The following is a 71845-nucleotide window of genomic DNA, read 5'->3' as shown; positions in this document are numbered from 1 at the left end:
TCATATGGCTCTATGGAAACCTCAAAAATGTTAGTTTAGGCAAAGGGCCATGAAGAGGGATTGATCTGAGATTTATTACATATCATTGATACAGACCTTCTGACCTTGCAGAATTATCTGATCATGTCATTTAGAAAGAAACACATCTCAGTGTCTAGTTCTCTAGCTTTATGCATCCTGGCCATATTTTGGACCCTTACATGTTTGATGGATCTGTTTTTTTGCTAACACTAAATCCTCCCTTTTCTCTTCTGCATTCGATTTAAATTAGAATTTACAGACATGGGATACAAAGTACTTTGCAGTATGAGAAGCTAGCCTTTCCCTTGACAAATCCAATCTCAAGATACAACTTGTTTAAAGGAACCTAACCCATCCCCCCTTAAGAGAAAACAGGGAGTGGTTTAACGCTACCACCGAGGAATCACTGTTTCATACCCTTCAAGATTAGTTCAGTTCAACTGCGTGCGCGCGCACACACACACACACAGTAACGGAGATACAAACACTGCTAAGGAGAAACATGCCTTGCATGCATAATCAATATAAGGCTTAAAAGATGTCCTCAAAAACATCCCTTCCTTCTTCTATCTGAGTAAACCATGATCATAGGATGCCATTTGGGACAGGCATGCAAACATCTCAGCATTGTGCATGCAGTTCTCAGCACAGCTTCCTTTGCTGTTATGACTGTCATTAGCCTAATTATCAACTAAGCTTTATTTCCTTTGAAGCCAAGTTCCCAAATCAATAAGGCCACTCTGAAACACTGGATTTGAGATGGTCATTTGCTCTCTTCATCACCTTTGCTCTCAAAGATTTTCATTTGCAGCATCTCCAAAATAGGAATTAAATGACTATCTTTGTTATGACTCCTCCATCACAGGTTTGACAGCCTTGGGCCCAGCGGCATTTTTACTGTTTAATTATTATTTGTTTTAAAATACTGCATCTTAAGCCTTGCATCCCTTATTGATTGATAGCTGCAAACCAACAGTGCCATCCACTGTTTTCCCACAACAGTGGCATCTTTCTCCACAATTCTTTCCTGAGAGAGTCTTAAATTGATTACACTAGAATTAGTCCCTTAAACATTTGGATGCCTTGCATGAACAAGATTTTTTTTTTAAAAGGATAGAGGCCAAGTTAAATTCAGATGGCTTTCCAAGTGAGTTCCAAACAGATGTCAACCAAGCTCTCAACTGTAGCTAAAGCCACAATTCACAGAGCTCTGCATAGGGGCCAGACAGAGACAGCCCATATGGATCTGTTTACAAGTTTAGGGCCTTAAAGATGTCTGCCTCTCCAGGTCCTCCAACATTTTGATCCCTATAGTCTTTACCTTCCCAGGCAAGCCCTTGTTCAGTTTGATGGCCAGTTGTTTCAGTTAAATGAAATCTCCAGGAAGTTGCATAGCAGAATGGCAGAGAGAGAGAGAGAGAGAGAGAGAGAGAGAGAGTGTGTGTGAGAGAGAGAGATGAGGAGGGGAAGGTGAATGCTAGAGTAATACCGGAACATACAAATTTTAGCCTAGGGCAGGAAATATATTGGATGAGAAGTTTTGTTCTTTGTTGTTGTTTTTTTAAAGTAATGGCTCTGTCTTTAACAGGTCTTTCTGAGATTAAGAGGAGTGATTTATTTGTTTACTTCTGCCTAGAAAAAAACAAAAGGATGATTATAAAAATTAATGGTATATTCTGCAATTCAGAAAGGGTGGTTGTAAAGTTAATAATTTAAATATATGTACGTTGTATATTTTGTCGCACAGCTATATGGCTTGCCAGATGGGAGCAAAGGATTCTAAAATCCCATTAATGAAGGGAAGGTCAGAAGTTGGGGCTTCTTATACCCAATAGGGTAATATGAACTTTGACCGTATGACTGTGGTGTGACGTTGTGCAGTCTATATGGTTTTATAAAAACATGATAATAAGTGAATGTAACGTAACTGGGGTATGCTTCATGCAAAAGGTCTCTTGTAAGGTATCATTACAAAGCTTATAATCTACTGAGTTTGATCATCTGATTTGTATAAATGTACCACTCTTGTATCTAAAACTAGAAATATAAAATGTAACTCTGAGGGCCTATTGTAATTATGTAAAGTGTGGGCCATTAATGATGGTTTGGAATCTTGATGACTCCCATTGTCTGCAGATGGCTGTTTACCTGTGAGTCTCCCTGTATATGTGTGTGCTGGCAAGTGAGTAATGAAGTCTTGCAGTGACATGTGATCAGGTCACCTGAACTGGAATCCATCTTTAACCTGGTGCTTTTCCAGTGGGGGGGGGAGGTGGAAACCCAGAGGGACAAAGGGTTCCCGCCTTATGCAAAAGATATATAAAGGGGTGGAAGAGAACAGAGAGGGAGAGGAGCCATCATGAAGAATCCCCTAGTTAACACCTGAGCTGCAACAAGAGCTGTACCAGGGGAAAGAATTGTGCCCAGGCCTGGAAGGTGTCCAGTCTGAGAAAAACTTACTGAAACATCTCTGAGGGTGAGATTATCTGTATTCAGTTTGATTAGACATAGATTTGCGCATTTTATTTTATTTTACTGGGTGACTTACTTTGTTCTGTCTGTTACTACTTTGAACTACTTAAATCCTACTGTCTGTATTTAATAAAATCACTTTTTATTTAGTAATTTACTCAGAGTATGTATTAATACCGGGGGGAGCAAACAACTGTGCATATCTCTCTATCAGTGTTATAGAGGGCGAACAATTTGAGTTTGCCCTGCATAAGCTTTATGCAGGGTAAAACGGATTTATCTGGGTTTAGACCCCATTGGGAGTTGGGCATCTGAGTGCTAAAGACAAGCACACTTCTATGAGCTGTTTTCAGATAAACTTGCAGCTTTGGGACAAGTTATTCAGACCCTGGGTCTGTGTTGAAGTGGACTGGAGTGTCTAGTTCAGCAAGACAGGGTGCTGGAGTCCTGAGCTGGCAGGGAAAACAGAAGCAGGAGTAGTCTTGGTACATTGGGTGGCAGCTCCCAAGGGGGTTTCTGTGATCCAACCCATCACATGTGGCTTTTTGGGAAACGTAGTTTAGTAATTGGCTGGCCATTTTGCTAGTGATTCATTAAAGTTAAAAAATGTGTATTAAAGAGGAATGATGAGAGTGACCTGCTCTGCTTGCAGCACAAGTTAATTGGGTTTTTTCCCCCTCAATGAAGGAGAAGATTTTAGTTCTTCTGGGTGGAAAATTATGGATATTTTTCTTCCATAAATAAGACTGAGCTTAAAAAACAAAACAAAAAAACAAAAAAACGGGAAGCCATTTTTAGTAGGGTTTACTATCTCCTTGAACACAGACACATAGAAAAGCTCTAGTGTGGGGAACTGTGTTAGGCAGAAATGAATTTAAACTTGGTTCTCCGGTTAGCAAGTTGCTAACTTGATTAGAACGGTAGTATAGTCAGAGCCATAAGCAGTACGTTACCATTTTAATTTATTAGACTAACGTACATACTGTGCATGGGAGAGAAAAAGAATTTCAAACACAAGACCACCACCATGATCATTGATGGAAAGATCAGAGTCCTTTCTGTTTTCACAAGCAGGCCTGGGTCTATTAGCTCACACATGTATCTCTCTCCCCCCCTCCCAAATTTGGATCAGCAGTGTTACCACTGCTAGTGATCTTATCACAAGTCTCACGATATTTGGTGTTGTTCTTAAAGCCCTTATTCCTGGGGGCATGTGAATAGATGAGAATTTCTGCTTCCATTTAAGAAGTTAGTTTCTGGCCTTCATCGTTGTGGGGGGAAAAGCTTGAAAATGTGATCTAAGCACTCCCTGAAGGATCAGAAACCAGAAGGCAAAGAGAAAGCACCTCATTTTTTAAAATAAGTGTGATGATTATTAAGCCAGTTTCATGATTTTGGGAGCTTAACGCATTAGTTTTGCACAGTTGGGGTTGGCAATGCTGGATCAGGAGAGAAAAGCACAGAATTGTATGCTAAGGAAGCCTCCTGCTATGCAGATGACACTCCATAGTCTTGATATAGCAAGATAGGCCTGTGGCCAGCTAGGGTACACAAACTCTGGAAGGTTGTGGATACCAGCTTCACGGCAGGCCAGCCCACTCAGCAGAACAGGCAGCTTTGCTGCAGGAGGCAGAAACCAAAGAAAGCACAGCTCTGCCCAAGAATGGGAGAGCCGACGGAGTGAAAAGGGCATGTAAATGACTCTCCCCACCTCCTACACCATGTAGTTCCAGATAGGTGCACTGAGTGCTTAATGACCCAAGGGAAATTCTGCAGTCCACCCTGCACTGCTTTGGGGCCCCAGCCTATAGACCAGTATTCTTTCAAATTAAAACAAATAGCTGAGGGAGGAGATGGTGCAGGGGGAAGAGACCTTCCCTTCCTCATTATGAAGGTGGGTCTCTTGTAGTGATCACATCAATAGTGTGTCATCCTCCACTATTGGGAGCTCTATCCTCACACCAGTTGGTTTTCTTTGTCAGAGGATGAATGCATTTTTGGGGAGAGGGGGTTTAGGCCATTTGTTCTTCTCCTTGGCTAACAGAACTCTAGCTCTCACCCAGGGAGAGATATACACAGCAGGAAGCACTTTCTGCTTTCCCTCATCCCAGCTGCACAAAGAGACATGTTTTTCCATCTTTTGACTGGCAAAAAGTCAGACAGGGCCCTGTCTACATCCCTCATATTGATCTGCAGGAAAGATCAACTATGGTGTAGAAAAACAAACCAGGGATACTTAAGGCTAAAGTCAGTATTAGAGCAGGAAATCTTACTTTGAATAGTTTTGTGCTGAGAGATCTGCTTCTCGCTGCCCAACAGTTATCCACAGAGTGGCATGGGCTATTTACTGCTATAAGGAACCACCTATGCTCCCACCTTAGTAGAACTGGCCCTGTTCACATGCAGCAGGGTTTTGAACAGGTGCATTCTGAGCTCAGGAGAAGGTGGAATGACATTGTTCCTATTTCAGTGCAAAAATAACATGTAAAAAAACCACGTTCAAAAAACCTATTCTGAGCAATTCTTAAGAAACTTGGTCTGACTGGTAATTAAGACCAAGATTTTTTTAAAAAAGACTAAAGTTAGGTGCCTAAATCCTGCAGAATGTTGAGCTCTCTGGTCCCAATCCTGAAGAGCACCTAGGCCCCAATTCAACAAGGAATTTAAATACATACATAACCTTAAGCACAAGTAGGTCTGTTGAAGTCAGTGGCATTACGTACATGCTTAAGTGCTAGCGCTCTCAGCATCTTTTTGTACAGAGCTGGTAAGTTCCTAAATAAACACTGGCTTATTCTAAAGCACAGTGAATTCAATGAGAGTCTTCGGTGGAAGTCATTTCCATTGACTAAAATCAGTGGTTCTCAACCTGGGGTACGAGTACCTTTGGGGGTACGTAGCGGTCTTCCAGGAGGTACATCAACTCGTCTAGATATTTGCCTAGTTTTACAACAGGCTACATAAAAAACACTAGCGAAGTCAGTACAAACTAAAATTTCATACAGACAATGACATGTTTATACTGCTCTATATACTATACACTGAAATGTACATACATATTTATATTCCAGTTGATTTTATAAGGTAAAAAATTAGAAAGTAAGCAATTATTCAGTAATACTGTGCTGTGACTCTTTTGTATTTTTATGTCTGATTTTGTAAACAAGTAGTTTTTAAGTGAGGTGACACAGGGCCTGCTTTAGGAAGCACGGGGCCCGATTCGAATACCCGGCGGCAGTCCGGGTCTTCGGCGGCACTTCGGTGGCAGGTCCTTCAGTCGCTGCGGGTCTTCCGCGGCACTGAAAGACCTGCCGCCGAAATGCCACCGAAGACCCGGAGCGAGTGAAGGACCCGCTGCCGAAGTGCCGCCGAAGATCCGGACCGGCGCCAGGTGAGTAAAAAAATTAAAAAGGCGCCTAAGTTAGGCGCTTTTCTTTAGGGCGCGTGGCCCTCTTAGGCACGGGCGCGGGGCCCTCTTAGGCGCGGGGCCTGATTCGGGGGAATCGTCCTAAAGCCGGCCCTGAGGTGACACTTGGGGTACGCAAGACAAATCAGATTCCTGAAAGGGGCACAGTAGTCTGGAAAAGTTGAGAGTCACTGACTTAAATGGACTTTTGAATTAGGACTTTAGTGAGTGGACTTCAAAATTGCTGAGCACCCAACAATGAAGGTCAGGTTTTCTAAACTTTTTATCATTTTTGTTGCTCTCCTCTGTACTCTCTTCAATTTGTTCACCCAAAACTGGACACAATTTTCCAGCCGAGGCCTCACCCATGCAGAGTAGAGTAGGACAATTACTTAGTCTTGTATACGACCTTCCAGAATGTTAGCCTTTTTAGCAACCATGTCACATTGTTGGCTCATACTCAATTTGTAATTCACTCTAACCCCAACATCCTTTTCAGCAGTACTACTGCCTAGCTAGTTATTCCTATGAAGAAAGGTTGGGCATGTTTAGTCTTGAGAAAAGATTTAACAGGCTCCCCCTTAGCCTTCAAAATGTTAAGGACTGTTATAAAGAGGTTAGTTATCAATTGTTCTCCTTGTCCTACTATCAGTCAACATGAAGTAATCTGCAGAAGGGGTGATTTAGGTTAGATATTATGAAAAAGTTTCTAACTCTAAAGGTTAGTTAAGCTCTGGAACAGGCTTCTAGGGGAGGATGTTGAATCCTCATCATAGGATGTTGTAAGAACAAGTTAGACAAACACCTGTCAGGGATGGTGCAGTTACACTTGGTCCTGCTTCAATGCAGGGGGCTGGACTAGATGACCTCTTGAGATCCCTTCATTTTCATGATTCTATGAAAATGCTGGTTGCTCAGCTCTTTTCAAAAAGAGTCAGAAAACTTAAGAGCCCCAGGGTAAAATTTTCAAAAGCATCTATGTGGCTAAGAAGCTATGTCCCATGGAATGTCAATGGGATAGGCTCCAAAGGCCCAGCTTAGAGTTGGTCAACTTTTCCCCCTAACTATGCTGATTTGCTGGAAGTTTAACTGTTCATGATACGGGGTCAGTTCTGACAATCTCCTGATGCAAAAATTCTCTAAGAAGTTTTGAAATTGTTGAAACAAAACGTTTTGACATTTTCTAAACAAAAAGTTTCAATTTTCCATTTCAAAATGTAAGCTAATTAGACTAAACAAGGTTTTTAAAAGGTCAAAAACTAAATGTTCTGAAGCTATTAAAACAGAATGTGTCAACTGACCTGAACCAACTTATTTGATTTTTTTCAATTTGCAAAAGTTTGATATTTCAACTTTTCATCCCACTTTGGATGGTAAAAACTCAAGAACATTTGCAAGCTAGGAAAAACAATTTCCCACCCAGTTCTAGCCCCCAGATCCTCAACGGGTATTTAGATGCCTACCTCCAACTGATTTCAGTGAGAGTTAGGTACCTAAATGCCTTTGAGGAACTGGACCTAAGTGCCTAAATCAATTTTTAAAGTGTGACTTAGGCAATTGAGAATTTTACCCTCAATCAGGATCATGGAGCTTCTCTACACTCCTTTCCCCCACTCCCCTATGACAGGAAAGAAGTGAAGCAAATAAGAAAAGATTTAATAGCTTAGATTTGGACTACCTAAGGGAAACTCTTCAGAGCCAAAACCATCTTATTTTGTTCTCATCCTATGAGAATAATACCTAAGATTATATTCAGTGGTTTCCTGCTCCAGCTATAGGGAGCTACTCAGCAGATTTATTCAAGGAGAAAACCAAACTTGCACTCTGCAGGGACATAGTCAAGTGCTATTTTTAAAATATTATTCACTGTTACATGGTTCTCTTCATTGCTTCCAAGAGCTTGATAGAAGGTTGAAAATAATATCGGTTTGAGAGCTGGGCTCAACCTGCACATTTCCGATCCAGATTTCAAAATGCTTGGATCTAAACTAATCTCTCTAGTGATGAACATGCAATAAAGTCTTAGAGGATGTTAGTGTTCTGTAATGTTACTGAAATCCCAGTAGAAAAGCCCATTTGAATTAGTTTCCTGTCTCCTTCCCCTGAGGCAGCTGAGAGATTCAGGGTTAGTGTTTGGTGAGACAGGGACAGTTGGTGAAATGTATATTTCAAACCCCTGCCATCTGTGGGTTGGGATGTCTGACTCTGGGTGTTTTGTTTCGGGTTCATTTAATTATTTTCCCTAACTGGGGTTTGATCTTGAGATATGCTGAGGCTTCTAGCCCTGATACAGCAAAGCATTTAAGCCTGTGCTTAACTTTAAGCCTGAGTAGTTCCCGTGGCAATCTACTTAATTGTAAGTATGTGCTTAAGTACTTTCCTAAATCAGAGCCTATGACTGTATAAATACTGAAGGTACATTGCAATAAGCCACTGCAGAGCTGAATCAGCAGAAAAGAATTAAATACCAAACCCTATTTCGCCAGTCTTCTTAGGTGCCACCATTGGAGACAGTTGCACACAAAAAAATGAAAACATTTTAAGAGATCAATTTTTAAAAACGATTTGAAAACACTAGCGTAAAATAAAGTCACTGCCAGATGGAAAAGAACACAAAATGAGGGCTCCATCTGGCCCAGGTTTGAGCTCTCTGGCCCCAGTCCAGCAAACACTTAAACCGGTGATTCATTCCCAGATCAAAGCACCTACTGAAGAGGAGGCAATATGGCTTAGGGGCTAGCACACTGGACTGACTCACGAGACCTGGCTTCTATGTCCAGCTCAAATCCTGGTTTGCTGGATGAACTTTTGCCCCTCAGTCATTCACCTTTGTGTCTCAGTTTCCCCATCTCTGAAACTAATCACCTTAAAGCACTCGGAGATCTATCTATGTAGCACTTTTCAACAGTAGATCTCAAAGTGCTTTGCTGGATCAGGGACTTAAAATTTCTCATAATTATTTAGCAAGAGTGCTAGGTTAAAATGTTGTGGATGTATATAAACAAACGTTTCTGTCCAGATAGAGTATCTTTTGAGGTCCAAACTCAGCCCTGGCTTTTCACCATTATAGAAAGTGCTAAGGTAGGTCAAGGTTATGATTGCTGAATAATTTGGGAGGGATTCTGTTAAATGCAGCCTCACTTCCAGGAAAGTCTGAAGTCGTTTAACAAGCTTAATTAAGTATAGCTGTTCTTCAGAAACAATCCTGCAACTGGGATATTATTAATTTATTACAGGAAATATGACAGTGAAGCTGAAGTGAAAGCAATGCTTTTAAATGCCATTGTTATTTAGTAAAAGCAAGTTACAGGCTTCTGGCTTCACGGAGGGATTCATGTCCCATTCCATTCAAACTGCCAGGTGTTCTCCTCATCTCCTCCCATTCCCTATTCACACCACACCCAATGATTACATTAAAAACTGCCACTCAGATGGAATTGTGCAGCTCCACAAGAGACTTGCAATATATTTATACAGATGCATTATCCCTAGAAAATATAAACACATGGGAAGTTGCATACTTTGCCTATGCTTATAAACAGAGGTCCAGGTTCTCTTCTGCACTGAGATCCATTTAGTGCAGGAGAGTGGAGGGTAAGGCAGGGGGAAAGCATCACTAATTCATGAGCCACATACCTCTTAAGTGTTCTCCAAAGGACATCATCCACTTTAGTCCCAAAGTTACCTACATTCCACACAAATCTGGTGTCTTCTCACTCAGATTGTTGAAATATTTACATCAGGGATAAGGAACCATGGGATTGTGGTTACAGAAATAGATATTTCCACAACATGGAACGGATACCACAACATTATTTTCAGTTCCTGCATGAACTGTTTCTTCATCCCCCTCTTTTAGGAATTGTCCCACATTCAGGCCTCGGCAGGTTTGAGGTATGATGGGTTGATCTGCCCTAGTCCAAGTTACAGCAGCTGAAGTTCAGCTGCTGCTACAGAAACAATGCTTCACTCAAAATCATGATAAGTGCCTTTAGAAATGTTTAAGTTAGACTACATGTGGCTTATTTTTGAAAATTAAAACCATTCAAGATATAGGTTTCTGGGAGATTTTTGGAAAGAAGGGGGAGGGGAATAGAAGAGGGGAAGCATGGAAAATGTGGAAGTTAAAGTTTAGTTCTTGCAAAAGCTAAAAAGCATAAGAAATGAATCTAGGCTGAGCTGCCGCAATAGACAAAAAGGCTAAAGGCTGAATGTTTGAGACATGTGAAAGCACCCCAAAAGACATGTGAATAAAATTATTCAAAATAATTTATGTTAAAGTGACAAGATTTTAATTGTGTGATTCCAACCTTGTGAAAAATGAAACAGGAAATACCTAAGGCATATGAGTACCCTCATGACAGAAATTATGGATTTAGTCAGTGATTGCTCTTTGAAACAGTATTGGATGAAGTGCTTGGAACAGGATTTATCTAGGTATGGTCTTAATAGCTAGGTCAAGGTAAGCAGTTTAGGAACAGCTGAGGAGATGATATCAAGCCACCTCATTTGCATTACAGTATGTTCCAAATTATCTTGGAATTGATCAAGGCATGTCACACTAACACTGTCAGACTTTAAGCCTTGAAGGGATGTGACATGAATGTGGTTAAATAGAATGAAATAAATTATAGAAGGTGTATAAAATGAGGTGAGGTAGTTTTAAACAGGGCCTGTAACTGGTGAAGACAAAGTGCAAATATGATCAAGAGATGCAGAACCTCTTCTTGGACTATGCAAATCATTCAGAAAGGGACCAAGAATGGAAAAACAATAACATGCAGCGCTGCTTACAAAGGAAACAGGAAATATAGTGCTCTAGGGAGAAATATAGAAAACCTCTAAAGCAGACAGGCTATTGTGAATCCAAACAAGAACTTTAAAGGCGATAGGGAAAGATTTTAAACTCCTCCACAAAAACTCACAAACCGCAACAGACCAGCATTGAAGGAAACAAGAAGCACTGCAGATTTCACTGAAACCCTTTTGGAAATAGCACAGGCTACCATACAAATGAAGGGAGGCTACTGTGGCTTCTTTAAGGAGGAGTTCAGAGAAAATCCAACAATCAAAAGTGCTGCAATAAAGTTTGATTTTAGCACTGGGGGAAAGATTGTGGGAAGGAAACATTGCTAACACAGACCCTAACCCACCAAAGCACCATTCAAAGAAATGGCACTACTCATGTGATTTGATAAATTTGTGCTTCAGCAATTCTCTGGATCAGGGCTGGAAAGAATAAAGAAAGTGTAAATGTAAATGCTCCAGCCCAGGCTTGCAAGGGCAGAGAAAAACTTTCCCTGGGCATCATCCATCCTATGCACTGAATGAGACAGGGATCCTGTGGTGAAAAGAGTATATGATCATGTAATTGAAGACTATCATAATGCATATGTACAAGGGGGCTAGATTAAGGTTGAACAGGCAACCTTAATTCTGGTATTTCCTAGCTATTGAGTGCTTGATTTTGCATCCTTAACAGTCTTTTAATGTAGCTTTTGGATGTAATGTATCAAATATAGTGTTTATTTCTGAGTTCAGGATGAAGAAGAAAATTGTGTCCACTTCAGAAATGAATGCCCTGGGAGAAGTGATGGGACTCATTCAGACGAATATCATGACACAATGTGCTGGAGAAACTAGGAACTAGATATTAAACATAATGCAGACGCATGCATGGTAATGAGACTTATGGACAAAAAATAAGAAAAGGAAGGAAATCCTTACTGGCTGCACACATACTAGGAGAAAGGTGAGGAATAATGCTGGGAGAATTCCAAAGCCTTTGGCACAGTGCTTAGCAGCAAGAAGAAATAGGAGCCACCAAATCAGATTCAGGGATGTATAGAAAGAGGTATCAAATGTAAGTTAGAGGAAATTATTCTAGCAGCTGAAAATACCATTCAGACTGATTTGAAACACTGCGGAGCTCTGGTTAGGCTATTAGAAACATGGAGAAGCTTGAGCAAAGAGAACCAAATGATCCTGGGACTTCAGAGAGATTGGTGATATCTATCCATATATAAATATCTTGCTTACTAGAGCAGAGAGCTGAGGTCTTCAAAGCGAGGGATGACATATGAACATCAGTGATATATAAAAGCCATCGGAAGGAAATTGTGGGATAAATGCAACAATGGCTGTTTGCTCGGGTGTCAAACACAAGAATAACAGTAAAAACTGGAGGTGAGGATGGTGACAGCTACTATAGGAGAGGAAGGATGGTCTTGTGATTAAGGCACTTGGCCAAAATACAGGTGTGTTCATATTCCCGAATGTACTATAGACTTCTCATGTGAACCACTTTCCTCTCTGGATTTTGGTTCCCCATCTGTAAAATAGGGATAATACTTCCTCTCCTTTGTCTGTCTATTTCGATTGTAAACCTTAATAGGGCAGGTAGACATTTATTAGGTACATGTCTGGTGCCTAAGATAAGTGCAGGCCTGATCTTGGTTGGGGGCTGTAGTAATTAAAAAAAAAAATCCTTTATTTTTTAGCAGGGAGCAGTAGTTATACAGAACAACATCCAACAACAGCAGCTATTCAAAAATCCTCTTCAAAATCCATGTATTTCACCTTGTTTTACACTGCTGGCTTCTATTCCTGTGCTATCTGGTCTTCCCCTTCCAGCGTACTCCAGGTTATTATTTTAAAATAGCAGGAATATGATTTGCTCACTCTCTGAATCTCACATTATTAATTATTATTGACCCTCATTCTCACTATCCCTTCCATTGTCTGTTATCGTCATGTTCTATGCTAGTCTAATTTAGGGCCCAATCTGGCACCCTGAGGAGTCACACTGAGTTTATAGTAGGAGTAGGAACTCCTCCTCCAATGTAGAGGATTCGGGTCTACACTAGGCTATGGCTACACTAGAGAGTTTACTTTGTCAACCAGTCTCCATCTAAGAGTTTTAGGTTCTTTTAGATACCCTGGCCCCAACCATTGAGCACCTTGAAGATAAGGACTGAGACCTTGAATTGAACTCTATAGTGTATGGGAAGCCAGTGCAGAGAGTGAAGGTCAGGTTAGATGGGCTTGTGGTAGCCAGTGTTGCTGAGGAGATGCACGGCAGTAGCCTGTACTAGATGGAGTTTCCTAAGCTCTGAAGGCTTCATGCCCAGATATATTGCATTGCTGTGGTCCAGCTGAGAGGTGACAAAGGTGTGAATAACTGAGGCCAGGTGTCCACCAGGATGGGTGGAAGTCTCCTAGCCAGCCAAAAATTAGAGCAACTTCTGTGAGTAATATTATCAATGTAAGAGCTTAGCGTCAGCAAGGAATACCAGAATACTCCTGAACTATGGACTGAATTGGCCAATTGTGGGTGTGTAACTCCAACCAAAGGAGATTTTGCAGCAATAGTGCAGTTACTCTTCAAAATGCCTCCTTTCCCCACCAGCATACCCCTCTGTCTTGTTTGGATTCAGGTTCAGCTAGCTATTCTTCATCCAGGAGCTGATCTCGTCCAAGCATTTGGCTATCTTGGTGTTAGTGGCATGGTCTTATGTGGTGAAGGAGAGAGAGAGCTGTGTCTCATCTGCATATTGCTGGCACTTGAGTCTGTCCTCTGACCAGCTCACCTAGTAGCTGCATGTAGATGTTGAAAAGGACCAGAGAGAAAATTGATCCTTGTGGGACTCCCCAAGTGAAGGGTATTGTGGTGGAGAATCATACATCATAGAATATCAGGGTTGAAGGGACCTCAGGCGGTCATCTAGTCCAGCCCCCTGCTCAAAGCAGGACCAATCCCCAGACAGATTCTTACCCCCGTTTCCTAAATGGCCCCCTCAAGGATTGAACTCACAACCCTGGGTTTAGCGGGCCAGTGCACAAACCGTGCAGTTTCCCGTCACTACTCATTGGGGACTGGGTGCATCCCTCTAGGATGGACTAAAACCAGGTCAGTGTGTTCCCTTGGTCCCCTGCCACTTCTCTCAGGCAGGACAGCAGTATCCCATGGTCAATAGTGCCAAATGCTGCAAAGATTAGCAGAAGGATGAGAATGGATGTCTGCCGGCTGTCCACTGACAGCAGATCATCTGTCAGTGCCACTAAAGTTGCTTTCATCCTGTGTCCTGACCTAAATCAGGATTGTGACAGGACTAGAATGTTAGCTTCAATTACATGAGCTTGTAGTTGGTCTTAAGCTTGTCAGGATCAGGAGGTTTGACTCTGGATAATAGCTGGCGAGAACCAGTGTATCCAGAATGGGTTTCTTCAGTATTGCTCAGACACAGCACAGAATAGCCAGACCACAGAGCTCTCTGGCTCCTCCCCCTCCAGCCCTGGCAACCCACGGCCTCACCCCTGCCATGCCTCCATACCACCAACTGCAAAGGGAACAGTTTTGGAGCACATAGCCAACTGTATGCTGCCCGTGCACCGGGGGATTCCCCTGCAGCCCATTTACACTGCTGGAGCAAGGTAAAGGGGCTGCAGCAAAGGCCAGAATAGAGCCCCTAATCTTTTCTTGGCTCCTTTTCCGGTTAGAAAGGAGTTGGTAACCATTAGGAAAGCTTTATTCTCAATGTTCTATTACAAAGTGTATATATATATAGTACATAGGCCCTCTGGCCACCAGAACCTGGCAAAACACAACCTCTCTCTGTCTGACAAGTGAGCCTGTGAAGTTAATGTCATACCTGTTTGATGCAATAACTACTCCTGCCTTTAAGAAGATATAGCAGGGACCAAAACCAAAACCTCTGAGAGCTTTGGGAAAGTTTGGCTCTGAATCTGATTTTTGCAGCTCAAGCCCCTCTATGATGTATAAGTCAGAATCTTTAATTTAAAAAAAAAAGGTACAATTTGTCATTTAAAGGGATGCGGACAAGGCTGACAGGTCAAAATGAAATCTAGCTGAAAAACTCCATTAAAAAACACCACCTGTCTCCCCAGTGTGTTAAATCTCTCAGCTCCTCAAGGCAGAGAGCTGCATCGCTGCTGATTTTGCAGCTTGGGCTCTCAAGTCCACCTGACCTCTAGGCTTGAGAGCCCAGATTGCAATGTCCAAACTGCTGTTTTTAGCATGCTATCTCGCTAGTGCAAGTCTGTCTACCTGGGCAGCTCACTCCCAGCTTCAGCGTAGACATACCCTGAGTGCTGATCACTGGAGAGCAACACATAGGAGACTGGAAAATTGTAACCTATATATAACCTGAAGTGAAGACAGGATGAACCTGGAACCAGCCTTGAAGACAGAGTGGGGAAACTTGGACAGAGCCCCCAAATGATCAAGGCCATGTAAAAAAACCCACAGTATTTCAAATGGCAACATAAACCAGGGCCTGCCACTATTACTGTTAGAAATTAAGACTTTTGGCTGAATCTACTTGTACAATTGATCTTAAATATTAGGAATTTTTGTCACCTTCATACCCATGTGAAAAGGTTATAGGGCATCAGAGGAGCCCAGGACCAAAGCTGGTGAGTATGTAAAGGTTCACTAAAGAGCCAAATCTAGAGAGTTCAGAGACTGTTTAAATAGGGTTGATTTGAAGCTTACAGTCATAACAATTAACTGGCTCCTCACTAGTCCTATCCAACACTTGCACTATCATGGTACAGTAGCTTTGTGACTGAGGACATCTACTGGTGAATGGGATATGTGCAAATAAACAACTTCTGTGTAGCTAACTTTAATGAGAATTTTTAACCATTTATTGACTCACACAGTGAAACTGTGCCAAACAGCTGTTTACTGACAAGGGCTTGTGGGTAAGTAGTATGACTGCAGATTCAGATGAAGAAAAAAAAATAAAACCTCCAAAAATCCCAAGAGGAACAACTACAAATGTCATGGCTATAGATAACCTATGTACCAAGAAATATATTACTCAGCAGAGTGGTAATAGTCTCTTTCACCTTTCTACCTCTGGTGTGTTACCATCTGTCTGCTCTTTGGTACTGTACCCAAAATGAATTTGTGACCGCAGGTTTGCTATTCGTGGACAAAAGGCCACTTTGTGAAAAGTGGCTACCAAAATCTGTAGCCTTGTTTTCAGGAATGCGTGGGAATAGAGATCGAACTGCACATGGTTCAGAGGCTGGAACATCAATTCTTTCTGTAGAGCCACAGATGTGCATGATGCTTTACAGGTGAATATAAAAACTAGGTCCATGCCCTAACAGAGTTACCATCTCAAATACAGACAAAAAGACACCAGCCATGGAAGTCAGACGAAGGTGAGGAAAAGGTTTCTCCAGCTCAAAATTAAGGAAGTTGGCAGAAGGCATAGGGAATTTACACTGACGCTGACCATTCTGCATTTGTTCTGTAACTACACAGAGAGCTCCTTTGTTTTAGTGTTGCCGGGGCGGCATCTGTTAGGAGCTGTAAATCCAATTGCCACAGGGTTCACTACTCACCATTGTGGCGCTTCCTTGTGGCCCATCTGGGATTAGCTCACCACCAGTCTGATGCCCCCTCCTTCATTTTCTCTCCCCGTTGTCTCAAGTTACTCCCTCTTCATGACTTGGTGACCCCAGCCAGGTCACTATAGTCCTCCCCTTCCAGAGTATCAAAGTCCCATTGGCTGAGCATCCCAGGCAATCTTTTGTTCCACTTTCTTCTCTGTGCCACTTCCCCAGTAGCTGGTAGGGGAATCCAGGCCTGCCTACTCCTCTGGGTTCCAGCCTGTGGACCCTATGCCCAGCAACAACAGTCTGCACTGTCCCAAATCTTGTTGCTGTTTCCCTGGGCTGCTTCTTATTTCACCTCTATCAGGCTCCTTTGCCACCCTCCTCTGAGTGCACCCTTCCCTCAGAGTCAGGATCCCAGGACTTCTGTTCTCCCCCCGGTTTCCTCCTTTCCCTCTCTAAGCCCACAGTGTGACCACAGGCCCCTTCTTACTCACTACTTCCTGGTTTTATAGCAGTTTAGCCTGCCTTTTGCCCAGCTAGGTTTCATCCTCAGTTAAAAACTTACCAGAGCTGATTCTTTCCCCGGTGCAGCCTGTCACAGGGTTAATCGGCCCTTTCTCTTTACTCAGGCCCTGTGTAGGCACCCTCATCACACCATTCTTCAGTAAGTTTAGGCTACACACTGATTAGATTTTTAAAATCCCCCCTCCCAATGCAGGATCACAATTTTTATGGCCTTTTCATTTTGGTGGGAAGCACAGAATAAAGCTGTAAATAGTCGTGTGTGTCTTTCTGTCTGTCTGTCTGCCAGGACAAGTATTGGATGCTCTAAGCCATGAGAGGTTACAGTCAAACTCTGTACTTAGATGTTTTATTCATCAATAATAGGCGTGATAAACCATTATTTGATTCTGAGAGTAAATTCAGTGCTTGTATAACGTGTTGGATACTCAGCACCAGAAAAATGACTTCAATTTATTCATACAACAGCACACTATTCCCTCCATCACCTCTGTCAACGAGTCTTAAGGTGGTCCTGTCAGAGAAAAGTTAACAGATGAGAAGATAATTTAGCATCAAAGGCTCATTTAGTCCTTGTCCTCTCCACTGAAACTACCTAGTGAAGCCAGGGGTTATGGGAGGTTTCATAATATGGACAATCGTCCAGTAGGAGCTGACTGAGACCACCAGCTCATTTCATATAGTCCATGGGCCGAATGGGTGTGGCTGTCTTATGGTGATAACTTTTGATCACTACTGACCCAGACTACCTGTCTGAATCCGTGACCTGGAAAGAAAATGCTTCTATTGTATGTGTTACCCATTCACCACAACATATTGATTAAAAGCATATAAATCTTTTACAAAACATTAAATTCTATGGCTTACTAAGGAACATTCTTGTTCAACATATTTCCAAAATATGGAGGGGAGGGGGGAGAACAAGTGTAATAATAAAAAGGATACATTTCAGTGGCAACTACCTATATACACTAATGTCTAGGGATGTTGTGATTTAAAAAAAAGTTATAATTGTGTTTTTCACAGACATGGGAGCCTCTAAAAATCCCCAAAGCCATCTAAAATAAATAGCAGACCTCCAAAACAACAAACCTAAAGAGCCCTGCTTTGTTTGCCTCTGGTAGCACAAATAGTATCACTATTTCAATACCAAGACACTATTTGTGTTACCAATAAGAAAAGCAAACATATACACGCACAAAACACCATACCAAACAAACCCACAGATGTTAGAAAAACAAAACAGCCTGTCAAGGCTGTATCCCCACTTTGAACTTTAGGGTACAAGTGTGGGGGCCTGCATGAGGACTTCTAAGCTTAACTACCAGCTTAGTTCTGGTCTGCTGCCACCATTCCCTTCCCTGGGAAGCTTTGAGAAACCTTTCACCAATTCCCTGGTGAATACAGATCCAAACCCCTTGGATCTTAAAACAAGGAGAAATTGACCCTTCCCCCCTCCTTCCTTTCACCAACTCCTGGTGAATACAGATCCAACTCCCTTGGATCTAAAAACAAGGAAAAATCAATCAGGTTCTTAAAAAGAAGGCTTTTAATTAAAGAAAAAGGTAAAAATCATCTCTGTAAAATTAGTATGGAAAATAACTTTACAGGGTAATCAAACTTAAAGAGCTCAGAGGACCCCCCTCTAGTCTCAGGTTCAAAGTACAGCAAACAAAGATAAACACTCTAGTAAAAGGTACATTTACAAGTTGAGAAAACAAAGTAAAACTAAGACACCTTGCCTGGCTTTTTACTTACAAGTTTGAAATATGAGAGACTTGTTTAGAAAGATGGGGAGAACCTGGATTGATGTCTGGTCCCTCTCAGTCCCAAGAGCGAACAACCCCCTAAACAAAGAGCACAAACAAAAGCCTTTCCCCCCCCCCAAGATTTGAAAGTATCTTGTCCCCTTATTGGTCCTTTGGGTCAGGTGTCAGCCAGGTTACCCGAGCTTCTTAACCCTTTACAGGTAAAAGGATTTTGGAGTCTCTGGCCAGGAAGGATTTTATAGTACTGTACACAGGAGAGCTGTTACCCTTCCCTTTATAGTTATGACACAGCCATTCAAATATAAGGACTTGCTTTAGTCCTACATTCCTAGCTGCCTGTTGTAATCAAAGCTGAAAACATTGGAGATCTTGCCTGTTTACAACTATCTGTTCAGCAGAGATCAGCTTGCCATGAAAGACAAGACACCTTTTTCCACCCCTCCACTTAAAACATAAAACGGCTCTGCTAAAGTGGGAGCTGGAAATATGCCTCTCAACTGCCCTCCTTTAATTTCTAACCTTACCTTTTTTCAAAACAAATTTAGCATCTCATTTGTGTTGTGGAGTCACTTACCTCAGGAATAAGGAAAAGAATAATAATGTTACAGAGAGAATGATTGAATCCCACAGCATTTTAAATTCCCTGCATGAATAATTTTTGTCCCTCTCCTTTTGGGTCTTCATCACACATTTGGCCCTTATCAATTGAGAAATATGGGTGGAAAGATGATCCCAAGGCCACATTCCTTAAAAGCAACTTCTTCAACATTACTCTATGCCCACACTTTTCTGCCATATATAGTAGATTTTAACAGCAAGGTAGATAACTCTATCCTGGCCAAGATTCAAAACTTGGAGAAAATGCCTTTAATTAAAAAACAAACACTATCACTGTTCTATTGTAATGTTCCAAAACACTGCACTACTGGAGTGGATTTGGATTTGAGGGAAGCGTAAGATTTGCAGGCAATGTAACCATGATGCAACCTAGCTTCTTGTACTTTTTTTTAAAGTACAGTGTCCTGAGATTCTTCATATGGTTTAGAAATAGGTTCCTACATGTAAGCAATTCGCTATTTGCATGGATAATTTCCTATGGATTGGCTGCACATATGCAAGACCAGTAATCCATTAGGTCAGCAAGTCTGCCTCTCTAATTTCTTCAGGAGTCCTTGACTTGAGACACTGATGGCTTAGGAAGAATTATTACAGGCTTCCAAAGCAAAGATCACTTAAGAATTCTTTAGGCAGCTCTTGAGAAAATAAATGAAATCATACATAATAATGGCTCTGAAGAAGGCATTAAGGTCACCCGACACCATTCACCCAGTTACATGACGCAAATGTGAACTTTCTTTTGTTAACAGGTCACTCAAGTAAATGGAGCAGATAGACACAATGCAGTTTGTGGTTAACTGTTTCTAATTGCTTGTTCAATTGGGGCCTGATCCTATGAGTTGCCATATGCCCTACACTCCCATTTATTTCCCCTGGACTTGAGAGTGGTCAACAAGCCCTTGCTTATGCAAAGCAAGTCACACAAATAAAGGGCAGCAGAATACAAATAAAGTCTTACTAATCCAAGATTAACCTTCACTAGGACAGGGGGCAATTATTTCCTGGTAGGAAGTGGGATAAAGTTGAATCAACAAAATTTACTCTCAGGATAACGTCTCCTTTATGGAATGCATGTGACCCTTCCTCCATAAACCACAGAGCATGTATTGTAATTAACAAAGGACACATGCGATTTGTAACCTTTTTGTGGCTTCCCTGCCCTCAGTCCATAAGTCTGCCTAGATGAGTTCCGGACCCTTTAGAACAGGCCAATCGGAGAGAAAGGGGGCTATAGTTTTGAGCAGCCTCCTCTCATCAGTACATGTTTTGTGAGCCCAGGTTAGAACAGAAACCCAGCTTTCCAAGCTAGTCGCACAGGCTCTACTCGGTGTTTAAACATAGTTTTGTTAATTCTAATTCATACATCGTAGCAATTTGAATGCGCGTCCCAATTTATTTGCTACAATAAGGGAAAGGAGAGATACCAACCCAGATGAGAATTAGCCCTGTTTTACAGAGTTGATTAGGTGACCACAATAGACTCCGTCTCAACTCTGAAAGCATGAGACCGTAGATATGTAAAACTCCAAGTAGCACCCTTCACTAGGAATTCTTATGCTTTATTAGAAGTACAGTGTTGTTACCAAAGTATACCCACTCACTCCAAACCAGCAGTTCCATGAACAAAACAGGGTTTGTTTTACCTTTAATTCTGCCAAAAGGTCTGCCTCTTTCCTTTTGGAGGGTCTTTGAACATTTTTCACTGATATGTAAAGACATTTAGAGAACCAAGTCCACTCCGCTGCCAGGCTAGAACAGTATGTTTTGTCCACATATAATATTTAAAGAAATGGGGCTTTGATCCATATTGAAGGAACTGGCGTGAGAAATTGCAAGCCCCTTAGCGATAATTTTTAATGAATCTGTAAACTCGGGGGTGGTACCGTTGGACTGGAAAATAGCTAATGTGGTTCCTATTTTCAAGAAGGGGAAAAAAAGTCACCCGGGTAACTACAGGCCTGTTAGTTTAACTTCTGTAGTATGCAAGGTCTTGGAAAAATTTTTGAAGGAGAAAGTGGTTAAGGACCTTGAGGTGAATGGCAATTGGGACAACTTACAACATGGGTTTACGAAAGGCAGATCGTGCCAAACCAACCTGATCTCCTTCTTTGAGAAAGTAACAGACCTTCTAGATAAAGGAAATGCGGTGGATCTAATATACCTTGATTTTAGTAAAGCGTTTGATACTGTGCCGCATGAGGAATTATTGGTTAAATTAGAAAAGATGGGGATCGATATGAAAATCCAGAGGTGGATAAAGAACTGGTTAAAGGGGAGACTGCAGCGGGTAGTACTGAAAGGTGAACTGTCAGGTTGGAGGGAGGTCACCAGTGGGGTTCCTCAAGGTTCGGTTTTGGGTCCGATTTTATTTAATCTATTCATTACTGACCTCGGAACCGAATGTAGGAGTGGGCTGATAAAGTTTGCGGATGACACAAAGTTGGGAGGTATTGCCAATTCGGAGAAGGATCGGGATATTCTGCAGGGAGACTTGGATGACCTTGTAAATTGGAGTAATAATAATAGGATGAGATTTAATAGTGAGAAGTGTAAGGTGATGCATTTAGGGATGACTAACAAGAATTTTAGTTATAAGCTGGGGACGCATCGGTTGGAAGTGACGGAGGAGGAGAAGGACCTCGGAGTCCTGGTTGATCGCAGGATGACTATGAGTCGGCAATGTGACGTGGCTGTGAAAAAAGCTAATGCGATCTTGGGATGCGTTAGGCGACGTATTTCTAGTAGGGACAAGGAGGTGCTGCTTCCGTTATACAAGGCGCTGGTGAGACCTCATTTGGAGTACTGTGTGCAGTTCTGGTCTCCTATGTTTAAAAAGGATGAACTCAAACTGGAACGGGTACAGAGAAGGGCCACTAGGATGATCCGAGGAATGGATAACCTTTCCTATGAAAGGAGACTTGAGGAGCTCGGTTTGTTTAGCCTAACCAAAAGAAGGCTGAGGGGGGATATGATTGCTCTCTTTAAATATATCAAAGGGATAAATACCAAGGAGGGAGAGGAATTATTTCAGCTCAGTACTAATGTGGACACGAGAACAAATGGATATAAACTGGCCGTGGGGAAGTTTAGGCTTGAAATTAGACGAAGATTTCTAACCGTCAGAGGGGTGAAATTTTGGAACAGCCTTCCGAGGGAAACGGTGGGGGCGAAAGACCTCTCTGGCTTCAAGAGTAGGCTAGATAAGTTTATGGAGGGAATGGTTTGATGGGATAACGTGATTTTAGTCAATTAGGCATTAACGAGCCATCGCTGGTAAAATAAGGGTCCGGCTGTAGAATCTTGCCTGTATGCTCGGGGTTCTACTGATCGCCATATTTGGGGTCGGGAAGGAATTTTCCTCCAGGGTAGATTGGCAGAGGCCCTGGAGGTTTTTCGCCTTCCTCCGCAGCATAGGGCAGGGGTCGCAGGCTGGAGGATTCTCTGCAACTTAATTTAAAGACTTCAAGGGAAAGTGGGTGGGTCAGCTTTTGTGGCCTGCATCATGCGGGAGGTCAGACTAGATGACCATATTGGTCCCTTCTGACCTTAAAGTCTATGAGTCTATAAGCTAATGGTACCCTCCCAGAACAATTTTTCTGGATATCCAGATGTATGCTCCTTTTGATTTCCTCCAACATAAATGGCCTTTTACCTCCTATCAAATCCTATTCCTTTAGTGGTTACAGCCATTAGCTGCTTGTAGAATGGTAACATTCCAAACTGTTATCTAAGTCGCTGTCTGCTATCACTTCAGCTATCTTTCAGCATTGCCTGCTTTCCAGGTTTTGGTAACCCATTGATGATTTTGCTGTGTTATGTATTCTGCCTAGGATTCTGACCTCTCTGGTTGGCCCCTGTATTACAAACACCACATAGAACAGTGACCCCGTCCAAGGGCACATCTGCATACCTCATTAGTGTGCTGTTTATTCCTTCTGTTAACCTTTCACATGAGGATGAGACTGAACAGACAGGTGCACCAGTCTGCTAGACATCCAAATTTGATACACTCTATTTACCACATCATTACCCTTTGGCTAAAGGACCATGAAAAGTTTTTAATCTGCATCAAAGTTTCTCAAACCCAAGTTATAAAAGAAAAAAATATATATATATTTTGTCAAAATACAGAATCTCAGATCTCCTCCCGTTAAGATAGGAAGTGCTGTTATCGGTCAATTTTATTCAATAGTTGAGACAACAGGAATTCTCCAGTACAAAATCTGGTGGCTGACAACCAAGATATTTTGCTGTTGTTTAGTCTCCCAGAACGTTAAAACAGCTTGTTGATAAATCCTAACTATGTGGTATTGCCATGAAACCATTTTATAACCCCAGATTGACTGAGGAAGATGTATGTTACAATTTTTGTGATTCTCTAACCCCAACCCCTATGACTCTCACAGTAAGAATACTTGAGACACAAGGTGGGTGAGGTAATATCATTTATTGGACCAACTTCTGTTGGTGAGAGAGACAAGCTTTCAAGCTTACAGAGCTATAGAGGTGAAGAGCTCTGTCTAAGCTTGATAGCTTGTCTCTCTCGCCAACAGAAGTTGGGTCTAATAAAAGATATTACCTCAGCCACCTTGTTTTTCTACTATCCTGGGACAGACATTGCTACAACAACACTGCATACAGTAATAATACTTGGCACTTAACACCTTCAAAATACTGTATCCTTAGTTAATCCTCACACCACCTCTTGTGAGGTAGGTTAATAGTGCCCCTCCTTTTACAGAGGAAGTCAGATGCTCCTGCCAGGAATTCCTACTGAATGCCATGAAAGTTACAGCTACTTAGAGAAGGGTTGAATTTGGCTCAGAGATATTAAAGGCAGATTATAGCCAAGCTACAATGCAAATCTGTGGCAGAGTTGGGAGCAAAACTCAAGAGTTTCTGGTTCACAGTGCCCCAATGCTCTTAATTATTTTTTTTTACTTTGATGGCAAGCCTTCCAGTTTGCCAGGGCTTGATTTGACACAGCACCCCAGCTTCTCCTTTAGTTTCATGTTTTGGATTAAGTTTTCTTCCAAATACCCAAAGGAAGGAATTTTGTCACTTCTGTTACTTAATCAGAATACCAAAATAATTTGTCTGTATCACTTTCATAGTAGAATGTTATATGTCTATGACAGCTTAGACTGGAGTCAAGAGTGTATACTTTTTAGAATCTAGTTTTAATTTTCTAAACTTCCAATTCATTAATTCAAGATTGGAATTACTCAAATATATTGCTGTTGTCAAACTAGCTAGGAAGTGTATATACCTGTACCCACCTCCTTCAAACATTCTGTTTTAACTACTGTACATTATATCTTTGGGAAAATACTCATAATAAATTAAGTGGTATTATTCAGAAGGATTGCCAGTCATGAGAGCATCTTTTGTTTTATACATGTCGTATCCTATTAGTACCAAGATTTCTTCTGAGAATGTAACAGATCAATACATCTGTAACTCTGGCCTGTAACCCAATTACTATACAAACATCTCTGATAACTATTACAAATTAAATTTGTATTACGTAGCTTCAGAGACTCATGGAAAAGGCTTTATTGTTATTCTTTCAGAGCAATATACTGTATATGATAAAATCAAAAGTATTTTGGGAATTAAAAAATATAAAATTAATCCTGAAAAGAGATTGTTGTGGGGAGACCAAAAAAGCTTGACACCTTTGGTATGCCAGAGGATTTATAAGGGTCCATAAAAGTCATTGTACAAGAAATTTATTCTAATAGCTTTGGATGCTCAATCCGTGTAATAGTCCAGTCTGCCTTCACTCCTTGTGTAAATTCCCTTCGGAACCTAGGAAAAGCAGCACAAATAAGTTGTTAAAGCTCATGTAATCCTTTAAAAGGCTCCTAATGCTATTGAGAAAACTTGGCAAAATATTTTCCTTAGTTATTCCGTTATCGTTTTCTCTAACTTTTCCCTCATCCTTCGGTCTTATGAAAGCCAGGTGTTTTATAAGAGATCATTAGATACGACCGCTCAGTCCCCATATGGAGGATTGTGACATTAAAGCTATTTCTGCAACAAGAGACTGATCCAAAGCCTACTGAAGTCAAAGGCAGGCTTTCCTGACTTCAGTGGGCTTTGGCTCAGGCCACAAGTGATGGATAAAACAACAAGAGCAGAGGAAGTCTTAAGTATCCCGTTTTCATGCTAATACCCTCAAAATCCCAGAAAATGATCTAAAGGAAAATTAGTTTCTAAATTAAGGGTTTCATTTTTCCATGAGGCATCAGCAAATCAACATGGTGAACTAGGTACTTTTTTACCCAAAGATATTTGGTTTAGGCATAAAAAAAAAAAATCACGGAATAACATGAAGTTAGTAGATCTTTTTAGAGATTAGACCAGATATACCAAAAAAACCTAAGTGTACGATTGAATCTTTCTACACATTTGAGTTCTACAGTTTTTGAAAGAATGTTAGTCACCCCACATTTTAAAAGCTTTCTCCTTTAGTGCTGGAACCTTTTAGTACCTGCATTTCCAAGTTCGTAAGATTTTTTGCAAGATATTTTAAGTAAAGCCTTTAGTTTTTAGTGTGTTAACACAGCATTTATATGCCTAAATCATAGAACAACAAGGGCAGCAGCAGTGTAATCCATATTGTCCTGCAAGTGTGTTCCAATCCTGGCCTGGGCAGAACCATCCCTAGACACCTAGCTACTCTGGTGATGGGTGCTTTACAAAAGGGTTTGAAGTCTCTCTGCCCATTTGGTTATTGACCTCTGCTGAGAAGCCAGAAAAAGTGCCAATTCAGATGATTTATTAGGACACCTGGCCACTACGAACTGAGACAACTCACAAGCTTTCCCCCAAGGAGTCAGGACCCTCAAAGAAAGCAGACAAGACTCTAAGGCCAGGTCTACACTACCGCGGTAGTTCGACGGCTGGCAATCGAACTTCCGGGTTCGATTTATCGCGTCTGGTCTGGACGCGATAAATCGATCCCGGAAGTGCTCGCCGTCGACTGCGGTACTCCAGCTCGGCGAGAGGAGTACCGCGGAGTCGACGGGGAGCCTGCCTGCCGCGTGTGGACCGCGTCTGAACCGCGGTAAGTTCGAACTAAGGTATGTCTACTTCAGCTACGTTATTCACGTAGCTGAAGTTGCGTACCTTAGTTCGAATTTGGGGGTTAGTGTAGACCAGGCCTAAGATACGTGATAAATATGGCCAAGAGATGAACATAGGAGGAAAGGGAACAGGGGTGCTCTCCAAGTGGTTTTTATTTGTATTTTCTCTGGACCTGGACCCTGTGTAGTTTCTCCTCTCTGAGGAAGAATTTAGAAGAGAGCCACCCTATCATAACTTAGGCAAAAATATGCCATTTCCCCTCCACTTTTACAATTTTGAAGAATATTTTCTATTGTTTTGCCAAGAGTGCAAATATTTTTCATCTCTCAGACATTAGCACATTTTATAACCAGTGTTATATATGCACATTCCTATGAAAATACATCCACTTGACCAGTGAGCGCCCAGAGGATTTAGATCAGATCCATGTGAACTAGTCAAACACCAGATGATGTTTCCGTTGTTCTAACTTGCTTCAGAAAAAGTTCAGTTAAATCTTTCATCTTCTCAAGCCAACTGCAATACTGACTCCTTTGCAGGAGGGTGGTGTTACAGCAGCAGCACAAAGCAGGCTGATTGGCTTGGCAGCACTGTTGTTTGATTTGGTGCACAAAACTGGGACGGACGACTGACATGGGCCTCTTTCCAAAAGAGGGGGATAAGAAGGGGTCAGAAAGTTTGTGACATGCTAGTAGATTCAGATTGTAGTAGCATTAGTCTGAAGTTAAGAAACAAAGCTGTAATGTGACAACCTTAAGGTGATTTTGTTTAAAAAAAAAAAAAAACACAACAACACACACCCCAAGAGTTGCTCCCCAGAATAAAAGTTGGGTTGAATGAGGAAACTCTTATGCTGAAGGCCAACATAAATACAACTAGAAGGAAAAAGAGATAGGGAGACTTACTCATAGTTTGCTGTTAGAAGATGTTTAGTTTCTTTCACAGTTTTATCTCCAATTACAACGTGGAAAACTTTGGTTCCATCTGGAGCCTCATCAGGAAGGTCAGCACTAGTTAGATACCAGAAGCGCATCAGGATACTAACAAACTTTCTTCCTGTTAGATAGAAAACTAAGCCATAAGCCAACATTCCAGAATTTTGCATTTTGCAGCAGTCTAATATATTTACTTGCAAACCACTAAGTGTTTTACTAAGACTGTAAAGAAGCAAGTGGCTACAATCTAAGAGGAAGCACACAAAAATAAGGAAAAGAAAGTGATACTTAAAACTTAAAGTAATTCACCCTAAAGCCATCTTCATAAGGTTTGGCAGGAGTAAAAACAAAAAGTCATACTTTCTATAGAGAGGTGCGTAAGTCAGCAGGAGTTATTCCTGGCACTATATATGATCACATTGTATGGAAGGCTGGCATATTCCAGATTATAAAATGACCATTGTTGTGACTGAAAAGGTACTTAGAGTGACAGGGAATGAGACATGGAGAAGTAGGATTATTAAAACAATAGAATAAGAGAAGCTCAATGTATTAGCCTGAAATAAAGAGATATGGATGGATGAGAACAAGGTTAGGTTCAGGAAAAGAACCAGCTCAGCTGTATTTTGTAATGAGCCAAGCACACACTGTTGGCATTTAACAAAATAAAGCATATGGTTGCTAGTTTAAAAAATATAATATATATCAAGGTGTCCTGGAGCCAAGTGGAGAAACTGTCACACAGTGTGGTATGAGATTATTCCCACTCCACTTCTCTATGCTAAATATTCTCAGCCAGCATGGGGGGAAATGATGCCTATGCTGCTGCTCCAGCATACAGCACTTAGTGGTACAATAGGAAAGCAATCAGACTGACTCAGACCATGTCCATTTCATGCTGCAGCTGCTGCATCCCCATCAACACCACAGAAGCAAACTTTCAGGAGGCAACAGGCAGGGATGGAACAGACAGGACGGGAGACAGACAATGAAGAGGCATGAATTACAAAGTCAGATGCAGCATGAAGACAGAAAAATTCAGAGGTTTTGCAGTTAAACTTTAAAAATTGGTCTTAAATTTGATCCCTCATTTCCCATGACAGCAGGAGTTTGGAGCACTGCAGATGCAGTGCTCAGCCCACATGGGAAAAGACAGATTGTTCGTCACCTTTCTGAAGCCTGGCTCAGGCTGACAGAAGCAGCAGCACTAACAAACTCCAAAGAAAGTCCTATCCAGCCGTTCTCCAGCAGAAGAATGTCTGCCACAAGGAAAGATTTTTGGCAGGAGCACAGGGTGGGGAGAAGAGGAGGAATAAAAGAAAAGAGAGACCAGAAGAAAAGAATCTATAAGAGAAAGGGCAGGAGTGCACACATTGGGGGGAGTCATGTTTTTATAGCACATACAACACTTTAAGGCCTAGCACTCTGCATACAGTAACCTGTGAGGGGACTGTTTTTTGTTTGTTTTTTGAAGAAGTGAGTGGGGAGAAATGAATGGAAGGTGTATAAAATCCAAGTGAAGGAGAATAAGAAAAATTTGAACAGGCATCAAGCTGGTACAATGATTCATACTAATGATAGTTTATAGTGAGATCAAATAAGTACATAAAGAGAGAGCTTTAAACGTTACTTCTAGGAATGAGAAATAGGACTCATGAACACCTTTGTAACTAGAAAAGCTGTAAAAAGCAAAACCATAACAAAAGGGTCTCTGTCTATGCTATCTGAATGTTCTAGAAAATTCTATACATACCACTGTCATCATAGTAAATGCCAACATCTCCTTCTGTTGTATACATTATTTCATCCATGTCAGCAGCCAGGGCATTCCTGTGGTTTTCAGACAATGAAGAAAGCTTCTCCTCCAACACTTGAAGTACCTGAATTTAGAGAAATTGTAGCTTTTGTTAAGCCTACAGTTCACTAGATAATTGAAACCATTGATCTTGTAAACTCCATAACAGTCCAGTATTAACCAGTATTACCCCAATACATCTACTGAAGTATTTCTAATCCACATCGCTGTAAGATAGTCTATTAAAATAGAAATATTGTTCAGCCAAAAAAAAAAAATATCCCCTAGTATTTCCTTCTGACTGAAGAATGGTTAAATGTAAAAAGTTACATCAACGTAACATTTAAATGCACAAGAGTCAGGACATGAAAAAGAATTAAAATACTCACAGTAACTAACTTAAATGTATCCTGTGCAATGTGGGGTAACACAAACTAATTAAGACAGAATATCCAAATTCTACACTGAAGAACATTAACATTGCAAAGTGATACACAAAAGTCAGAAAGCATCAGTTAAGGTTTGCCTCAAAACCTAAACTCTGCTCCCCCTCTTCTATTTAACCTTCTCTCTGCTTCCTTCTATCTATATTTAAGTTTTGTACTACACATTACCATGGTATGCGAGTGCCCTTATGCTTTTATACATTACAGTTGTGTCTATTATATATTAATTGCCCTGGACCCTTGCCTCATTCAGTGCAAAGGTCAGACAGGACAGTGGAACTTTGCCTTTTTTCTCTACACACCATCCTCCAAATTTGTTTACACTGCGATAGTGGCAAAATTTAATTTGTCTTAAAACAAGGCCTGGATACACAGAGCCCAGGCCCTGTTCACAATTTTCCATACCACATTCACTGAGCACCATCCAACCTACAAAAGATTGTCATGATGTTCATCAACATAGGCGTCAACAACAAGAAGTCTACTAGTTGGCCCTAACTGCAATCATTGTTTCGCAGTCTCAGTCTGTGCCACCTTGGGTCACACATGGCTCCTAATAATTGCTTCCCTTTCTCCTCCTTTGTTGGGTGGCTCCCCATTTCTTCCCTCTCCTCTGATTGTGGGTGGCTTCCTTTCAGTTCTGGTAGAGCTTCTATGAAAACCTGGTGAACCCATGGAGTTTGGGGTGGGAGGAGGAAGGAGAGATGCTCTCTTGAAAGAGCTCACTAGGAACAAGCTCACATTTCATTGCTACCTCTACTCAGAGGGAGGAGGCAAGATGGTGCATTGGCGCTACACCACAGTGGCATTAGGGTTCTCTCTCCATAGGCATGAGAGGCACCAGGCAGCCCAAGCTCCTGGCACACAGTAACACAAACATACACCTGAAGCAGCTCCCCCATGAGACTCTTCTGGATCTGAGACACCCCTCTCCAGAGGTGACCACGAAAACAGTCCCAGTGGTTCAAAATTCACACTGACAATTAAAACTGGCCAGTTTGGCTATATCCTTGAGGCCCTGATGCAAGATCCAGGTCTCCAGTTTAGGACTAGGTAGCTAAGTGGCAGTGTGACCTACATGGGATGGGAACCAGTTAGACGGGGGGAAAGGGAGGTGCACAAGAAATGAATTCTCCATTGGGCAGGACTATGTTGCTCACCTAAAGTTTTGGCACCAGTGAATGGTACTGGTGGTCACAGTAGGAACTTCTACTCACTTGCCCCATGTGAATAGAAGTTTGCAAGTCTGCCCCTGTTATCCTCCCTCTTCTGCAATGATAATATTTTTTAATCCTTTTTTGATGACTCACTGGACTCTTCTGGCAGCTGCTCCATTGTCCTAATGGTAAGAGCAATTGGACAATTTTCCTTATACAGTAACTGATCATGCCCTTAGAGATAAGCTTGTCTGTCCTCCTTTAGTCTAAAGACTAACATTCTCCTGATCTTTATTAAAGCATTCTTCCCCCGTTAGACCAAATTGGTACTATTTGTGTTTATTAACAAGCTAAACTTCACTTTAGATGACTGGCAACCCATTGGCAGATTAAAGGGTGAGACAGAGAAATATTTTTCATTCTGTGTGAGAGATTTTAGAAAAGAAATAAAATACTCTTTACCTCTTTTGACACAAATTCCTCCAACAGATCAAGTTTACATTGAGACAACAGCTTTGAAACAAGAGCAAAGGCCTACAAAACATAAAAATACATGAGCAAACATTTCACTAACTCCAGGTTAGCTCATTTCCCAGTAATCAGAGAATCAGACATTAGATATAGAAAAACACTCATTAGATCATCTAGTTCCATCACATTGCTAGGGCAGGATTGTTGCCTCCAGTATATTTTCTAGTGTCTTGTTCCATCTAGTTTTAGGCAATCCATCTAATGGGACCATGGCCACTTTGCTTACAAAATTACTCCAGACCAAAATAGATTTTTTCCCTGATGTTTAGCTTACACTTTCCCCATTCTTAATCTTTATCTCCTAACCCTAACCCTGTATAATCTCTCTCCATTCTAGAATGGGACAGCCTACAAATACATGAAGGGTGTGTATGCCTTCTCAGTATTCACACCACTCATGAGTATCGACCTTTTACACATCCACAAAAGCATAGTATAATTGCCCTCCCATAAAGTTAGACTGGTTTCTACTGTCCTTCCCTAGAAGCAGCTGGAAATGGCTTTCCCTACACTATCTTTCTGTTGTGACTGTGGGAAAGCTAAGCTGAAGTAACAAGTTTTATTCTTTGCTCTGAAAACAGCAAAGTCTGAGTATTCTCACTTCCTCCAGAAAAGTGGCAAAGCCTTGGGCCATCTGCCAAGAAAACCATCTCCCCATCTCATACACGACAGCTAACATATAACTGTCAATGGAGATATATATCTTGGGTCAATTCCACAGGCCTTAAAGCTGAGACTTGAATATGACCTGTATTCTATGGGAAAGCCAGTACAGTGAGCAGTGGACCAGGGTGATGTGCCATTGCTGATTTGTTTTGCTGTAGAAACATGGTCCTGCATTCTGGACCAACTGAGGCCAGTCAGTGAACTACTAATACAGGGAAATGCAGTAGTCAAGTCTTCAGGTCACAAGGGCATGAATCACTGTGGCCAAATTATTCTGCAGCAGTATGGGGTACATGCAGAAAAAAGCACTTTTAGCAGCCATTGCTATCCGAGTATCCAGCAGTGGTAAGGAGTTCAGTAGAACACAGAGGCTATGAACCAGCTTGAGTACTTGAGAGCAGGCTCCATCAAAACAGAGTGAAGCTACAGTGGTAGTTAGATCTTTAAGATGACATATCCACCTTGCTCGGGTTCAACTTCAGCCAGCTGTTTTTCATCCACATGCTGATCTCAGCTAGACAACAAGAGAGCTGAGAGATGGTTCAGTTGGCAGTGGAAGTAAATGAGATATGGGGTCATTTGTGTGCTTGTGGAACTTGAGTCCATAGAGTCATCACACAGTGGCTTCATGCAGATGTTAAATAGGATGAGGAAAGAACAGAGTTCTGTGGAACTGCACAATCGAGTGCTCTGATGGCAGAGGAACGCTCGTCCAGCACTACTCAGGGTGCAGCCTGAAAGGAAGGATTGGAGCCATCTCAGTGCTTTCCCGTTTACTGTTGCTATATCTTTAAAGTGGGAGAGAAGTGTGTGATCAACAGAGCTGGATTAAGACAATCTGACATCCTAGGCAAACCCCACATGGCCCTGCCTCTGCTTGAGGGGTAGTCACAGTCTCCCACCCAACACATATACAAGCTACTATCGGGGGGGGGGGGGGGGGAGGGAGAGACTACCTCTCCTGTTTGGAGGAATGAGGCCTCCCCCCAGACCACCTATGGCAATGGTTTTCAAACTGCGGGTCGCGACCCAGTACTGGGTCGCAGAATGGAAGGCACTGGGTCGTGGTGGCTCTGGTTGGCACCTCTGTCCGGGCTGTTAAAAGTCCCATCGGTGGTGCTGCCCAGCTAAGGCAGGCTAGTCCCTACCTGTCCTGGCTCCACACTGCGCCCCGGAAGTGGCCAGCAGCAGGTCTGGCTCCTAAGCAGGGGGGCCACAGGGCTCCGCGTGCTGCCCCTGCCCCGAGCACTGGCTCCGCACTCCCATTGGCTGGGAACCGGGGGCGGGGTGGGGGGGGGGGTGCCTGCGGGCTAGAGCCGCTTGCGCACCTCCGCCTAGGAGCCGAACCTGCTGCTGGCTGCTTCCAAGGCGCAATGAAATCTGTAGTGCCAGGAGAGGCGGGAAGCCTGCCTTAGCACCCCCACTGCGCTGCTGACTGGGAGCCACCTGAGGTAATCCCATGCCCCAATCCCCTGCCCCCACCCCAACCCAGAGCCCCCTCCTGCACCCCAAACCCCTCATCCCAGCTCCACTGGGTCACGGGCAACAACAATTTTCTTTAACTGGGTTGCCAGAAAAAAAGTTTGAAAACCACTGATCTATGCCATGCCAGAGGGAGGAGTCAGCCACCACCTACCTAAATGGGTGGGGGGATGTGTGGGGACCGGCTCCTGACACCACCCAAACAGAGCCATAAGGAGGAGGCAGAAGCAAAGGCTACCCCCATCTGAGTTTTCTGCTGAGGTGCCATCACGGGGGGGTCTCAGAGAAGCAAGTTTCAGAGTTAGCATAATGAGAAAGTGGGCAGGTGACATTCACAGAGCTATTGTTGCAGGCTATCGGCAGACAGCAGTTAAATGTAGGCCATGTTTTTAAGGTTTTCTTCGGAACCATAAAAAATAGAAAAAAAGATTTTAAAAAAAATTAAGTGTGAAAACTGAGATTCTCTCCTCATGCAATTCCAGGATCTGGAGCTCTACGGATGTGACTATGCCTTAAATCCAGCCCCAGTGATCAGTGGTACCAAGTACCAGGAGAGATCCAATAATGGCATATAATTCCCATTCTCTCAGTCATTTTAGCTAAACTAGTTTCTGTTGCTCTGCTCTGAGCACCCTCCATTTTATCAGTACCGTTCCAGTAATGTGGCACCCAGAACTAGGGTTTCCAATTTTGGTTGGACATATTCTTAGAGGTTTCATTTTATGATGTAATCTTTAATTAAAGATTAATCTTTCATTCCTGGAGACAATCCTGGAGGGCTGGCAAACCTACCAGGAACTTGAATGCAACGTTCAGAATGCTGCTGCAGTAAGAATCATATTGAATGGCCTCCTTGCCTCCCTGCTCTGTGACTAGATGCTTCTGCAGCCTGACATTTTATTAGTCTTTTCTGTTGCCAAATTACACTGGAGCCTACCATAGTGCACTGCATTTATGCCTAATACTGCATCACTCTCACAGATGTTTTGCAACTGTTTTAATGCCTTACAGTACACAGGAAAGCCTGTCAAATTCGGACTTCTGGTTTCAGGGGATAAATGACAACTCCTATGGTGCCACTGTCAGCAAGAATATCCCCCCCACAGGGGTCTCACTACTGGGACAATATGAACAAAACACACAGTTCATCCCAGTTGAACAAAATATCTGTCCCCAGAGCCAATAGGCAGTAGTGTTTAGTGGGGAAAGGGGAAAGAGAGAGATCGTCAGGAAGTGAAGAAGCAGAGGGGAGCAGTGAGGGATAAGGTCCAGGGTGGCCACATATGCCAAGGGGAACAGTGAGGGTGGGCCCCATAATGGGGTGACAGGAAGGAGGGAAGGGGTTTCACTGCATCCACGTGGGGGGGCGGGGGGGAGGAGATGTGGCAGGGATCCTTGCATGATTACATACAGGCCAAAGGGCAAGGTGGTGAACAGGCCTCCCCCCCTACATAGCTGGGGCACACGGGGAGTCCCAGGCGAGGGTAAGGGGGGATAACAGGCCACCCCCCTACAGAGCTGGGGGGAATGGGGGCATCTCAGGCAAGGGTAAGAGGGGTAAACAGGCCTCCTGCCTTACAGAGTGGGGGGGCGGGGGGTGTCTTGGGCAACAAGGAGGGGGGTTAATGGCCTCCCTCCCAGCTACACAGCTGGGGGGTCCCGGGCAATGGGGAGGGAGGATAATGCACCTTCCCCCCCTACACAGCTCGGGAACACTGGGGTCTCAGGGGAGGATAAAGAGAGTTAACTGGCCTCCCCCCTAAACAGCTAGGGGGGTCCCAAGTGGCAGGGAGAGAGGGGAAGTAATGGCTGCCACACACACAGCTGGGGTGTCCAGAGCGACGGGGGACAGGTAATGGGCCTCCCCCCCACAGCTGGGATATATGGGGGTCTCTGGCGATGGGGGAGGATAATGGTCCCCACACACACAGCTGAGGGGGTCCCAGGCAGCGGGGGGGCGGGGGGGTGCAACGGCCCCCACACACACAGCTGGGGGATCACGCCCCCCCCCACACACAGAGCTGGGGGATCCCAGGCAGCAGGGAAGGGGGTAATGCCCATCTCCCCTGCGCACAGACACAGTTGGGGGGTCCCCAGGCAGTGGGGAGGGGGGATAACACCCCCCTGCGCACAGACACAGTTGGGGGGTCCCCAGGCAGTAGGGAAGGGGGGAATAACGCCCCGCCCCACACACACACAGTTGGGGGGAGGGGGAATAACGCCCCCCCCCCCACACACACAGTTGGGGGGAGGGGGGAATAACGCCCCCCCCCACACACACACACAGTTGGGGGGAGGGGGGAATAACGCCCACACACACACAGGTTGGAGGCGCGGCGGCCCCGCAGTCACCTGCTTGGCCCCTTGGGTGAACTCCTCGATGCTGAACTCCTGGTCGAAGAAGGCCTGGATGAAGAAGCAGCAGAGCCTGGTGCGGACCCAGATGAAGGGGTTGGGGATCCCCACCACCGCCACGCTCCGGCCGCCGCCCGCCCCCGGCGTACCCCCCCGCCGGCTCTGCTCGTCGCTGGCGCAGAAGCGCGCGGGGGGCCGGGCGCCGGTCAGGGCAACCGGGCCCCGCGGCTCCAGCCCGGCCCAGCCGGGTCTGGCCGTCGCCGCCAGAAGGCGGGTGGAGAAGGCGCGGACCGGCCCAGGGCAGCGCCGGAGCCCGCTGGGCAGCGCCATCTTAGCGAGCCGCCCCGCCCCGCCTGGTGCGCGCGGAAAGGGGCCTGCCCGGGAAACGGGCCCAGAGCGGGCCGGGCAGCCCCGCGTGCCCCGGCCCGCCGCAAGGACCGTTCCCTGGCGGCAGGCAGGCTCCGAGCGCGCCTTGGTGGCGAGGCCCCTCGGGGGATCGGGTCCCAGCGCGGGGGCAAACGGAGCAACCCGTGGAGCCCCGGCGGCCGGAGCAGCGGGGCGGGCGAGCCTTGTTTCCCGGGGGAGCGTGTGAGTGAGGCGCAGCCGGCCGGGGTGGGCGGCGGCCATGGCGCAGCCGGCGGGCCCCGTGGCCCGACACAGCGCGGTCAGCAGGGAGCGCTTTCGGCAGGACATTTACCCGCTGGTGAGGCCCGGGGGGGAGACCCTGCCTCGCCCGCGCCTCGGGGTGCCGGAGACCCCTGCTCGGTGTGGGCGCTGCACCCGGCCTGCGGCAGCGGCCTGACTTCCCGCTCCGCGCTGGAGATTGCGGGGCTGCAGCTGCCCAGGTGCTGGGTGCAGCTCCCGGCCACAGGCCGGGTGTCTGAGTCCCCTCAGATCCGGGGGCGGTGGTTGCACCTTCTCCCGGCAGCTCGCCTCTCCCGTCCCGTCATGTCACACAGTTCAGTGCCTCGCGTCTCAGACACCGGCCCCTGCTGCTGTTCTCGGCATCCCCTGCAGTTTATCCACTTGTAAAGCCGATCCTGTGCTGCCCCCGACACCCTCCCAAGAGCGAGAGAGACCAGACAGACACTCAGCTCCCTTCAACTTTGTCCAGAATGAGCGTGAGAGATTTAGCTGGTCTGTGGAAATCCAAGTATAGCCAGAGGTTGGAATCCTTTACCCTTCCTCCTCTTCCTGTCCCCTTTACAGCAGCTGTCTGGCTCTTTTGACACAATAAATAATTTTTGATCCAAAATTTTTGGAATTTGAAGCCCAAACTTTGACACCCTTTGATTCTGGGTTTCTTGTTTTAACACAGTCGGACCCCAGAGAAAGAAAACAAGGAATATAACAAAAATCTAAAAATAACCGATTTTTTTAACAACTGAAAGGAAGAGTGTACAAGTTGCCTTTCTAAATGATTCTTCAAAAATAATGTAAACCAGAATGTCACTTTTATGTAATACCTATTTTTATAATTAAACAAAATAATGAAGATGCATCAGAGACTGTGAAGTGTGTTGCTTGTGTGGTATGTCAGTTTCTAAAAAGGGTTCTGATATTTTACAAATTCACTGACCTAATGGTATCCATTTGACAAAAAAAATGGCTTGTGTTTCTAAACAGAGATGTGGTGAGAATAGATGGGGAAAGAAGGAGGAGCTGCAGCATAATTAGAAAAAAGGGACATGCTAAGTATTTTTGTTGGTATTATTTAACAGTGATGTATGTGGTATTCATATGAAATGTTTTCCTGGTAGTGGGATAAGTGAAAAATACTGGTGAGGGACAGATTCCGTTATATGAAGTTGCTGGCATAGATCTTGAGGAACTGGAACAACAGTACATTGCCTGGCTTGGCACAAGAAGATTGGGGTGTCTCCCTCACTAGGCTGAAAGAGGCTAAAGCACTGATCCTACATTGAGCTCCATGCAAACAGACCCTGTACAAAGCTCTGTTGTCTTCTTTGGATGCTCAGTTGGGGCACAGGGCTTTGTGCACATAGAGCTCAGTGCAGGATCAGGACCCAAGCTGGAGTATGGTATGGAGTAATGTCTTCTTTTAACCTATCCTCGCAACAAGCCCAGTTTGCTTAAATGGTTGCATGGCTGTCATCCTGAAAGTACACTGCTCGCTTTTCTGCCAGCTGGAATATGATGCAATGATGAGCTCAGTCCTGGATGTCTTGTGTGTCAAAACTCCTACTGAAACAAGTGGGATTCTAATTAGTTAAAATTGGGGTATAGTTTGTGTTTGTTTCTTCTTTGTATGTTTTTGTTTGTTGTTATAGCTACTGATGCAAGCCTGTCTGTTACTCCCTTGGAGTTTGGCTTGAAAATAAAAGGGGATAATTAACCTCATGTGTTCCTCCATCAAGCATATTACATTAAAACCAGAAACTCATGAGGGCTATGAGCCAGCTCCACTCTGCTTGATCTAAGAAGTTATTACAGAACTGAGTTTGTAAAGACTGCATATATAAAGTAAACGAACTTCTCCAAACCCACTATTTATAAACCGATTCAGCAAATGAGAGGAAACAGTTTGGGACAGTTCTGTACTAATCTGGTGGTTTGGTTCCTTAGGACTTTACTTTAATTTCACCAGTCTGGTCTTTTGTGTCTTTGCAGAGAGGCTCAGTGGAGTGAGCATTGGGCTGGGAGCAAGAAATTGCTGGCTTCTAATTTTATTCTGTCCCTGACATGCTATGTGTCTCAGACCCCTAACCTCTCCCTCGTTCAGTTTCCCTGACAGTAAAAGGTGATGATAACACCTATCTCATAGGATTAGTTAAAGATTAGTTAAAGTTTGGGCAGTGCTTTGAAAATATAAAATGTTGTGTGAGTGTGAAGTGTTCTTGTAATTGTCACTGACCCCTTGCTCTCTATGGTCCTGGACCAAAACCAACTGAAGTAAACAAGTCTTTCCATTGATTTTAATGGAGATTGGATCGTTGTTTACACTCTGCCAGCACAAAGAGGACTTAGCATGAGTGGAAACATCCCCTTGCATAGAGGGCATCCCTAGTCAGTGTTAGAACTGGTGTAATATTGCCCCAGCTCCCAATATCTGAGTCAAGGGGGTGGACTAGGGGCATGGCCTAAGTGTGCTTCCCTACAGCTGTGCTCTACTAAGCCTTTTGAAGAAGAGCTGAAGTTATATCAGGGCCTTGCCAAATCCTTCCATGGCCCCAGAATATGGTGAATGCCAGTGTTGGTTAAAGAACCTTTTCTCTCACTCCATTCCTGCCACAAGCAAAGGAGTATAATAACAGAATCAGGACCATTATTTCCTGGATTTTGTTTTCACACTCAGTGCACAAACTCATGGAGCCTTCTGGCTAATGTGCAACAGGTGTACATATTCAATTGATTTGTTCTTGTACTGTACTTGACAAATTAGTCCTGAATTTTTTTGTTGGATTCTATCACCAATTCAGTGACAACATGCCATTCCATGCCATAAACCTGCTTTTGTTTTCTTTTCAGAGAAAGCCAGCAGTGCTGAAAGGAATAGACTTGGGCACTTGCACAACCAAATGGACACTGGATTACCTCAGCCAAACAGCAGGCACTAAAGAAGTAAAGATTCATGTTTCCACAGTGCCACAGATGGACTTCCTCAGTAAGAACTTTGTATATAGGTACTTTATTCCAAGGCTTTCTCTATTTTAAAGGGACATACTAGTAACTTTTAGAAACATTCTACATTGCTTTGAAGTTTTATACAAAGTATACTCTTCTATGTTGCCTGGATCTGTTGGTGTTACCATTCAGCAAGTTTGGTGCTCTCTTGCTTTTTGTAAACTTATTAATGGTAATTACTGTCTCTATTGCTATTTACTGCATTAACTAATATGTTATAGAGCTTCTGTTTCTAAAGAAATGCTTTTGAATTCAGGTGCCATTGTCTGAAAGGTATTTTTTTTTAATTTAAAAAGGTAAAGATATTTCAGTACCAGAAGAAATATTTCATCACGGTTTTGTCCTTCAGCTATGGCTTTGGAATTCATGGGTGCGTCATTATTTTCTCTCTCTCTTCTTTTTTTTTTTTTGGCCCAGTCCCAGATAGCAATTTTTTAACATGCCTTTATTGTTTATGAAAGATGTCAGAATGATCAGGCCTTAAAAACTTGAGCCTGTATTCACAAATGATGTACAGTATAAGCTGTGGTAAATCAAATTTCCCCACATTCTCCTGTCAATACACCCCACTCCTAACAGCAGAGAGGAGTTTTAAAAGAGTATTTGGGGGAACACAATGAGGTGGTTCTGCAGATACTTGTAGGGAGCGCCTCCCATGCATAAGGGGCAGCATGGGAAGAACTGCAAAGATGTTTGTTCGGAAAAATTTAAAAGTGGGCGATGAAGACTGGTCATTTGTAGAATGAATGTAGGAGTCAATGTCTCGATACTGTATAAGAGTTAGTAAGTTGCACAGGGATAGACTGTGAAGGGCCTAAAAATGAAGCTAAGTGGTCTGTTTTTGAAGTAGTGAAGATGAAGGAGTTAATGGAGGAATCCAAAGAGAGGGGTTTGAGAGAAACTCTCAGTTTGTGACTTGCAGTCTGCTGCAACAAGAAGTTTGAAACTAGGCATGTCATTCTGATTCTCTGATACCTTTTCAGTATTGATGATTATATTGTTAGACGCTAGCGCTGCTCAGTACCTGAACTGCTTTGAATGCTGTTATGTTACAGATATGTTAGTTCAACAGACTTAGGCTGGACGGATGTCAGCAATTAAAAAACAAACAACTTCAAAGTTTAGGGCATGTGCAGTTTCCAGTGTCCTCAAACTACGCAATATCACACATTTCACCAGCCCTTTAGTCTGGAGACAGGTCACACAGAATGTCTAATGTCCTGAGAAGCTCCTCATTAGATTTGTCCATGTCATGTAGTTTGCTTAAACATTCTTCAGAGTCTAATGCATCTCAGCCATTTTGTTGTTGTTCTACAATTGTAAAGTCTTCATTTCAATTGTCATTTGCTTTTCCCAAGTGTGAACAAGATGTGTTCAATCATTTATTATTTTAATAAAGTTTAAGAAAGCAGACATATGTGATGGAATCAAAAGTTCTACAGTCTGTAATGAGTGAACCCTGCTGTCACATTCAGTACACTCTTTATTCACAGCCGGTTGAACCGTTGAACATTTTTAAACTATTTTTTGAACTGCAAATAAAATTGTCATACATCTTTGCCTCATATATATTGTTTAGTGTTTATCTCATTGTCTGGGGAAAAAATTAAATACAAATAGGCATATAAAAGGGAGGTGCAATTTAGTATCCTTGCATTTTCCTTCTAAGGGTCAGATCCTGCAGGCCCTAATGCACTTTCCTAATATTATGCATGTAAGTAGTTCTATTTAATTCAGTGGTGATATTTCACATGCATAAATTTGCTCAGGTGTGTTAGGGTTTGCAGATTAGGGGCTAAATTTGCATTTTTGTATATGGCATTATGGAGATGCTCTCTAAATATCTGATCTTTAGAGTTACTAAGTATTTGTGACTTTCACCACTTCTAGAGGACTTGGGGAATTCAGAACCTCTATGAATCAGGCTATGTATTCATATCTGTGGGGAAAATAAATACAATTACTGCAAGAATAAAAACGCTCTAGTACAAAGACATCATTATGGCCAGCTAAGGACCTGATCCAGACATATGCTGAGCACAAGCAACTCATATTGCTTTCAGTGGGAGATGTAGTTGTTCAGGCTCTGGGGGTCTGATCCACTTCCATTAGTGTCGGTGGGATTCTCTCCATTGACTCCAGAAGCTGCTGGATCAAGCTTTTCATGAACATGAACATAGAAATTGTATATTGTCAGGGAAATGGTCCATCTAGTCCTATATTTGACAATGGCTACTACCAGATATTTCAGATGAGATGTAAACCCCCTGTAATGGATAACTTTGCCTATGGGGAAACTTTCTTCCTAACACTGGGCATTTAGTTGTTCTTATGTTTTGTGAAGCTTGAAATAAATTGCTATATACAGCATGGATATTAGCCAGTACCAGCTAGGTGATTTGAATGATCTTTACAGCTTGGGGGGAAAAAATCTTTCCTGATGAATGAGAAATTCAGGATATTTAACAATAGTTAGACTGACTCCTGAGAAGTGTGCATCATATTTTTCATCATCTACTTTGAATCTTATGGTAAATAATCTGTTTGTATTCGGTTCTAGTTAATTTTTTTTGTATATATGTTTGTTTGTTATTTTTTTACCCCTACCCTCTTGCTGTTTAAAAAATAAAAATTTAAATTGTAGTGGGGTGGAAATCAAACGAGCTGGTGCTGATAGATGCTATAAACGTTAGTAACCACCATAAAATAATCCATTTGGTACTTGTGACGTTGCACTCCATAGGCTTTATGGAAATATGCTTATGAATATGACATAACTGGAATATGCTTTATGCTAAATACCCCAGGTATGGTGTCATTAGAAAGCTTGTAATCTATTAAGTGTGTTCATCCTATTTGTTTGCATGTATTATTTCTATATCTGGAGTTAGGAGAATAAGATATAAACTTGTATCACTGGTGTAAACATATTAAGTGGAGCCATTAAGGGTGCTCCAGAAACAATCAGTTGTAAATGGCCTTAGTTACTTGAAAGCCTTCCTGTGTATATGTGGGCCAGCCCATGGGGAATGGAGACTAGGGGGTCTTACAGTGACATGTGACCATGTCACCTGATAATGAAATCCATCTTAAATCTGGTACTTTTCCATTTAGAAGGAGGGGTGGGGACTTAGAGAGACAAAAGATTCCCGCCTTGTGCCAAAGCTATAAAAGGGGGTGGAGTAGGACAAAAGGGGCTGCCAGTCATGAGAGAGCCCCTGCTTACCATCTGAGATGTCTGCTGGAACTAACAAGAACTGTACCAGGGGAAAGGATTGGGCCCAGACTAGGAAGGCATCAAGTCTGTGAAAGAAACTTATCGGAACATCTCTGAGGATGAGATATTACCTGTAATCAGTTTCTTAATGTATTAGGCTTAGACTTGTATGTTTTTGCTTTATTTTGCTTGGTGACTTACTTTGTTCTGTCTGTTATTACTTGAAACCTCTTAAATCCTACTTTTTATAATTAATAAAATCACTTTTGTTTATTAATGAACCCAGAGTAAGTGATTAATACCTGGGGGAGCAAACTGCTGTGCATATCTCTCTATTGGTGTTATAGAGGGTGGACAATTTATGAGTTTACTCTGTATAAGCTTTATACAGAGTAAAACGGATTTATTTGGGGTTTGGATCCTATTGGGAACTGGGTGTCTGGGTGCTGGAGAAGTAACCTGCTGAGCTGTTTTTGGTTAAAGTCTTCAGCTTTGTGGTCAAAAATAACAGGAGTACTTGTGGCACCTTAGAGACTAACAAATTTATTAGAGCTTTGTGGTCGTGGACCAGACCTGGGTCTGTGTTGCAGCAGACTAGCATGTCTGGCTCAACAAGGCAGGGTTCTGGAGTCCCAAGCTGGCAGGGAAAATGGGCTTAGAAGTAATTTCAGCACATCCGGTGACAGTCCCAAGGGGGGTGTCTGTGACCGAACCCATCACAGTACTACATGCAATTGTTTTGCTCCAGTATCAAGCAGGGCCAAATGCTACAATATCAGTTCAGGCAAAGGTCTATTGAAGACTAGATCTAAGAGACCTTTACTGTTTTATGCTTGTATTGACTCTGTACCAGGAGCAAACTTACCAAATATGTATCTGTAGAAAGTATTATTTATTGCAGTATCTGCTAAAGTTGTTAAAGAATTGACATTTTAGGAGGACCTCCTCACTCTGTGAAACTGACAGTTATCTAGGGCTTGATTCTGCTCCCATTGACTTCAGTAGGTCTGGGCTTGGAACGTAGGCCCAGACCTTCAAAGGTACTTAGCCACCTAACTCCCATTATTTCAGTGGAAGTTAGGCTCTTAAATACCTTTGAGGATTTGGGCCCTAGTGATTTCTTTTTAATAGGAACTAACTTGAAGCTGTCCTCCCAGCTGAAAAGCTAAAGTTCTTTTTCCTGTAGAATCATTGAAAGAAGCAACTTTAGGAGAATTGATTTAAAATACAGGAAGGTTGGGACTATTGTAAACATAGGTTTCACCCGAGGCAGCATATATAAAACACAGACCCATTTATTCAAAAAAGTCAGCACAAACTATGACCCAGATTTTCAGAAATGCTCATCACTATAACTGGGATCATATTTGCAATAGAGCTTAGTTTAGGCATCTAAATTAAATGCCATATTTTCAAAAGAATTTGGCACCCAGCTGCTCCCATTGAGCACAAGAGTTTGAGCACAAAATTTTTGGATAGTGAGCACTCTTGAAAATCTGATCCCAAATAATTATCTTTTTACAAGCTGACTTACAGCCAAAAATATTTGGATCTAGTGTAGGAACAATCTGGATAATAATGAAAGATTTTTAAATATGATTTTTATCTTGGCAGTTATTTGACATCCTGTTGCAAACAATTGTTCGTCTATATGATGATTTTTTAAAACAAATTAAATCGTCTGTCTGGCCAGAGACATGAATTTGATCTGGTACTAAGTATTGTGTGTCCAGTAGTTAAATAATTCATTGTTACACTGATTAGCATTATGAATTTTTATATTTATATTTCAGAACATTGCCCTTTGATGTGTTTGTACGGAGAGCAGCTGAAGTCAAACATAACAAGTACTTTATATCTGAGGTAATTTCCTTAAAGTGTCACATCTTCTTTCATTAGTTATTTATTGAGATTCGGTTTAAAAAAAATTATTATTTTTTAGCATAGCACTTAACCTTAAAGTTAAGCATGCTTTGCTGGATTGGAGCTCAAGAGTTAATCATTCCTCATGTATACTGTATAACTGACTACAGTGGGCTTGCTTGTGTGGCCAAGGACTACTTTATATGAGTAAAGGTTTCAAGATAAGGGACTAAGAAAACATATTATGTTTAAAATAGCAACTATATATGTTAGATATTTTAAAAGAAGTAAATACTCAAGTGTTTAGTTAAGCTATAGCAACTATCAGAGGTACAAATATAAAATACAGAAATGTTACAACATGCTCATTAAGTAATTAATTAGTAGATATCTTAACATAACTATGTCCAAAAATATTGAATGGTTTGTGTGTTAATAGGAATTCACCCTCCCCCAAATAAATCTAGTTATACAATGTTTACATAGGAGTAGGAGCTAGGCTGCTCCAAATGATTTTTCAAATATTCCTTCCATCATTTATTTGTAACATGCAGTATGTTCTGAAATACATTGTTGTGATTTCCTGTGTCAGTGTTCTGAAGGGTTTAATTTCTACATATGCTCTATTACTGGATAGACTCAAAGCACTGTTGAAGTGGCTGACAATTTGTGATCTAAGTCTCCATATGGAGCAACATGTGTTTTATACCCTTAGATCTTTCCCTGCCCCCTTGAATTTGCCTGTTTCATTTAATTAGCATATTTTCACTTTCTTCCATTTCTTCAGGTAGCCAGCAGGGAGCAATAGAAGAAAGGGCAGAATAGCTGAATTTGTAAATGGGATTTAGTTGTACCAAATTTTAATGAGGCTCTTCATTAAACTAATGAGATGGTCAAAGCTCTGTATGTTCTAATTCTTTGTTCTTGCATGCTAATGATCATTCTCTTTTGTGTTTGTGTTAAGGATGAGAAATACTACTTGCGATCACTGGGTGAAGACCCACGAAAGGTGAGTAACTTGGGACTGCAAGGCATGTGTTTCAGAGCAGCAGTTTAAAATCTTTAAGGACCGTATTCTGATCTTTTGCCTTTACACAAACACACAACCTTTTTGTCTTGTAAATTAATTTAGGCCAAAAATTTTAAACATGAATGCTTAAAGTTAGGCACTTAAATCCAAGCTTAGCTGGTCACCGAAGGACCAAGCCTCCAGAAGAGGCTTTCTGGATGCCATACAGCTGCCATTATGATTCCTATGCCTCACCTCCCATCCCTCAGCTGTTGGTATAAAGAGATTGATCAGGAGAACAGTAGCATAACGGGTGTCCTGATGATCCCTGGCTGCAGTAGCATCCCCTCAGAACTGTTGTCAGATAGCTTATATCAGAGCAGCCCTCAGGGTGTCCTAACTTATACTGGAGAAAAGGACCGGCACCCAGATGACTGAAGATTGTGTGCAAAAGGCCCCGTTGTGTCCAAACCCCCAGCAATGCCAAGTGCTCCTTGGCCACAGCTGAGGACCTAGCCTGTATGATTTAACACAGTCATGAGCTAATCCCCTGCTTTCACTTCAAATATATGATTTTATCTGGAACATTGAACTATATCCCTTTTGATTCAGGATATTGCAGATATCAGAAAGCAGTTTCCTTCATTAGCAGAAGATATTCAGATCCCAGAATATTTTGAAAAGGAACAGTTCTTCTCCAGTGTCTTCCGCATCAGCTCAGCAGGACTGCAACTCTGGACACACTATGATGTAGGCAAACAATCTTTGTGCCTTTGTTGGCAAAATGTGGTGTGGATCTCATTACAGGATTGGGGCACTAGGATACAAGCCCTACAGGGGGCAGGGACCTGCTTGCGGTTAGAGTGGTACTTGCATACTTTTGGGTACTAGGTAAATAATAACTGACTTTAGGTATTGTATATTTTAAGGATAGCTGCTATTCTAAGCACATTTTGGTTCTCAGTTTATTTCCCAGTCCTGAAACCTTTGCCTCATATGAGTAAAAATTGCAAGACTGGGTTTTACTCATTGTTTTAAATAGCAGCCAAGAATCAAAAAACAACCTCTCAACATTGCTGGCTTCAGTGGAGGTGAAGCTATGCAGCGCCTTCCAGAATTAGCTTATTTTGCTACTCTGCGAGACCCTTTCCTTGCTAATCTGTATGGTGGGTTTTCATGCTCTTTTGCTGTAGTTGATACCACATATATTTGTCTAGTAAGAGCCTACAATGTGATACCAGACAGGGTTAGATACAGGAATATTATGTTGTGTAGTTGAGCTAGTGCAAAACCCATTGCTGTTTGTTAGTGGCCGGTCAGCAAAATGAGGTAAGAAGGCTGTTTGAAAGATGGTAAAAGCACTTCTAAATATATTCTGCCTTATGTTTTGCTTTGCTAAATAGTCAAGGCAGATAATTGCTTTGAATTTTGAACAAATCTTGTAAGTTATAGTTGAAAGAAAGAAAGAAAAAAAAGACAAGTAAAAGAGTTATTAAAAAGAAATATGGAGAGGCATTTTTTCCATTTATAATTAACGTGCCAAAAATGTAAGATGAAGAGTGAAAATATGTGTCATATGATTCAGATTTTCAGGGTAATTTGATATGGAGTAGCAATTTAAAAAAAAAAAAAACCACACACACAAAGCTTTTAATATTGTCTGTTTTCAGGGCATATTTTATATAACAGAATGATTATATGGAATATATATTTGCCCATTCTTCTCTTGTATAACATCTATCTGCTATTTATGCTTATAGTATACTGTTATATTTTCAGATAATGGATAACTTCTTAATCCAGATAACCGGGAAAAAAAGAGTTATACTGTACAATCCTCGAGATGCACCATATTTGTATTTAGCAGGTATGTTCTTGTCATACACATTTAATTGAGTGTGGTGTTCTCAGTTCAGTTTCCAGTAGGCAAGTGTCCCATTATATATAAAAACCTTTGCCGTAATTGGCAACTCTGTTAGAAATCCCAGCAGAGAGGCGACATTGACTAATCTAGTCTCTCATTTCTAACAGTAATCACTCCAAGTTAGTGTTGAGGAACACTGGTGGGGTAATGTAGGGGAACTTGCACTCCTGCTGCCCATGCTCAAATTGTTCTGTGGATTAATAAAGCATTCTGGTTCTTAACTGCATAGGAATAGAGGGCTGTAACTAGGTTCTAATAGAGTTCTTCTACTGTCTCAGTGAAACTTGGCTTTGGCTTTATTATTTTGTTGAAACTTCTTTAGGCACTAAATCAGAGGTCCTAAATGTGGATAACCCAGACCTGGAGAAATATCCCCTTTTTATGAAAGCCAGGCGCTATGAATGTTCTCTTGAAGCAGGCGATGTGTTGTTCATTCCAGGTAAGTGACAAATCGCTCCGGCCCACAGTATTTTTAATAATTTTATTTTGTGAATCCTCATTTCCATAGGTGAATTACATATTTGTAACTCTCCATGCAATTCTAGATGTGTGACACTTTGCATATGACCAAAACTATACTCTTATTTGACTCAATGTGCATATATTTTAATAGCCTTACTCTATTAAAATCAATTTGTCCCTTCCCTGACCTGGCTTCTTTAGATTCAGGGAATGGGCACTTCATTCTTCTGTAGCTCTAACGTTTTCTCACTGCAGTTAAGTCCTTACATTTTTTAATTACAAATTGTCAGTTTTGAAAATAAAGTCAGAATATTTTCTGTTCTAAGCTGCTTCTAACTTTCTGCAGCAGTAGCAAATACAAAACTGCTTGCTGTGCAAGGTGAGACAGCACCGGGGATCAGGAGCAGGCGGCTGAATTATTCCTGCTGGCCTAACCTCTTCAGCAATTTGCAGGATCAGAACCTGAGACTTACTGAAGTATTTAAGAGGGAAGCAATGTAAAGGGCAATTCAAGTCTCTAGATAAACCTTGATAAAATTTGCTGTAAAACATCTTCCTATTCGGAATAAGCAGGCTAATATTAACAGTGTTTGTGACTAATCCTGGAATATTAAATTGGAGACAGGATAACATCATAATGAAGACAAAAGCAACCTATTAACTTGGTATTAATTTTTTATTCTCAGCTATGAACCTGAGAACATATAAATATCTTAATTGTGGTTAGGGGACTAAGGGGGGGTAGGATAGCGGTCTATAAAATCATGAGTGGTGTGAAGGTGAACAGGAAAGTGTTATTTACCACGTCACATAACACAAGAACCAGAGGTTTCTCAATGAAAGTAATAGGCAACAGGTTTAAAACAAAAAAGGAAGTACTTTTTCCCACAACACAGTCAACCTGTGGAAGTTGTTGCCAGGGGATGTTGCAAAGGCCAAAAGTATAACTGGGTTCACAAAAGAATTAGATAAATTCATATAGGATAAGTCCATCAGTGGCTATTAGCCAAGATGGCCAGGGACACAATCCCATGCTGTGGATGTCCCTAAACCTCTGACTGCCAGAAACTGGGAGTGGATGATGGATCACTTGATAATTGCCCTGTTCTGTTCATTCCCTCTGAAGCACTGGGCATTGGCTGGTGTCGGAAGACAGAAGGACCATTGATCTGACCCAGTACAACCATTCTTATGTTCTTATTAAGGAAAATGGGGATAGTTATAAAAGAAGACAATGTATATAAACCAGGAACAAACTTGTCATTCAGCTGGTCACTGGTGTGTTCATTGATATGCAGTTTTTTTTTTTTTTTTTTTAAACCCAGACTTTATATTCCATAGATTAGTGGAAGATATTTCACTTATTGGAAGGTGTTTCCTATTCCTCCTTTCTTTTAATATTTGTGTGGATTGTGATGTAGATTTTATGCAAAATCTGCTGGTTTAGTTTAGTATTCATCACTTTGGTTCTTACTATGCAGCATCACTCAGTGATGTAGGAATTACTTTGAGAAAATATTATATCTAAATTTTGAACAGAACTAAAGGAAGATAGCAGATTACTTTGCAGAGAGAACTGACTTCGTACAGTTAGCTGTAATGTTCCAGATTCTACAGACGTTTGCACACGTTTTCTCTTGGATCTAGGCAGTGTCGATCTTCCTAGCTGACTTTTGTCAGCAAGTGTTTTCAATTTTGAATCAGATATGCTAAAGCATTATTGATCTTGAAAACTGATACTTATGTTATGTTATTGGATCTTTGTCTATATCAATGTATTATGCATTAGTTTGGCAGATACTGTAAAATGAGACTGATAATTAAAAACACTCAAGATAAATGTCACAGAAAAAAGAAGACTTTAAATGGCACCATTTTGTGTGACTGAAAAGAGTCTGTGTAGTGGTCCATAGCCGTCCCTCCCCATCAGTCTTGGAGAGAGCTCACTATGTTGTGCCTATAAGTGCAGAGTAACAAGCAGGCTAAGGGCTCTGTGAGTAGGAACTGGAGAGTTCCACCACTGGGTGAGCAGGAGCCTAGACTCTGGCAACACCACTGGACTAAAGTCTGGTGTCCCTGGGCTACCTCCTATTACCCCTTCTGAGTATACCTCTGTCTCCTGGGGTTTCTCCATTTCCCACGGGTACACGGCTAGTGGCAGTCCTGTTACTCCTCCAGGTACTGGTCAGTCAGCTGTCCTTGGCAGCGGGCAAGAAACATCTGCTCCCTTCCCCAGCTCTTGCCCAAGTGAACTGTAGGTCCCGCCTTTTAAACTTCCTATCCTGACCCCCTGCATCCAGTGGGGTGGGAGACGAGGGGGAGGGGTGTGGCATGGCATGGTGTGGCTGGTTTGGCTCCGCCCACCGGGGGTAGTAGTATAGTCCCTCCCTGTCAGTCTCGGCGGGAGGCCACACTCCCTCCCTACAGTCCTGAATTTCAGAAAATAGGATTGTTTGGTTTGATTCTGATCTCACATCAGTGTTACTGCACTGTCTTAAATGGAATTCTGATTTACATTGTTATAAATAGCTTAAAATCAAACTTTGTTTTAAAATGGTAGGTTTCAAATATAACTGTGTCCCAGAAAAACTGTAGCAGAAACAGGCATGCTTTGAGAACAAAAGCGGAAGATTGAGTCAAGGAGGTGAATGATGCAGACCAAAAAAACTGATATGTTCAATTCACTAAATATAAAACAAGTAACAAAAACAATATTCCAAAATTGAAATGGGAGAACTAATGCAATGCTGTAGCTTTCAAGTTACAACTGGCACATGATACATAAAATTACAAATGCATAGCAGTCCAGGCAAAAGTGTCTCCTTGCTTACTTGCCCTTTGCCATGATGATTCAAATGAAAAACCTTACTATTTGCTGGACCCAAAAAAGTTGGTGTAGATGAGAAGAAATTTGCAAGGCTGATACTGACTGATATTGGTAATCTAAACTGGCATGTTGAGAATCCATGCAAGTTAAGGTTGTAATTTTGCAAATGTGTATGCAATGAGTGAAGTTACTCATGTACGTAAGTGTTTGCAGGAGTGGGGCCCTTAAAGATTTAGGGCTTAATCCTGCACTCTTTACTTATGCAAGTATTCCAATTCAAGGTAATGGGATAAATGACATGAATAAGGGACAAAGAATTAAGTCTGTTGACCCTGATCCAGCAAACACTTACCCACTTGCTTACCTTTACATTGACTTCAGTGGGAATACTCATGCATAAAGTTAAGCATGCTTATAAATATCTTCAGGATCAGGAACTCACTGTTTGATATGCTGTAGCATATGATGTAGTGAGTCAGAAGTACCTAAACATAAGTGAATGTCAGTGATTATTTCTTATGTCAGTTACATTCAGTTTGAGATGGTTCAAACATCTTTGTTGTAAATGAAATCAAATTTTAAATGGCAGTTTATCTTTTTAGACTTTTTTCTTCCTACAGCTTTATGGTTCCATAATGTAATTTCTGAAGAATTTGGAGTGGGAGTGAATGTCTTTTGGAAGCATCTTCCTTCTGAGTGCTATGATAAAACAGACACTTATGGAAACAAAGATCCTACAGCTGCTTCCAGAGCTGTGCAGATTTTGGACAGGGCTTTGAAAACACTGGAGGAACTGCCTGAGGAATATAGGGATTTTTATGCCCGGAGAATGGTTTTACGCATCCAAGAAAAAGCCTATAGCACTAACTATGAATAAACAGTCAACAAGTCAACCAAACTCCTCTGAAAGTAGGGAGAAGTACAGATATGGATACTGTACCTGAAGACACTTTGAGAAGACTTTAATAAAAACAGTAGTGCTCATTGTTTGTGGATGAATACTTATTTCATAGCCCATAGATGTTGTTTTAATAGATCCCATTTCTACTAATCCACATGCAGTATAGTCTGCTTGATGCAGCTGTGGGTCTTATCTGTACAACAATAAGGGGTCAATTTAAAATTATATATATATATATATATATATATATATATATATATATATATATATATATATATATATATATATATATATATATATATATATATATACACACACACACACGTAAAAGTTTGTGTTATTTAGAACAATCATTTTGTTTCCGGGGGTAGTTTACTTTCAAAGAACTATTTCAGAAAATAAATATTCCTGAATAAGACTTAGAGCATTGGCAATTTAAATTCTGTTTTAGATTCTGGTGTCTTCTTCAGGGTGGCTATTGAAAAGAATGTTCCAGCCTAAATGGGTTATTCTGTAGAGTAGTGAAGACTGTTGATCTGTGGGACTCGCACAGCTATAGTAAAAGGCAAGTAACCAGCCAGGGTTAACTTGACTAGCTACCTCCCTTTCCTCTAATTATGGGGTGATGAGAAGCAGCTGTGCTCTTAGCAGGACCCAGTCAGGGACAGCAGGTGTGTTCCTGTGGTTCTCCTCAGCAGAGAAAAGAAGGGAAAGGAGGGAGAATGGCCTGGATGGCTTTTCTGGGCTGTGTGGGTATGTATTTTGCTTACATTCATTAATTTTTAGTTTGAGTAGGGTACAAGCTAAAGTGGTACCTGTAGATTTTTTGTTTGTTTGTTTTAATTTCCCTGATTTGGAATTATTTGCAGACAGATTGAATCAACACAAGCCCAAGAAATGGGATTTGTTAGAACCTAAAATGGATGTGAAATCTGGGGCTCCCAGCTGTGCTCCAGCTCAGCTGAGAGCTGTATTAGACCTGAGTATTGAAAGTTCACAAGTGCTGTCTGTCAAACCTATACAATTCAGGTTCCCTAGAAAGTCAGGGTGGAGGTTAGTTCAATTTCCTTTATGTGGGGTGTGGAGTGAGAGAGAGAGGAGGGAGTGCTCAGGTAGCTATAATCAGCAATTCCTTTTACATGTTGAGGAACCAGTGGTCTCATAATCAATGTATAAAATACTTGTGGACTGGGGCCTTGTGATTTCTGAATACTTCAAGAGGAGCACTGTTTCCTACAACAACACTCAGTAAACAGGGGGCAGAAATAATGGCTGGAGAAACTCATGCAGATATTCTGATGCTTGAAGAGAGTCAAATAAACATCTCTGGCTGTCTTCATTTAAAAATATGCTCTCTCACAAGATAAGGCTTAGAACTTAACCTTGAGCAGTCTTTTACAGTGAAGTATTTCAATATTAGCTCACTTGGATCTCTGGGCTGGGTTCAGAGGAGGCATGCAGGGACTACTAAATGCATCTCCCTTAATCCCAGCTCAGACAGTAAAAGCTCAGTAAAGACACCATCACCTCTGAAAAGGTCCAAGTGAGCTGATTGCTCTTGGCATGGTTACTGCCCTTGTTCTGAAAGATCTTCCTCTTAATGCTTCTATAACTCAGTCCTATGAGCAACAGCCTGGGAGCAGACAGAGTATCCACCCAACTTCCCCTTGTGGGGACATCACAGAGCAAGACATCACATCACAGACACCCACAGGAAAGCAAAAACTACAGGCAAAGTTGATGCCAGTTTTTTTTTAAGTTTAGATTCATGCTGTAGCTTGAAGAAAAAGACCTGCCAACTTGCATAGTTTTATTATATAAGGAGCCCTATCTCCACAGCTGTTGCTATTGCACCAAACTGCATCACTGCTGACAGCAGCCAGTTGTACAGTACTTGATAAATCAGGGTGAGGTTTTTATTCTACAGCTATGGGATTTGAGAGGAAGGCCCTGGTAATATTGTCATAAATATGGGATCAGTTGGGAGCACTTCAAGAACCCTCCACTAGTTGAGATGTATTGTGTGACTATATGAATAGAAGTAGCATCTGTCAAGTGGACTCCATTCCTGAGAGACAAGCCTGTTGCTTCCTGGTGGATGGAGCTATAATGTTGCTCTTGTTTTGTAAGATGAATGATAAGGGGACATCTGACAAATACGACATGCTGCCATTGTCCATTTAAATATCTCTGTTACTACTTACAGCGTAAGATAAATGTAGCTGAGGTTTTGTCATTTATCTGCCATTTAGGTTGGTCTGATGCTTCCAACAGTGTTGAGAATTGTGACTTGTCAAAAGCTGTTAGCAGGACTAAAGAGGTATGTGCCACTAAGGCACAGAACAGGGGCTTCCTGCAGAAGCTGGGCCTTGCAACACTGGGCAGATTATTCATCTAAATCCATTTTTGTTGGCAGCTGTAATTTAGAGAAAATAACTTCCCACCATGTGTATGGGCACAATGCCATCCTAATGAATAGGCATGAATGTAACCAGCCGGGCGATCTTGATGTGTATAAGTTATGCATACTGAGGGAAGAATTGCAACCTGAGAACACTGAAACACTTGATTCCTCTAAATTTCCACTTCTGTAGTTAAAAGAACTGCACAGATAGATGGGGGGGAGGGAGGAATTAAGGTAGGATCTGTGCATCCAGGCACTGGACTTGGCAAGGGCTCAAGGACTCTCTCAGATTGGAGCAAAGGATCCCTGGAAAGGGTGTGCAGAGCATCCTAGAGGCCTCTTTGGGAACTGGGGACAAAGAGAAAGCAGTGTCAGGCTAGGGGCCAAGCTCCACCACAGAATCGCTACCTCATTCTGCATCCACCTGCTTTCCACCCTGGTAATTCTGGCTTCACTTGCTCTCAGCCAGACAGCAGCAGCAGCTTTCCAGAATGCCAGCCCACAGAGGTGCAGGGGGCTGCACTGTTCCTTCTTCCTCCGTGCCCTGCTCAGTAGATCATTCTAACTTCTGCTGGCCAACTATACCCAAAGGAGGAAGATGGAGCTTGACGTAGTGGTTGGTGTCCTCCTTCGGTCACCTGAGCCACAAAGCCATGGCTGGGGCCTCTAGATGCCGCAGTAATACAAATAATAATTCATAAGGAAGGAAGGTTGCATCAAGTAGTAGTCAACATGTTACTGATCTGTGAGTGTCACAGCTTGTAGGTAGGGCAATAGTCTTATGGGGGACAGAGGAGGAAAGACTTTGGGGCTGGGCAATAGAAGAGAAGGAAGGGCCCTGTGGATTTTAAATGCCCTTTCTCCTGCTGCTGTTCCCGCTGGTGGAGGTGTTAAGGCAGGGGTCAGCAACGTTCGGCACGCAGCTCGCCAGGGTAAGCACCCTGGCGGGCCGGGCCAGTTTATTTACCTGCTGACGCGGCAGGTTCGGCCGATCGCGGCCCCCACTCGCCACAGTTCGCCGTCCCGGGCCAATGGGGGCGGCAGGAAGCAGTGCAGGCGAGGGATGTGCTGGCCGCGGCTTCCCGCCGCCCCCATTGGCCCGGGACGGCGAACCGCGGCCAGTGGGGGCCGCGATCGGCCGAACCTGCCGCGTCAGCAGGTAAATAAACTGGCCCGGCCTGCTAGGGTGCTTACCCTGGCGAGCCGTGTGCCGAACGTTGCCGACCCCTGTGTTAAGGTTTTCTATAGTACTAGGTTTCAGAGTAGCAGCCGTGTTAGTCTGTATCCGCAAAAAGAACAGGAGTACTTGTGGCACCTTAGAGACTAACAGGAGTACTTGTGGCACCTTAGAGACTAACAAATTTGTTAGTCTCTGAGGTGCCACAAGTACTCCTGTTCTTTTTGCGGATACAGACTAACACGGCTGCTACTCTGAAACCTGTCATTATGCAAGGCACTGCATTTACCCGTATGGAGTAGAAATCCATCAACTTCATGAAAAAACTCGTACAGATAGAGACAGACATCATCTTCCTTTCCAAATGCAAGCAGATGGACATCATACCAAAAGGACTAAAGGTAAATAAATTTGTTAGTCTCTAAGGTGCCACAAGTACTCCTGTTCTTTCTATAGTACTAGTTACTGTAGCATCTAAAGGTATGCCTTAATGGCTTCTAGGCCACAATTGCAGATCCACAATTATTCAGGATGCAGTTTTGAAATATTTTTCTTCGGTGGCTTTTATTATATGTAAAAATTCTAACCCTAAATGTAATCCTATATGTAACTTCATTGCAATCAAGGGCTGAGATGACCCAGTGTGGTGTTTGAAATAATTCTCTTGTTTAGTATAGCATGAAGTTTGGGTCAGGGCACAGAATATTTCAATATGTGAACCAAATGCTGTAGTAAATGCAGCTATTTGTCTTACACAAAACAATTCATTTAAACATGCTGTCCACACAACCTTTCTTAAAGTGGCACCACTACCTTTTTCTATTTAAAATAGAAACTGATGATGTCCTCTTGCTTCTGGCAACACTAACTCCCTTTCCCCCTCCCCCGTCGGTGTTCTGGTGGAGCTCTCTAGGGATGAACCATTCCCTCTCTATGGCCTCTCTACGGACATTGCCAATAATGATGCCAATTGTGTTGTGGATATTTGTCTAGTAGAAAGTGGTCTGAGATTACCCACAATTCCAGGCAGGTCAATGGAAAAACTTACAGTTTACCACTGCTTGGACGGTCCCATTTTGAACTGGTATCTTAAATCCTCCTTTTTATAATTTTTTTAAATGAAGCAATGATCATTCCTTTTCTTAAGCCTATCATCTGAGAGCATTCGTTGTCATCTATTTTTTTTTCTTTTATTTGATGATGACCTGATTAGTTGTGAAAATCCTGACGCTACTATGTAGAAGTAAATTGAGCTTGTTTCATCATATCATGTTGGTGTAAAACTGGAGTAGCACAGTGGTGGATTAGGTCCAACATGTTCAAGGAATAACTTCAAGCTAAGATGATTAGTGAATATATATCAACCTAAAATCACAGTTACTAAAATAATATGCTTGGAAGTGGACATGTTAGTGTTGTGTGGGATTTTGGCCTTCTGGGACCCAAAGCAAAATGGATTTTGCCACAATAAACCAGAAAGTTCTGTGTTTGGGTATTTGCCAAAATTTTAATTTTTCTAACCTAACTACACAAAGAATACTAAACAGAAATACTTCAAATAGCATATATAACATAGCAATAAAGATGGATGATACGGTCATAAGAGAAGGTGAAGTTGAGAGAGTTAAATGTAGGCAACCCCCCAAAACACTAGTCAAAACTTGGCCACCCCCTTATGTTTTGTTACACTGCAACAACACTGGTGACTGACACATCTTAAATGTAACTGATTTTATTGCAAACCAACATCTGGAAAGAATTTAAAACAATATTTACCCTTGGTAGGATTACAAAGGGCAACTCTTGATTTTAGATGATATACATTATGTATTTTTCTTAGCACAGTTGCCATGGAAAAGAAAAATCAAATGAAAAACATGCATGTCAAAATATAAATGTCAGACTATTAGCATGGGCTATCTAAACTATCCATCACAAAGCACTGAGCTGGCTGAACAATGTGACACTTTAAAAAATGAAATCAAAACCTCATGTAATGGAATGTCCAACAGACATTTATATATTCATCTCCCTGCCTATCTTGCTGGTATACATTGTTTTCAATGGCTGTTGACAGGACTGGAGTTTAACCCTTGGTGTTACCCAAACAAGTCATGAAAACATTTAATATCAGAAGTAGAGCAATAGGCTGAGCCCTTCTAAGTGCTTAGGATGAAACTCTACTTGCTTCACTTATACAAGTAGTCTTGTTGGGGGGCTACTAGCATAAGTAAGGCAAGCTGGATTTTACCCATAGTGGCCCCATATACTAAACTCTGTTAACAGCACCGATGTCCATTATTTCACCACTTCAAAAATAATTACTTGGCAGGTTTGTCGTTTACTCTCTGTACACAGACGTCACTTCCCAAATGTGTTTTTCCAGTTTAGGTTTCTGGACATCTAGTAAATGCACTGCATAGGCTAAATATGTTACAGATGCCCAGCACCCAGTGGCAGTGTATTACCTATAATGTAGCTTATATACAAGGGCTCGACCCACATGCCAACATCAATAATAAGTGCAAATTCTGCTAATCATAATGGGAAGAATATATGAAATCCTACAATTTCCAAAAATTGATTGGAGTGCAAATACATGTAAGCTTCTTCCAACTTATTTTTGAGACAGCTCATGGTGTGGGGGATAGATTCTGATCTCTGTCTGAAAGGTTTGACACTTGTTACTCCCTCACAGAGAGATGGAGCAGCAAGGACTGAGAACAGACTATTCCTTTTTCTGGTGTTTGTGTTGTTAACACATTCCTATTTAACATTTTAGAGCGACTTGGAAACACTAAGACAAAAGAACAGCTCGCTCATGCAAAGCACCCTGCTGGTCCGTATGGTACTATGCTCAAAACAAAAATTAGAGGGTATTACCTGCAATAATGCATATTTGTATCATAATTGACAATTTTTGCTGTGAAAAGATTTTTGTGTTTCAGAGGCCAAGCTTAAAGCTTTCATTACAGAAACTCAACTTATTTCCAGCAATAATGGCTGGGGAAGGGAAGTTTTACTGGACTAGACTTAATAACTTCATGTGGTAGCCACTCCTTTGAAAATCCCCCTAGAACAGTAGTTTTCGACTTGTGGTCCACAGTCCCCTGGGGGTTCGCAGACTACGGCTAAGATTTCCAAAGGGGTCTGCACCTCATTTGAAATTTGTTAGGGCTCTGCAAATGAAAAAAGGTTAAAACCCACTGCCCTACAGGCAAATCATCAGGGGACTTAAAGGACCCTGATTTCCCTTTCCCGTTTTGGGATGTCTGCTGCATTAGTCCCTTGACCAAATTTTGGTAAACTTTGCATTAACACTTCCTTTGGTGACAGCAATTTGGAAAAGTCTGGCACTCCAGTGCTGAAAGGAACAAGACAACAGCAAACAGAAGAGCTCCCCTCAAAATCTGTTAGAAGAAAACAAAACCCTTTTTTAAAACTCTGAAGAGAGAAATGTTTGCTTATATTTGAAATGGAGACCTTGAAAGTAGAATATGATATAACTGCATCCACAGTAGAGGCTGCAGTTTCTTAAATCTATATAGTTAAATCTGTACAAAAACTGTAGACCAGTCCTTTGGCAGATAATAAACAAAGGTGCTGACTCATCACAACTGTTTTCAGACAATTGTGAAGCAGACATGCCAAACCCGTGGGAAAAACAAACAAACAGAAATTGGGCTTGTTTTGGCTTAATTGGCTTGAGTTGCTTGTTGGGCTTGTAGCTTGTTGCTGCTTTTTTTTTTTTTTTAAATTGGCTCCCGGCAAGGGCGGGGGGGACAGTCAAGGGTTCACAGCGGGCCCACCACAGTCCCAGACTGCACGCCGGGGGATCTAGTCCCATAGAGTGTTGGGGTTCTTAGCGATTTGCCTTGTTTTGAAATCGGATTAGCTTGATGTTTGGCTTATTGTGGATGTCGGGGTGCTTATTTACCACATGAAAGTTGGCAACTGTGTCGTGAAGGCGTTTCTTAATAGAGATAATACCTTAAAGAGGGTTGTGAGGCTTAATGTTTGCAAAGTGCTTTGAGTTCTTTGTCTAAAATGTACTGTAGAAGTGGAAAGGAGTGTTACTGTTCTGTGAGATATCTTTTGAGAGAGTTACCGAAGTCAAGGCTACTTTGGAAGGATGAGAGAGAGCCTGAGAAAACAAGACCGCAGACCTGCCTGTTTGCGTGGAAAGTGTTATTTGAACAGCTAGGAGAGCTTTCCATTAAACCAGTCCAGAGCCAGTTTGTACATAAGAAATGCACCTGAGAACCGAATTGCTGTGCTGCTGACGGATAAGCCATTGCTGGACTAAGAGCATGTTTCCTAGAGAACACTTGGTGCGTGGGTGGGTAGAAACAAACAGGGAGCTGAGTTTTTATTGAGAGAAAAGGTGTACTCCACCATGAAGTCAACTATCCACTACAAGACTTTCGTCTTGAATATAGTCCATTAAAAGGGTTTCTTCTAGATTAAAGGATATTAGTAATTTAGATCTGTTTAAATTCAAGTATCATTACTAGTGGAGGGATGGTGGTGGGAATTGCAGTAATGAAATGCTTGTTACTACATCATTTATATCATTATGGAATATAAACTTAGTATCACAAAGGAGAAAACAGCATGGGGCTGTCTTTTCAAAGTGCTCAGCACCTACAATTTTAGTGCAGAATTGCAAGAGAGCTGTGCTCTCATTTAGGCACTTAACTGAAGTGGTCAAAGTGCTCATCTCACAGCCACATCCACTGTTCTCAATGGTCCCAATTCAGGTAGGCACTTAAGCACATGCGTAAGTGTTTTCCTGGATAGGGTTGCTTTCCAGAGTCAGGGCCAATGGGAGCTGTTGGATGCTCAACTCCTTTGTTAATCTGGTCTGTTACCTTCATGGAATGGGTTAACATTTTCATAAAGTGATTTCAACTGATCTTATTAACAGAATGCTTAACAACTTCCTAATATACTCTCACATTTGTGAGCCCCTACTGTGTTGAATGATTAAATTAAAACTACTAGAAAGCTCTCATTAGAAATGTTAATCAGAAACAGTGTGGTGACTAAGTGCCCTTCAATTGGCACTAAATTACTGCTTGAAGTAATATATTAGTAATGTCAATTATACTTCCCCCCCGTAACTCTTCCTCTACTCCCGCTTCCCCCCCCCAGTAAAAAATTAAACCCTAATTAAACTTTAACAGTCAGACTTCAGTTCAATCAAAATAAAGTGTCACCAGTCGTTGTTTAAATCAATGTCATTGTCCTACATTTCTGGCATTAAGTGTATTTAGATTGTAAAGTCTATCTGAATCCCTAAATCTTTGCTAATGAAGCGTGCTGTTTTTTAGAACACAATTTGGATTGTCACCCTCCCTCCCCTGAAGCTTGAGGAAAAATAACTTTCACTAGTGATACTTTTTCCAAAAATTAACTTTTGCATCACATACATTTGAATTAAAATAAAAAAGATGAACACTCAGTTCTGAACTATGTATTTAGTCTATAGCTAATAACATTGGGAATCTGATTTAGGGCTAACTCCCCTTTTACCATTATGAATCAAGGTTTTCTGAGTTCATCCAGTAAAGTATTTATACTGTATATATGGCACGTATCTTGAACAGGAAAACAGTAAAGGATGCAGTAGCTTCAATTACATAATTTCTGAAATATTAAGGACAAGATTTGAGGAAATAACCAAAGTGAATCTCTTGTCCAATATGAGATGCACAGGTTGTTTTCAGAGGGACTCACATATATTTTACTTTTAACTGTCTCTTTACAATTCAGATATGATGGGAAAACATTTTACTATCAGCTGGAGAAGAATAGAAAAGCAAAACCTCATTCCAGGCAAATGAAAGGCACAACTATTTTGAAAAAATCCCAACTCACCCACCCACCCAGCTTGCAAGAAACTGGTGTGGAAAACCCCATCCTGGAATGCTGGCACAGTGAGCAACTTCCTTTTGATCTCTGCTTACAGCTCCAATCTCTTTAATCCTCTATTTCAGTTAAACAAACTCACTGTACCTCCCCCAAGAGAACATGAAGGAATGGGGAGAGTATTAGAGGAGGACATTTTTTCAAACGCATCTCTCACAAACAGATGCTTCCTTTTCAACATTAAGAATAATGGAAATGATATTTGTACTGTGGGCTCTCTCCGCTTGAGTTTTGTTTGTAATACGTAAAGTACAAAATGAGCTAAATCCAGCAGTAAGCTAATCACAGATCACAAAAACCTGGGGTACTTTGAAAAGATAAAAAGCAATCAAGATTTTGGTTCCCAGTTGATGACATGTAAATGGATTTTTTAATGCCATTATTTTGAACTTTTGGTATGTCAAAACCTGCTACACAAGCAGGTCACTGGAGACATTACGCTGTTTGCAACTAAAGATCAAAACTCTCTCCAGGGTTCTTTAGTATCAGCACTCAATCCAAATTCTCAGGTTATTTCCCCCCCCCCCCCCCCACCGATATATCACCATTTGTTGAAGTTGACTCTTCTTTTGTCTGTTCTATCATGGCTGGCCAAAAGGGAAGATTTTTCATTTTGCTTAAATCAATAACCTTTGGGACTGTTGAGGTATCCTATAAAAAGGTAGATATGAAAGGGAATTTAAACCCACCCACCCCTTAAATTTTTTTTCAGGATTGCTAGAGAAATGGATGCAGAGGAATAAAATAGAAACAAGGATAAATTTAAGTACCCAGGACAAGTCAGCACCATTCTTGATTTATATTCCCACCCAGTGAGTATTTTCCTGAAAGTTGAATGCATCTCTTTAAAAGTACATAATGTGAGGTAAGCAGTCTTGTGGGTGTTTATGGAGGAAAGGTAAGAGATAAGTAGCATGGCTAAGCTAAAATGAATTAAGATCTCATCTTGTAAACAGCCCCCTCTGGGTCCTGGTAGCAGAACAGAGAGCTAGGTTTAGACTGGATGACATTTCAGTCTAATACTGAGCTACTGTAGCAGTGAACTGTCAGCTAGGGTGACCAGACGTCCCGATTTTATCAGGACTGTCCCAATATTTCCTTGTTTGTCCCGCGTCCCGACCAACGTTAGGTCGGGACACTGGACAAACAAGCAAATACTCCGGAGCCCGGAAGTGCTTGCGCGCCCCCCCCGCCCCGATTCTGCCCTCTCCTTCCCCCATTGGCTCCCTCCCCGAATCCCCGCTTCTTCCCCAGGCTCGCCATTCCTCCTCCCTCCGGCGCTTGTGGACGGAGGCCCGGGAGACGCAGGGGAAGCGCAGGGCTGGGGTGAGTGAGGGTCCGGCCTGGCCCCAGTGCAGGCAGGACTCAGTCGGGTGGTAGGGAGAGGAGGGGGGCGGCCCGCGGGGCCAGGCGGCGGCTGTTCTCCCCCCCTGGGCAGCGGGACTTGGGAGCAGCCGCTGCTGCAGCTCCCACTGCCGCGGGGGGAGGAAGCGGCCGATGGCCAAGCTTGGCCGCTGCGGCTCTGGCGCCTGGGCCCAAACCCCCCGAGCCCGGGCCTGCTGCGGGGACCCAGCAGTGCGCACGCTGCGCCCAGCCCCTGGCCAGTCGCGTCTGGGCTGCTACCCAGCTGGTGCAATCCCGCGGCGGCCCCACGGCGGAGGCATCGGCAGCCCAGCCCCCTTCGTTCCCCTGCTCTGCACGCACCGGCAGCCAAGCTCCCCCCTCCTCGCCTCCTTCTCCCCCCATGAGCACACTGCATCCCCGCTCCTCCCCCTCCCTCCCAGTGCTTCCTGCCCCCTCCACCGCCTAACAGCTGTTTGGTGGCACTTAGGACTTTCTGGGACAGTGGGGGAGGAGCGGGGACACAGCCCGCTCAGGGGAGGAGAAAGGGCAGGGGCAGGGACTTGGGGGAAGGAGGTGGAATGGGGGTGGGTTGAAGGCAGTGCGGGGGGGGCGGGGGGTCTGAGCACCCACCGGGCAGAGGGGAAGTCGGCGCCTATGGCTGCAGAAGGCCCTATCTGCAGTGCAGAGGTTGCACAACCCCGACATAGAATATCAGGGTTGGAAGGGACCTCAGGAGGTCATCTAGTCCAACCCCCTGCTCAAAGCAGGACCAATTTCCAACTAAATCATCCCAGCCAGGGCTTTGTCAAGCCTGACCTTAAAAACCTCTAAGGAAGGAGATTCCACCGCCTCCCTAGGTAACCCATTCCAGTGCTTCACCACCCTCCTAGTGGAAAAAGTTTTCCCTAATATCCAACCTAAGCCTCCCCCACTGCAACTTGAGACCATTACTCCTTGTTCTGTCATCAGGTATCACTGAAAACAGTCTAGATCCATCCTCTTTGGAACCCCCGTTCAGGTAGTTGAAAGCAGCTATCAAATCCCCCCTCATTCGTCTCTGCTGCAGACTAAACAATCCCAGTTCCCTCAGCCTCTCCTCATAAGTCATGTGTTCTAGCCCCCTAATCATTTTTTTGCCCTCCGCTGGACTCTTTCGAATTTTTCCACATCCTTCTTGTAGTGTGGGGCCCAAAACTGGACACAGTACTCCAGATGAGGTCTCACCAATGTCGAATAGAGGGGAATGATCATGTCCCTCGATCTGCTGGCAATGCCCCTACTTATACAGCCCAAAATGCCGTTAGCCTTCTTGGCAACAAGGGCACACTGTTGACTCATATCCAGCTTCTCGTCCACTGTAACCCCTAGGTTCTTTTCTGCAGAACTGCTTCCTAGCCATTCGGTCCCTAGTCTGTAACAGTGAATGGGATTCTTCCGTCCTAAGTGCACGACTCTGCACTTGTCCTTGTTGAACCTCATCAGGTTTCTTTTGGGCCAATCCTCTAATTTGTCTAGGTCCCTCTCTATCCTATCCCTACCCTCCAGCATATCTACCACTCCTCCCAGTTTAGTGTCATCTGCAAACTTGCTGAGAGTGCAGTCCATGCCATCCTCCAGATCATTAATGAAGATATTGAACAAAACCGGCCCCAGGACTGACCCTTGGGGCACTCCGCTTGATACCGGCTGCCAACTAGACATGTAATGAAGCCGAGCTTGCAGGGGTTGGGACTAGGCCTATAGATCTGTGATTACACAGTTCCACCCTCCTCCTTCCCCCAATCCACAAAGGGTGTACAGCCAGGGTAGTCCTTGGACAGTCTTCCATAAAGAAACTGAAAAGATTGGGACTGTTTAGAAGAGACAGAAGGGATATGATAATGGTATACAAAATAAATGGTAGAGAGAAAGTAGATCTGAAACTATCCACCCTCTACCACAAAATCAGAAACAAGGGGCATTCATAAACACTGAGCTAAAAAGGATGAGCTGAAGAATCCACTATGTGGAAGGTGGAAACTGGGAATGGCTGAACAAGGAAGGTGTGATGAAGGGAGCAGGGGTAGGGAGAAAGACCAAGACCCAGTTGGAAAGCAAAAGGGGGGGGGGGGGGGGAACGACACACTGCAAGAGGCCTGCAATGTACATCACAGCATTTAGAAATACCATAGTATCTAAATTATCAAAATGTCTGTACTACTGTACAGTGGTTAATTATCTGACCACTTCTCACAAGGTAGCTTTTCTCTTTAAACTGTTAGAGTAGAACAAACTAGTATAGTTTCACTGCTTAACCTGCCGTACCACAATTCCATCATATTTTAAATTCAATTTTAGTACAAACCTATACTGTTACATTTGCACTTGTATAAAGCATCTTGATTGTTTTATGGTTCATTTAGTCACCTTTAGAATTTTTTAAAATAAAAGATAGCATAATTAAATGGATACAAATACAAATAAGTGTTCAAATTTAATGTTTTAACAGTATTTTTACACATATCCTCACATATGTTGGTGCTATATCAGTAAAACAAAGGGGGATAAAAAAAAAATCGCTACAGCTAAGTTTCCAGAGATTTGAAAGTATATACACTTCTACACTAAATGAGGAACCTTGACAGTTTCACAGAGCTGAATCTTGTTCTAAAGGACATTTTACTATATACAGTTAGAAATATTTTACTATCCCTCAGGACAAACAGCAGACCACCTTATGTCTTTCTTAAGTAAGCCACTTTGACAACATTCAATACAAGGAGTACATGAATACAAATCCACAATAAAGTATACCTCACACCAGTTAACTGCAGATTCCTTGTTTAATAGTTAGTTTTACATTCACACTGAGGTGGTTTCCCCCATAAAAATATTTAATTACTTTCCACATTGTCTGCACATATTTTTAGCATGCACTGAAGTGAATGACAGAGGCACAGTCCAATAGACCACTGCAACTGGCTAAAGAAAGTGAAAAAAACAGCCAAAATATTTCAAATTAAAAAACAGAGACAAGTAGCAAAACTTAGAACAAGAACCACTCTTAAAGATGGAAACACATTTTAGAAGAACATTTATCTTCAAAGTAAAATGGAAACTATAATATGATCAAATGTACTGGCTATTGTAAGCCACTTCTGTTGTACTGATGATTCAGATTTCCTTAGGACAACCATCCAGACACCTTGAGGGCACTGCCAACCAGTATAAATAGCTCTTCTCGCAGGTTTGTAATATCCTCTTAAAAGTGAAACTTTCCACTTTGGCTAGGACGGAATATTGTTTTGAAATGTGCCTATTACAGAATAGACAATTCCCTTTTCTTTGTGTACCAAGATTAATATCTGCACAACTTTGGAAAAGTTTTTTCATTACACACACACACCCCCACCAGTAAGGGGCATAAGATGTATTTTTCAGTCTAAGCGTGGATGATTTGCTTAAGACCTCTCAATTAGTAGATTTTTATTAAACTGTCTACAAAATGTGTGCTTTGTTGTCTTTAAAGCATATATTTCAAATAGAAAAACCCTGATTCCCACTTCGTGTGTAGTTAAGAGTGCTACCAGGGGTAATCCTCTATTTCGGAATGTGTATATAAAGAAAGGTTATTAAAAATGTATTGAAAAGATAGTCAATGGGTAGTGTTGGCTAAAGCTTCCAATGAAACTTGAACAGCAGCAGAAGCTGGAGATCACATCTTTGTGGAAAGTTTAATGATTATGAATTCATTTTACATATTATATGCTATAATTTTCTCCATTGTTTAAAGCACTTTAATGTATAATTACTGAATAGACTAATCTTTTTGTTCACTCATGAGCAAACATTTAAGCCCATGTAAGTTGATTTAACCTTAACAGGTAGTTTTACTCTGAAAAATGGCTCTGTAAAACATGGTATTTAGTGTGCAATGTTTTTCACTTGCTTCCCTATCAATTGTGCTAAGTTGACAAGTAAAAAAGATTTCTCTAGAGTCTAGCTTGGATTTTTCATTCTTGCACACCACCATCAGTAAGATATGTCCATGCCAAATTATGTTTGTGACATCCATTTAACCTCCAGTGTTCTTGCACAGGGGTAGCTGAGTGGAATTAAACAATTGTGTGATGATGCATGAGGAAAAAAGAATCCATCTCTCTCTTTCAGCATTGTAGAGCTAAAAGGAGGACAAATTAAAAACTGTCACTAAGCAAACAGATATAACCCCGAGTAAGGAACGAGTTGAGTATGGTGCAATTTGTACATTCTCTTTTCAAAGTAGACCAACACTAACTTTTGGTAGTTCCATCTTCACAACCAAGGGTTGCTGTAACAATTGTTTTACACACTTCTAGACAAAAATATTTTTTCAAACAACTATTGGTTCAACAGCTGTGGCTATCTTTAGGGTTATGATTTTCCAAGCCACGATTCATTTATCACCTGGATAAATATGAAAAAGACTTGTAAGGCAACAGATTCTCTCTCTCACCCATCTTGTAGTAGTTTTGAAATACATTCAACTTTTGTGCCTAAACTAGCTGACAGCATCCTTTGTACTTATCTAGTTTTGCACTTTGGTCAGAAAAAAATTGCATAGAAAATTATGCTTCTGAAAATAAAGCTGTATAGCTTTTTTGTGTGTGCAGTATACTAACAAACGATCATGGTTCTACAAACTGATCTTTCAAAATTCTTGTGAAATTAAGAACATGTTCTAGAATTTACCATATAACTTGCAATATATACCAGCATACAATATATCTCATGGCTTGATTTAGATGAACAGAAATTTGTTACAGATTTCAAAAAGGGCCCAACAGTTTCAGATACAAATGGATTGACACACCTCACAGGTAACGGTTATAATCAAAGCATACGAGTTGTATAAGTTAGTCAAGCCTCAATATGAATAGGGAATGTTGAAACAGTAGTAAACTAAACACTAAAGAGCATTCTTGGTCATTTTAAAAATTATACCTACATGTTTAATATTCTCTAGTCCCCAAATGAAAAGCTACGTGATGGCAGATGGTTAGCAATTAGTTAATGGAACTTTCATAAGCACCTTGCCTTTTCTGTGGCTATTAGGAAGAATAGATTGGCACCATTATTCCAAAAGTAAATGTCATTTGTACTTTTGCTTCATTTAGGAAAAGTTACAGAACTAGCAGATTTAAACTATCCAGATAGTACAATTTGTATTGAAGTATATAACCAAGACTGTTCCAACTATCATTTTTTCCTTTATGCCAAAAAGCTTAAAGATTGCTGTTTTCTACTGGCAGAGGTCAAAATTAGGTTTCCCAATAAAAGTGGCCGGACATTCAGAGGTACCGAGCACCTACAACTCCTACTGATAGCAATATATGACTTAGGAGCCTAACTTCAGGCAGCAGGGTTGAAAATTTTGGCCACAGAAATCAGTTTCAGATTAAATACAAACATTTTACACAAAAACGTCCATCTGTTATGTTAAAAAATACATCTATATATGGACAGTTGTTACTTTTTTCCGAGAGTCATACGAGCTCTCTTGCTATAGGAATATCAGCACAAGCATCTAGGCTCTTTGGCCAAGCCCCTTCTTAAACCACATGAATTTATATATATGCAGATTAACACGTTATAATGGATTTAGTACTCTTCTTTAGAGACCGTCAGCGCAAAACAAATTGTAAGTCAACATTACAAGACTTTTAATGTCAAAAGTGCTTTTGCAAAGAATACAGTACACAGATGTGTATTCAAAGTCTCAAAATACTTCATGAACTCTGAAGTGGTTATCTAAGGAAGGGACTTCATCTGCAAAATGAAGCAGTTTATTTACTTGCACACCAAATTCTTCAAGAATCTGCACAAATTTCTTGTGCTCCTTCCCAATCCATGACCTCATTGTATCAAACACTTGGTAAGGTGTAACATGAGCATGAACTGCAATCCCTGTCTCTGCAAATTCTTTCAACACTTCAGGGTCAGTAACCCAAGTATTGCTTCCTCCAGAGTGACCACCATCCAGCCAGTAAAATGCTCTTATATTTTTTATAAAGGCATCTGTGTTCTTGTCCTTTTTCGCTTCTTTTAACTCATAAAGCAGCTGGTTCAAAACCACACAACCTTTACTGAAGCCAATCAAAGTAAATGATGCTTCACCTATAACAGATGGTGTACCAAAACTCATAGCAGAATTATCAGAATATTCCCAATTTCTCTCTCTCTCTGATGCTGGACAGCCATTTGTAGTAGGAACAGATTTTGACTTACAAACAGCTATCGTTTCATCCTTGTTGAAATTATACATACTCTTTTGGGACAGCAAAATGTTCTGGGTGATACTGAATGCATTAACTAGCAATGCATGAAGATGTGTGAAAGCTCCAAAGTCACTGCTGTGTTCTGGTGCTCCAAATAAATTACTTGCCACAAAATTATCATAGCAGCTGAATTTGTGCAGATGCATACGGGAACATTTTACAACCCAAACATAACTATTAGGGAATCGGCGAGCGAGTATAGTAGCAATGTTTTCTAAACTCCAGCACTCCCATTGAAAGTTTTCTGGATGGCAGGCCATAACGTCACGATAGTTCTGAAAGAAACGAGACAGACAATACATTACTATGCTGTAAGAATGCAGTGTTTCTGGTGAGCAAAGGTTTAACTCTCGGTTTGTTTCAGACTCTCTAGCACAAGTACTTATGGAAAGGTCTATGATTGGCTGCTAGAGAGGGATACATGATTGTCTTTGGGAAAGTATGTCTGAGACATTCAACACCCAGGATCACAGGATGAGGTTAATCTCCAAAATGGGAAGCACGTGTTTTCTTTCTGATAAGTAAAATATGTAAACTTAAACAAGTCTTAAAGAAAAGATGTTGCTCACTGCACACACATTATAGCAAAATATTACCCAAATACAGCATTCAGTCTCCAAGTGTTGATTTTTATTGTAGTCTGGTGAATTCCCACTTCAAAAGGCTAAGATTCTGTAGACTACAGATTACATTCAATTATATTCAGCCTCACAAAAATACTAATTCACCATTATTGTTTGGCCTTAAAATTTAAAATGTAAAACTATTTTAACATCACTTTAAGGATAAAAAATGCACAGGAAACTAATCAAAGACATCATCGATCTCATTTCTTTTTAAGAGAACTATGGGTGGTCTTCCACAGTCCTATTTCTATTAATGGAATAGAACTGATTAGCTTTTCATGAAGGATAATGCAAGAGAAATGACACACAACTCTTGACAAGCCAGACCTAGTTTACAGAGGACAAAGTCTATGCTTCTTTGCACAGTCACAAACCTTAAAAGGCAAGATAAAATTGTGTTTGAGCAGGGTTTTTTTTTTTTTTTTTTTGCTTCACTCTGGTTATGAAGGAGGAAAAGTTTTTTTTTCCTAACAAAAAGTTACTCTTCTGCTTTCTTCACCACAGAAATATTGAAGTCAATAGGACTACTCAGAGACAAAGCTAAACACGTGGGTAAGCCTTTGCAGGATCAGGGCCTCAATCTCTGAGTCTAAGTTCCCCATCTGTGCAATAAATAATACTTCACTACCTCAGAAATATGTTGCAAGTATGAATTTGTTAGTGACTGTAAACCACTCAAATGCTCCCAACTGCCACAATAAGTAACTACAGAAGTCACAATAAGTTATTGTAACTGAACATCTCAATTATTGATGCCAGTGTCAAGAACTTTCAGGCCAAGAAACAGTAATTACTGGTTTTAGGTAAGAGTTTCTGTGAAAGAACAAGCCTACTAGCACTGGTTCAAGCAGTTTATAAACTTCACTTGTGTAGCTTATTAGCTTCCAAATCTAAATAGCTAGACTTAACATTTTATAATGCATTAATGCATGGGGAGTAACTGTCAGAAAAAGAGACAGTTAACTTCTTCTTAGCGTATGTGCAACGTGCCTCAGGTGGCACGTGACCAGAGTGCATCACTGAATTTGGTCTGTTCGTTGGATCTTTAGCTTGCCCAGGCACTGACAGGGAGCACGACATGAATGCTGATCCATGTCCCCCTTCCCCCCTGTTAACTGAACCTTAGAGCTGAGAAACCAAGCACTCAAGAGCCAGAAGACTACAGGAGCTAATGCTGCTCCACAGTTTGAGATTTACCATGTCCTGTTTCTCGTTAGATTTATTATATTACTGATGATAACGTCTGGGTAAATTGCTAACATTCTAGAGCAACCTTAACTTTTGACCACTCGATTTCACACCAATATTGTTTTATTAGATTTTTAAAATAATTGTCATACACATGCACACATCATCTTAGTGAAATCTATTTTCACCCTAATAAAACAATTCAATTGTACAATATGGAGCTGTTCACTCTAGCCAGAACTGCAGTGCACACACTACAGAGAGATGAAACAAATCAGGCATCAACTTTCACTCTACTTAACTGTAAAAACTCTCACTGTATCCAAATGTAAGTAGCTCCCAGTAGATCCAAGCACACAATATATTTAACACTGAGTTGCAATGCATACTATATCAGATAATCACACTAATATTCCACACTAGTGGACAGGACTGTATTTATCTATCTATAGCAGCATTTTTATAATGCTTGCCATAAGAACGGCCATACTGGATCAGACCAAAGGTCCATATAGCCCCGTATCCTGTCTTCCGACAGTGGCCAATGCCAGGTGCCCAGAGGGAATGAACAGAACAGGTAATCACCAAGTGACCCATCCCCAGCTTCTGGCAAACAGAGGCTAGGGACACCATCCCCGCCCAACCAGCAGCAACATTCCCAAGTGTACCGCTGCACAGCATGCCTTTAGCTCCCTCCGTTGTATTAACACCTGATGCGGGTATTAACTGTTTCTAATGGACACACTGACAGGCGCTCCGGGAGCAGCATGCTAAGCGAGTCTGAAAATGCCCCAATAGAACAGAACAAAACTCTCCTCTCCTCGCAGTAGCAGGTTCAGCCTGACTCAGTAGTACCGGGAGAACACGGGCGGGGCAGCGGGTCTACACCCCTGCCCCCGTAGGGTCCCTATGGGGGAGAACACGCCAGGGCTGCCCCCGGTCCCTGTGAGGGGGGGTCCCCGCCCCCAGGAGTTCGCACTTGGGGAGGGAACAGCCCGGGGCCGCGGGTCGGTCTGCTCGGCCCCCGCGCCGGCTCTACGCGGGGCTCCCCGGCCCATCTCCCCGCCCGCCCGGCCGCCCGCCCGCCCGGTCGGTACCTGCACGTCCCCCGGGAAATAGACGACATGATGCCGAGGCGGCGGCGGCGGCTGCTCCGGCGGCAGCAGCAGCAACAGGTCGTTGGTTCTGCAGGGGTCGGCGCCCGGCACCTGCGGCAGCCGCAGCCACGGGGGGCTCAGGCGGGCGGAGGAGGAGCCGCCGCCCGAGGGCCCCGCCCCGCAGGTCGGCGGGGCTCGGCACAGGCTCATGGCCCTGGCCAGGCAGAGGAAGGCCGAGCCAACCAGGCCCCTCAGCACCGAGGTGGCGGCGGGCGAGCAGCGCCCGCGCCTGCTCA

General features: G+C 42.2%; 3 protein-coding genes across 4 annotated transcripts in view; 1 reads left to right on the top strand and 2 right to left on the bottom strand.

The window, feature by feature from the left end:
• Positions 1-24722: 24722 nt before the first annotated feature.
• MAIP1 (matrix AAA peptidase interacting protein 1) lies at positions 24723-35968 on the bottom strand. Its single transcript, XM_065413373.1, has 5 exons — positions 35636-35968; positions 31067-31138; positions 28960-29086; positions 27177-27327; positions 24723-24990 (listed from the first exon to the last, which is right to left on the bottom strand). The coding sequence occupies exons 1-5, from the start codon at positions 35966-35968 to the stop codon at positions 24912-24914; spliced, it is 762 nt and encodes a 253-aa protein (XP_065269445.1). The 3' UTR covers positions 24723-24911.
• Positions 35969-36263: 295 nt separating this feature from the next.
• TYW5 (tRNA-yW synthesizing protein 5) lies at positions 36264-51559 on the top strand. 2 transcript variants are annotated; one of them, XM_065413630.1, is made up of 8 exons: positions 36264-36341; positions 39128-39282; positions 44294-44363; positions 45328-45372; positions 45985-46122; positions 47152-47239; positions 47619-47735; positions 51206-51559. In XM_065413630.1, the coding sequence occupies exons 1-8, from the start codon at positions 36264-36266 to the stop codon at positions 51460-51462; spliced, it is 948 nt and encodes a 315-aa protein (XP_065269702.1). In that variant the 3' UTR covers positions 51463-51559. The 2 variants fall into 2 exon arrangements, with proteins under 2 accessions (XP_065269702.1, XP_065269703.1); XM_065413631.1 differs by lacking the exon at positions 36264-36341 and having other exon boundaries at positions 39253-39263.
• Positions 51560-68010: 16451 nt separating this feature from the next.
• C11H2orf69 (chromosome 11 C2orf69 homolog) overlaps positions 68011-71845 on the bottom strand; it is a 3836-nt gene continuing 1 nt past the window's right edge. The window contains exons 1-2 of the mRNA XM_065413765.1: positions 71550-71845; positions 68011-68913 (exon numbers count right to left, since the gene is read on the bottom strand). The exon at positions 71550-71845 is cut by the window's right edge and continues 1 nt beyond it. Of these exons, the coding sequence (XP_065269837.1) occupies positions 68080-68913; positions 71550-71845 (1130 nt within the window). The 3' untranslated portion in view covers positions 68011-68079. The remainder of the gene's footprint in view (positions 68914-71549) is intronic.

Source organism: Emys orbicularis, chromosome 11, assembly GCF_028017835.1.
Source record: "Emys orbicularis isolate rEmyOrb1 chromosome 11, rEmyOrb1.hap1, whole genome shotgun sequence".
Classification (NCBI taxonomy): domain Eukaryota; kingdom Metazoa; phylum Chordata; order Testudines; family Emydidae; genus Emys; species Emys orbicularis.
This window is presented reverse-complemented; position numbering and strand designations above follow the sequence as displayed.

Coding starts and splice junctions, on each gene's coding strand:
- MAIP1 (XM_065413373.1), bottom strand. CDS start 35,968: ATGGCGCTGCCCAGCGGGCTCCGGCGCTGCCCTGGGCCGGTCCGCGCC. Junction 29,087..31,066: donor AGGAATTTGTGTCAAAAGAG/GTAAAGAGTATT, acceptor CTCTAAATTCAG/GTACTTCAAGTGTTGGAGGA. Junction 27,328..28,959: donor CATTTACTATGATGACAGTG/GTATGTATAGAA, acceptor TCTATCTAACAG/GAAGAAAGTTTGTTAGTATC.
- TYW5 (XM_065413630.1), top strand. CDS start 36,264: ATGGCGCAGCCGGCGGGCCCCGTGGCCCGACACAGCGCGGTCAGCAGG. Junction 39,283..44,293: donor AGTAAGAACTTTGTATATAG/GTACTTTATTCC, acceptor TTTATATTTCAG/AACATTGCCCTTTGATGTGT. Junction 45,373..45,984: donor TGGGTGAAGACCCACGAAAG/GTGAGTAACTTG, acceptor CTTTTGATTCAG/GATATTGCAGATATCAGAAA.